This window comes from Indicator indicator, chromosome 16 (assembly GCF_027791375.1).
Source record: "Indicator indicator isolate 239-I01 chromosome 16, UM_Iind_1.1, whole genome shotgun sequence".
Taxonomy (NCBI): Eukaryota; Metazoa; Chordata; class Aves; order Piciformes; family Indicatoridae; genus Indicator; species Indicator indicator.
This window is the reverse complement of record NC_072025.1, coordinates 7,845,867-7,917,955: the sequence shown is the minus strand read 5'-3', so window position 1 is coordinate 7,917,955 and position 72,089 is coordinate 7,845,867. Positions and strand designations below refer to the sequence as shown.

Sequence of the window (72,089 nt, the reverse complement as noted above, 5' to 3'; positions counted from 1 at the left end):
CTGCCTTTGGCTCAAAGACCACAGGATATTTTGTACAGTTACTACCAGATGAAGCTCTGGGCCCAGCACAAAAAGCTGTTCTCAATTCATGCAAGGACTATCTTGATAAATAATACAGTAGAATAGCCTCAAACATTACAAAATATCTGGGTGAGCCATAAGATCAGTGGCAAAGATCAGTAAGAAAATGTTTTGAGCTCAGCAGAGCATCAATGATGTATACTAAATCAGGATTTAGTTTAAGAAAAATGAAGTATTAACTGTCATAATACAAAAAGCCTGAACAGTATGAGAGGATGAGTAGAAACTGCTGGTGAGAGAGGAGAGTTCCTTTGTTTAGAGTGACAGGGATGAAAATAACATGCATTATGCACTGCTGCACATGCTTCAAATATTCTCATTAAATCTGACTTCACTTTCTGCTAAGGGTCATTTTCAAATGCCATTGCTTCCATTATACACAACTGAAGTTGAAGTAGACTATAAATGAAAGCAGATTTCACTGACTTTGCTGTCTCATTATCAGGAAATGGTAAGAATATGAGGACTGCCAGGTACACACTCACTTTGCCAGGTGGCCTTTGTGATCTTGCTATCTCCATTGGGAATATCTTAATGGATTCAATAATTGCTATTAGACTATATATACATCTCTACATATATAAGGTTGCATTTCCACACTGTGCCATGCTATTATCTTCTTCACCGGCTTTGAGAATTGTAATTTCAGTACCTTTCAAGTATATCATAAACCATTAAATTCTACAAAGATAGAACAACTCAAAGTAGAGCTTTACAGAATCACAGAATGTTAGGGGTTGGAAGGGACCTGGAAAGATATCTAGTCCAATCCCCCTGCCAGAGCAGGATCACCTATACCAGATTGCACAGGAACGCATCCAGGAAGGTTTTTAATATCTCCAGAGAGGGAGACTCCATAATAACTGAAATCAATAAAGGTTTAAATGTATTTTATGGTACTGCCATGCTTTGAAAAGATAAATGCTAACTGGTGGTCAGTCACAAGTGGTATTCCTCAGGGTTCAGTGTTGGGACTGCTTCTGTTTAACACCTTTATTGATGATCTTGATAAGGGCACAATGTATATCACCAGTAAGTTACAGAATCACAGGATTAACCAAGAAAAGACCTTCAAGATCATCTAGTCAAACCTATCACCCAACACTATCTAATCAACTAAACCATGGCACTAAGTGCCTCATCCAGTCTTATTTTAAACACTTCCAGGGACGGTGACTCTACCACCTTCCTGGGCCACCCATTCCAATGGCCCATCACTCTTTCTGTAAAGAATTTCTTCCTAACATCCAGCCTAAATGTCCCCGGTGCAGCTTGAGACTGTGTCCTCTTGTTCTGTCACTGGTTGCCTGGGAGAAGAGACCAAACCTCACCTGGCTACAGCCTCCCTTCAGGCAGTTGTAGATGGCAATGAGGTCTCCCCTGAGCCTCTTCTTCTCCAGGCTAAACAACCCCAGCTCCTTCTGCTGCTCCTCATAGGGCTTGTGCTCCAGACCCCTTACCAGCTTTGTTGCCCTTCTCTGGACACGTTCAAGCAACTCAACATCTTTCTTAAACTGAGGGGGCCAGAACTGGACACAGTACCCAAGGTGTGGTCTAACCAGAGCTGAGTACAGAGGCAGAATGACTTCCCTGCTCCTGCTGGCTACACTATTCCTGATGCAGGCCAGGATGCCATTGGCCTTCTTGGCCACCTGGGCACACTGCTGGTTCATGTTCAGACTACTATCAACCAGCACCCCCAAGTCCCTTTCTGCCTGGCTGCTCTCCAGCCACTCTGTCCCCAGCCTGTAGCACTGCTTGGGGTTGTTGTGGCCAATGTGTAGAACCTGGCACTTAGACATGTTGAATCTCATGCCATTGGACTCTGCCCATCTGTCCAGCCTGTCAAGGTCCCTCTGCAGAGCCCTTTTACCCTCCAACAGATCAACACCTGCCCTCAGCTTGATGTCATCTGCAAACTTACTGATGATGGACTCAATCCCAGACCATCAATAAAGATATTGAATAGGACTGGGCCCAGAACTGATCCCTGGGGGACACCACTAGTGACAGGCTGCCAGCTGGATGTGGTGCCATTCACCACCACTCTCTGGGCTCGGCCCTCTGGCCAGTTCCTAACCCAGTGCAGAGTGCTGCTGTCCAAGCCATGGGCTGACAGCTTGGCCAGGAGTTTGCTGTGGGGGATGGTGTCAAAGGCCTTGCTGAAGTCCAGATAGACTACATCCACAGCCTTCCCCACATCCACCAGGAGGGTCACCTGGTCATAGAAGGAGATCAGGTTAGCCAGGCAGGACCTGCCCCTCCTAAACCCATGCTGTCTGGGCCTGATCCCTTGGCCATCCTGTAGGTGCTGTGTGATTACACTCAAGATGACCTGCTCTATAGTCTTGCCTGGCACTGAGGTCAGGCTGACAGGCCTGTAATTCCCTGGCTCCTCCTTCTGGCTCTTCTTGTGGGTGGGCATCACATTGACCAGCTTCCAGTAATCTGGGACCTCTCCAGTGAGCCAGGGTTCTTGAAAACTGTCAGAGAGCAGTTTAGCGAGCTCATCTGCCAGCTCTCTCATTATTCTAGGATGGATCCCATCTGGTCCCATAGACTTGTGGGAATCCAAGTAGCTCAACAGGTCTCTAACTTCTTCCTCCTGGATTACAGGGGTACTAAACTGCTCCCTGACTCCATCTGCCAGTTCAGGAGGCCAGTTGTCTGGAAGACAACTTATCCTACTATTGAAAATTGAGGCAAAGAAGGCATTAAGTACTATATTCCCCTTCATGTCCACTAAGGAGTGGAGGTTGTCCTTGTCCCTCTTTTTGCCATTAATATATTTATAAAAACATTTTTTGTTGTCCCTCACAGCCGTGGCTAGTCTAAGTTCTAAATGGGCCTTTGTCTCTCTAATTTTTTTCCTACATGACCTAGCAACATCCTTAAACATTTCATGGGTAACCTCCCCTTTTTTCCAAAGGTGATAAACCCTTTGTTTTTCCCTTCATTTGTTCAGAAACGCATTGCCCATCCAGGCTGGCCATCTACCCCGGCGGCTCCTCTTCCGGCACATTGGGATAGCCTGTTCCTGCACCTTCAAGATTTCTTTCTTGAAGTAGGTCCAGCCCTCCTGGACCCCTTTGTTTTTAAGTGCTGTTTCCCAAGATACCTTCTAAGTTAGTTCCTTAAGTAATCTGAAGCCTGCCCTCCGAAAGTCCAGAGGGGAAGTTTTGTTGATGTCCCTCTGTTTCACTGCATATTGAAAACTCAATTATCTCATGGTCACTGCACCCCAGGCAGCCTCTGACCACCACATCTCCCACCAGCCCTTCTCTATTTGTAAAAAGAAGGTCAAGCAAAGCCTTACCCCTAGTAGGCTTGCACAGCAACTGTGATAAGAAGCTATCCTCCATACACTCCAAGAACCTTCCAGACTGCCTCCTCTCTGCTGTGTTAAGTTCCCAGCAGATATCTGGCAGGTTAAAGTCACCTATAAGAACAAGGTCTGGTGATCTTGAGACAGCCTCTAGCTGCTTATAGAATCATTCATCAACCTCTTCATCCTGGTTGGGTGGTCTATAACAGACTCCAAACAGGATGTCAGCCTTGTTGGCCTTCCCTCTAATTCTCACCCACAGGTACTTGACCTGATCATCCTTAATATCTAGTTCAATGGTGTCTAGAGCCTCCCTAATGTACAGGGCCACCCCTCCAACCCTTCTCCCTCACTTGTCTCTCCTGAAGAGCCTATAGCCATCTATTACTGCACTCCAGTCACGTGAGTCATCCCACCACGTTTCTGTGATGGCAACTACATCGTAGTTTTCCTGCTGTACCAAAGCTTTCAGCTCCTCTTGTTTGTTATCCACACTGCATGCATTAGTGTACATGCACTTCAGTTGGGCTGCTGGTTTCACACCTGTCTCCCACTTACCACTCTCAGACTCCTGTCTGGAGAGACCTCTCCCTTCAAATCTAGTTTAAAGCCCTGTCAATGAGCCCTGCCAACTTGGTTCGTAAAACCCTTTTCCCCCTGTGGGATAGGCTATTCTCATGTGCTAGGGTCTTTCTCCCCATTTGTGATAGAAGTACTCCATCTGTTGCTATCAGACCTGGTGCCATGGGAAGTTCCCCAAGATCAAAAACCCCAAAATTCTGTTGGTGGCACCAGCCTCTGAGCCAGTAATTAATTATAACTGTTTTCCTGCTCCTTGCAGTATTCCTTCCTGCAACTAAGGGTATTGATGAAAAAATTACCTGTGCCCCTAATCCTTCAACCAGTTTTCCCAGTGCCTTGAAGCCCCTTTTGATAGCTTTTGGACTTCTGGTTTCAACCTCATCGCTCCCCACCTGCATAACTATCAAGGGATAGTAGTCAGAGGACTGCACCAGACTACCAGAAGGCAGCCTTCTGGTAACATCTCTGACCCAGGACCCATGAAGGCAGCAGACTTCCCTGTGGGAAGGATCTGGCTAACATATGGGGCCCTCTGTTCCCCTCAGAAGGGAATCACCCACAACAATTACCCTCCTCTTTTTTTTTTTAAGGAAACAAGTCCTGATGTGAGGGGGGGCTGTTTTGCTTTGGGCAACCCCCCAGATGGTGTCTTTTTTGCCTTCTCATTCACCTCACCCTCAACTTCCAGTGCCCCACCATACTTGTTTTGCAAGGGCAACTTAGAAGGTGAGGGGAGCCGTGAGGGGTTTCCCTTGCCTCCCCTAACAGGGACCTGTATCCATTCCCCTCTGCTTCTTGGGTCTCCCTCCCTCTGCTAGGGGAGTCTGCAGATCCTGGTACCTTAAATCCATCTCCCTTTCACATTCCCTTACAGTCCTCAGTGTCCTCTCACTCAGTCTTGCCACTTCATCCTTCAGTTCTGCCACTAGGTTAAGCAGATAACCAAGCTGCTCACACCTAAGACAGGTGGTGTCTCCACTGTCCTCCATTTCAAATGCCAGGCTCCAGCACTCGCTGCAGCCAGTTGCCTGGACACTTGCATGTTTATGTTCAACCTCAGTCTGGGTTGACACAGATCTTTTGGAAACAGCCTTACTCCGAGTTGCAACCATCCCTATACCTGCCCACATGACCTAACTGGAGAAGACTTCACCAACAGACCCACGTGTCTCAGCACCTCCCCCTGGTGAAAACCCCCACCCTGCAGCAGTCTGCACCCATGCTGCATCTGCCTCTCAGGAGAGAAAAGCTGGCTCAGGGGGACGGGGTGGGGGGGCGATGTGCTGGTCTGCACGGTGTGCTGCGATCCTGCCTTGGTGCACTGCAGTTTCAGTTTTCAGATGACAGCAAGTTAGGTGGGAGTGTTGATCTGCATTAGGGTAGGGAGGGTCTACAGGGGGACTTGCATAGCCTGGATTGATGGGCCAACATTAATGGGATGAACTTCAACAAGGCCAAATGCCAGGTCCTGCACTTGGGTTACAACAATCCCAAGCAACACTACAGGCTTGGGGAAGTGTGGCTGGAAAGCTGTCTAGCAGAAAGGCACCTGGGGGTTCTAATCAACAAGCAACTATGAGCAAGCAGTATGGCCAGGTGGCCAAGAATGCCAATGGCATCCTCGCTTGTATTAGAAGTGCTGTGTCCAACAGGAGTAGGGAGGTGATTGTCCCCTTGTCTTGAGCTCTGGTGAGGCCACACCTCAAGTATTGTGTTCAGTTTTGGGCACCTCAATACAGGACAGATGTCAAGGTGCTGGAGTGAGTGCAGAGGACGGCAACGAAGCTGTTGGAAGGCCCTGGAGAATAAATGTTATGAAGAGTGACTGAAGCAGCTGGGGCTGTTTGGTCTGAAGAAGAGGAGGCTAAGTGGAGACCTCACTGTTCTCTACAACTACCCAAAAGGATGTTGTAGAGAGGGTGGTGCTGGTCTTTTCTCACAGGTAATTAGCCATAGAACAAGAGGGAATGGCCTCAAACTACAACACGGTAGGTTTAGACTGGACATTAGGAAAATTTTTTTCACAGAAAGAGTAGTTGGACATTGGAATAGACTGCCCAGGGAGGTGGTTGAGTCACCAACCCTGGATGTGGTTAAAAGTCATTTAGATGTGGTGCTTGGGAATACAGTTTAGGGGTGAACTTTGTAGAGTAGGGTTAATGGTTGGACTTGATTATCCCAGGGATCTTTTCCAACCTGAATGATTTTATGATTCTATCATTCTATGAACTTCTTCACTACTATAAAGAATAAATCTTATTTACCTTACAAAGATTTTATGGGGATCGATCACTTATCTTACACAAGTTTGAATACGGGAAGTGCTGTGACCCAGTTCCACATATGCTCTCCTTTGTGAGATTAATGTGGCAGCTCAGAGCATATAGCAAACCGCTTGCTTACCAATTTGCATATATAATATTTTATGCTGCAAAAAAGAAGGGATTGATGGCTCTGGTATGGCCTCTTTGTATTTAGCCATATTAATAGCAAAATCTCAACCATTATTTAACATTTTGGATTCCCAGTTGTCATAGGTTGAGACAAAAAAATTAACAGTGTGATATTAGCACCAATTGTTTGTAGAAATTTATCTCCATTATCTAGAGAGAGAGAAAAATCCAAATAATATTGACACTATGAGACAGAGAACAGTAGTAGGATATCAGATGTCCCAACTGGTTCCTGGCTAGTTTTGGTCCATTATCTATAGCTTTGTGCCCTTTATTTCAGTAAACTACCCAGTGGTAAATTGATTGTTTTCATTCATTGTTTACATTCATTAGGTTATAGTAACTTCCACACCACATTAAATTAAAAAAATAATGAGGAAAAAGTGTGGAAGGAAATGAGTATTATTCTGTCCCAAGGCCTTACCACCACCTGATGTCACTATTCTTGTCAGGTCAGGGCATGCTGTCTGGCTGCAAGTCTGCAAGAACTGACAGCTCTGGAAAGGAGCAGGTAGGAATCACTTAGGGAAGTCATAGAAACTATTTCAGTATGTCAAAGACTATGTCTTCTGGATAGCAGTTGTTAAGATAAATCCATTAACCAAGGCAAAAACAAAGATTAATTTAAGTGTGTCTCCTGGTGCTCTCCTGTGAATAGACTGGGACTGCCTGACCTCTACATGCACACAAATGGACAGGAATTCCATGTGGCAAATACTGCATCAGGGCAAAAAGCCCTCCTCCACCTACACTATAACAGCTTGGTTCCCATTAAAGCATAATAAAATAAGAGAACCTCTGTAAGTAAGAAGATAGTTGTCTGACACAAGATCTAAGCCCAAGCAGCCACCAAAGGACCTCATGCATTTCATACTGACGGTGGCACTCTTTCTGATGGGGGAACAACTGAGGAATTCAAGGTAAGATTTAAACAACAGGGACAAAAATAGAACCACCTATACTACAGCAAGGTGCTCACATCTGTCAAGGGCAATGGCATACTATGGTATTAGAACAGCATGACTGTGGTCCCTTCCAACCCTGACTGATTCTATGATTTTCATTCCTAAATTTAAGAAAGGTAAATAAAATGCACAACTGTGCTTATTTGAGAGCCTTTTGCTTTATGAGCAAAGAAACAAGGAAAGGCCTGTTGGAACAGTGGCACAGGATCCGGGTCGCAGGGTCCTCTCAGCCCAAGGCCATGCAGCATAATTAACTGCAACTGCTAAACAAGCTCAGTTATTAGTTATTTACTTGCTCACATAAGTATGTCATGGTTAATAAAAATGTCTACACATTTACATGTGCTATCTAAAACACCTACTAGGCACCTGAATGAAACTGGGGACCTTTCAGGTTAGTATGAATCTGGGTTCCTTTCATTAGTTCCTGGGCATTAAAGCAACGGATTTTCAGTTAAATTACACAGCTCAAGGCAACATTAGCAAGACACAGTTAAGCCTTGCAAGCCTAAGAAATCGGAGATTCAGACACCAAGCTCTGGTGATTATTGTAACATAATTCACTTTAATCCTATCTTTGAATTTTAAGGATTTTTCCTAAAGGAGATATCTAGAATCATATGGCTCCAGCAAGATAGTCAAAGAGAAAAATTCAAAACTTACCTGTCATCTTCTTCTAGTCTGATTTGTGTCTCAGCCTCATCAGTTCAACAATGTTATTCTTGTTTTCTTTATGGCCTATGCAGCCCCTATTAGAGAAATTGGATGCATTGAAAATACCTCAGTAATTCTCACTGGATAATGAATTGCAGAAGTACATTTCTTAATTAACCTGAATGGGTGCTAGCACCATCAACAATATTATCTATGAGTTTCATTATAAAAGGGAAAAAACCCCACAAACCAAGTAATTCTATAATTACTCATTCTTAAGAAAGCCAACATCATATTAAAATTTCATTCAAAATTCAGTTAAACCTTCCACTAAAGGCAAGCCATATTGGCCAAGTAGATACCAGTTAGATTAAAAAAATAAAAGAGGGGGACTAGAAGCAGGGAGAGAGAAGGTATCGTGTTACCATTCTAACAATGCCCATGTTCTCAAGAAAGTACCTCTATCTCTCCTCTTCCTGACCCAAATCCTAAAAACCACTGTCTTCCTCAGGTGGGAACCGTATCAGCATCCTCCTCTGTATCACCTGGGCACTTCCACATTCACAGAACAACTCTGTTTCCTTCTCCTCAAAGGAATTCTGCCACTTCCTCCCAAAAACTAGAAACATGATACGATGACACTGGAATTTGGGACTGAATTTAGCTATCTAATGCACAAGTCAAGCAAACTGCTACACAGGGATAAAAAAGCAGAAAATCTAAAGCAGCTCAGAGCCCATTAGAGAAAAAGAATGATTTACTGGAATGACTCAACTTCAAACCAGGTCAACAGTGAGAAAAAACATGTGACTGCCAAACTGCTGTTCAATGAACTCTCAGGATCATACTGACAGACTACCCTGAAGCAACCATCAGGAAGACAGCACCTGTGCTTGCCTTACATAAGGCATGCTCACCAGATCTCCATTCTACCAGAGAAATCTGGGGAAATTGTGTTCTTGTAACACATTTAATTAGGAGTTTCTGGGCTTTGACATTCACAGCTTTCATAATCAACAGTTTAAATGAGTTTGTTACACAATATTTAAACTCTAAATATTAAAATTGAAACAAATGATAGGGTAACTTTTTAAAAACTATTCTGGTGCTTATTATTTATTTTATTCCTAAGAATAACATGAGCTGCCTGCTTAGAAAACCTGCTCTCAGGCATATAAACTCACTGGGTTCCCATAAGACTTAAGTTTCCAGGTGATCAGAATTTCTTCAAAAAGTATGACACAGGTTCTAAATCACTGCAGTGCTTTGGAAAGCCTTACTGTTATTAGCACATTCTATCTTCTGATCATCATCATGAACATTGTAATGTTCAGATTATAAAAATCAGTACCACAGAAAACAGTTCAATTAAATTATTATATTCATTATTCAAACCATCTCAGCTAGTTACAAGCCATCCTTGAAGCCTGGCATTAGTAATGTCATTGTTGCCTCTGGCCTGCCACTTTGCATTATCTTCATAATTAAGCAGGAATCCAGAACAATTTTGACCATGATAAAAAGATAGTCTTGAATTATGGCCATTAAAGAGACCCATGGAATTTTTGTTCAGGCATCCGAGAGGCTTTAGTAGTAGGAGCAATAGCTTCAATTAGAAGTTAAGATTCACTAATGTAAATTAGCAAATGTGAGAGCAGTTTTAGGTAGACATTCTAGGTATAGAGTAAAAATAGACAAATCTCTCAAAGTTTAGTTTAATTAAAGGAAGACTGGATAATAAAAAAAATGGTTAGAAAATAACCTTGAACTATGAGAACAGAAAACATTCAACAAGCTCCTGTAAATTTCCTGTTTTATTTGTCTAGCTCAGGCAACTGATAATTTAGCTGGTGCTCTGATAACGTACCAAATGGACCAAATTCAATAGCAACAGAACTGCTGTGGCAGTTTAGGCTGGGTGCCTCCTGTTACTGCCACATAAGCTACACCTCTGGTGTTCCGAGTGTCCAACCCAATAAGGTGGACACAGGAAACGGCGTTTTTCTACCCATAAATCCTGCCCCCTATAAATCCATCTGCAAAGTCATTCTCCTTCTCTTTCTTTCCTCTCTGCTTCTGCAGGAGATGCTCTGTGCTGAGATGAATCACAAAGACTGAGGGCTAGAGCTGGTATGTATTCCTTAAATATCTGATTATAAGACATCCATGACTGTGCGACACCCACTAGTGCTTTAGCTCTCTGGCACCAGCTGTTCTGCAAGGCCTGATATCAGTCAACTGACAGGTACTGGAGGCATAGAGCTTTAGATTTGCTGTTGCAGTTTCATTTCCAGCAGCCTGAGTGCACTCCTCTGCTTCACTATTAATGCTACTGACACTTGGTGCACCCACTTACAGTCAGTGCCTTTGCAGTCAATGAAACAAGGAGACTGTCTGGTCTACCCTAAATCAGGAATGAGTAGGGAATAGTCCCACTCACAAACAATAACATCAGAAATCCATCTGGAAGAGGGACTCACTACTCCCACATGCTTGGCTGATTCAGCAAGACTAGGAGCCAGTAGGTGCTTTCTGCCATGTTTGGGAAATCAGAGCACAGTCTGCTCTGTGCTGTGTGGCCCATGTGGAAAAGCCTGGCCCACCTTCCGAGTACGGCAAAACCACAACCAGTCTTCTTCCGCACTTCAGACACACAGTACCCGAGTCTGTATTTATCTGTCTAAGGAATCCATTAAAACACGTATTTAAAGTAGTTTCAATTCCTCCCTCAGGAGGTCCGCAGTCCTTCACCAGTGAAAGAATCTGGCAGCTGCTTTGAGAGTTCCTTTGAATCCAGTGATGAATCTAATTTTGAAAATCTCCCTGTTTCTGAAGGATCCCTGTCCTCCAAATACGCTGTATTTTGACAATAAAAAATATTCACTTTTGTTTTATTCTCTGAATGACAGTGTCCTTGAAGAAGCTATTGTCAGCCTTTTGGAAATAAACAGTATTTTTCACTGAGCCATGACCAGCTGCCATTTTATGGAGCTGGGAGTGACGAATCCCTCCCCCGTCTCTAAGAGCTCACCATGGCATTTGCCCCTTTGTAGCCTGTTGTTGATATCCATGTGTTGTGCTAGCACAAAGATGAAAATACAGAGAAAGGACAAGATCTCAATTGAAATAGCAGATGGTACATGCTCTTCATGCTCTACATGCTTAAAAAAACATCAATTTTACCCTCACCAGTGATTAGTTAAAACAAATCATATACGGACTGGGCTGATTTACTTTAGAAGTGACACTGAGACTTTGCAAGAGAAATTGGAAGGGAGCATTAGCAAATGCTGGGTTTAGGCAACGTAAGAAACGTTGCAAGTTTGCAATCCTTGCAGTCCAAGCCAAAATGCAGAGACCTGGAAAAAAAATCCTTTCTCCCCTTAGCCATATTAAAAACGTGTGTATTTGATGAACTCAAATGTCACCATTAGAATTCTAAAGGTCGTGCTAGAGTCCACCCTGAGTACTTTTCTTTTTAGAAATCTTATCAGTAAAGATTGGGCTTTGCAAAACTGACCTGTTTGGTATCTCCTGCCTCAACTATAACTCCAAAGCTTAAATTAATTTGCTCTCAATTTTGATGCATTATTTAGCATTGCCAGGAAAAAAAGTCACTTCCCAAACATTTCTGTCTTTGAAAGGATTAGAGCTTAGCTTTGTGTCTGAGGCCTTATTAGCACCGCCTTTACAGATCAAATCACCATTTTGGTGGAATTCATATTAGTTATTTAAATTGAAGCAGATGGTATTTTTTTTCAGCAAAGGAAAGTTTCTGGTTGTTCTTTAGATGTTTATGGATGAGGATCTGTTAAAGCTGCAGGCCTAAACCACAGATTTCTTGTCAACATTAATTAGCTTCTGTGAACCCTAAATTATGTAGTAATTTAAAAACACCCGTGGTGAAGAAAAGCAGTTTTACCAACTTTCTGTTGTTCACATTCATGCAAAACGATGGTAAAATGACTCTGACTCTGTGAATTCTGTGTCAGTGAGAACTGAATACCAAGCTCTGGATTTACAAAATGACTCAGAAGGGCCTGACAGAGGCTAAAATGAGAGGAATAATTAATTACTTATACAGAAATCAAAGTGGAAATATGATAAGCATGACATAAATGAAAACCTGTGCTATTTTTGGACAGAGGAAAACACCTGGAGTGTTGCTATGCTGAGAAATTTCTGCAGTTACTGCATTTGAGATACTTCATTCACAATATCACAATGGTGCTGCCACTAGTTTAATAACTATGCTCAGAATTTAAATGTCAGCATCTGCTAACAGTAATAAAAGCCAAGAATGAAATTTGAAAACTGCAGATGTTATAGAAATGACTGTAGGCCCCATTCATTAGGTATGAAAATTAATTAGGCAAATTTTACAAACCGTTACTCTTGACATCTGAGCAATGTAAATGCTCTCTCTGCCATGACTTTTTCCAAAAGGGAAGGGAATTTTTAAACAACAGAATTGTTTGTGCTCTTCTTTATTCTCCCAGCAAAAGACCATCCTAGCCTATTCTACCTTCTCTGAAAAGAAGGAAAAGCAGATTCCCCCCCCCCCAATACGGAAGTCCTGCGTTATTGCAGATGCACAATGATTAGATCAATAATTAGTGCTGTGGTCACTTTAGCTGCATAAAGCATAAGATTCTCACTCCTTCATTATCAGCCCCATCTCAGGGCTACCTTATCATCTTCTGTCACCTTAAGAAGGTGCTTATCTGTAAATCTGTGCAGGGTATCTCTCACATTCTGAGCTATTATAACCCCTGGACAACTGCAACATCTTGCAATGACTGCATGAGTTATTCTGAATATTTTTCAGTCCTTGGTTCTTTTAACTGACCAATATGAGATTAGCCTTATAAATGAAACTAGAAAAATACTCTTTGTGCATAAACAAACATCTTACAATTATGGTGAGGGACTTTTCTTTAAACACATTGATTCAGAATCCTGTAGCTGTCTCTCTAATAGCTCTGTGCCTCACTCAGACTCTGGAAATAGACCTGAAATAGTACTTCAGTGAAGACTTTTGCCTTTTGCACAAGGCTGTATTTACTTCTTTGCTTACCAGTAAAGGAAAAAATAGACAGTATGCTGGTATTAGATGCATACTATTACCACAAACATTGCCTTATACCTGACCTTCACCTGAAGAAACATGATCTGTGCATACTACTATTTCCATGAATATATTGGGTATTCACACAAGACAGACATACAATTGGCCATGCCTAATTTTGTCCAGTGGATGAGAGAAACAAATTGATATTAAGGGCTTGTTTTATTCTGGCAAACACCCAACTATGGGAGGTAGGCTGGGAGACACACAATAGTTTCTACAGACTGTAATTGTAAAATGAACTGGCATTCGTCATTGTGTCTAAAAAGTTATTACCTCAGGAGGGGAAACAGCTCCTTCCCAATCACCTGGCTGAACAGCATGCAAGAGAATTAAGAATTAAAGTTCAGAGAAGAGTGGGTCTTATATCTGGTGGGCATTGGAGGCAAAAAGAGCTTCTGCTGACCACAGACCGTACAGCTTGCTTTGAAGTTGTAAACAACAGATTTTTACAATGATAACTTGTGCCATAAATGAAGAACTTCAGTAAAGAGTTTGTTCATCTTTCTTTACTAGTATCTGGTCAATCAATCCACATAAATATTTGTGAAATTAATTAGCCAGGATGTCTAACAGAAACTCACTGTAACCTCTTCCTGTTGTTTGTGTGCATTCACACTGGAATTTCTGACTAGAAAGGTAAAGCCTTTAGAAGGAATGCACCAGACTGAACGCAGTTTAATTAAGGAGTTGGACTGCTGACAGCTGTTACAGAATATCTAAAGAGAAGAATTTCTGAAGTGCCTACAAAATTTAATTTGCTAATATCAAAACCAAATGAGACTGCCACAAACCAAACCTAAGTTTTTATCAAAGGAATAGTTATTAATCATTATTTCAGCACTTATGCTATTGGAATTTGGATCTCCAGCACTATCCCCTGAATCCCCTAAACAGGAGCCTTTGAGAACCTTGGGCTGTGCATGATTCTTGCAGAGCTATCTCTGTTGATCCTGCCTTCACCACCAGGGTAAGGCAGTTGTCAACAAAGCAATGTGCAGAGCAAAGTAATGAGCCAACAGTAGAGGTCAGCCATGAACTGTAGATATCCTCTCCAGATATCCTACTGAACAATTTATGTTTACTGTACGCCCATAAAAATCTGTGCCAAAACAGCAGCAGATAACAGGATTAGGAGGCAAGAAAATTTGTTTCTTTCCCAAAATTAGACAAACCAAAAATCTGGGTAATAAGAGCACTGTCATGGGAGGTTTGAAGTACAAATGCGCAATAACACTTTCTCTGTAAGTGAGCTCCACTAGTGACTTGCTCCTCTCTGCTAGCTGGTCCATAAAGGTCAAGACCATGCAGAAAATTAAAATAAAACAAAAAAAGAGAAAGAAGAAACTCAATCTAGATGGACTGTTAAAAATCACACCTGAGAACTTTGACAGTGTATGCCCCTACATCAGCTATGGCCTGGCTTTTGGAGTTCCCACTGCTACTAGCTGCTTTCTACTATGCCTTGGTAAAGTTGTTCGGCATATTGGCTTATTTAAAAAGGGAAATGTTTTGGGTTTTCTGTTGTTATGGCTGCAATTCATCATGCACCAATGTGCTGGGCTGCTTGGCTTGCCCCCAGTTTCACCTTGTCCTGTGCTCAACACTTAAAAATATTTAAATAATAATAATTAATAAATAAACAATAAATTAAGTCAGTGCTTCAGACAAACCAGATTACTTATATTTTTAAAGTAGAGACTTATTATGGACCAATAAACTGCTGTTTGCTAAGTTATTTAAGAACAGGCATTTGGTTACCTCTTGCAAATGTGGACACTCCTCAATACCTTTCTCCCCTAAATGCACTGCCTAGGATATTAATTTAACGCAGCAACCAGATTTGAAGAGCAGGGGTTTGAACTGAAAGAACTCACGCACACTGTCAAAAATGTGAAGTTGCAAATGTGAACCAGACAATCAAAAAAAAAAAAAGCACTGAATTTTCTAGGCTTGCTTTCCAGCTGTGGTGCATTTTATCTACACCAAGCAGAAGCTCAGTCGTCATCTTGTTAAATCATAATTTTGTCAAGCACTAAACACAATGCCCCTCAGCCATGGCTGTTTTTTCCATATCTAGACAAGGCATCTAGCACCTGAGCCCCCAGCCCTGCATCTCTGTTGGTGATTTAGCAGCCATATCTGCAACATCATTTAGCCTATCTCCTTCCTCCCCAATATGTGACTGAAGCCAAACTCCTAGCAACCACCAGCAGGACTTGCCCTGCCCTGGATCCCCAACCTGGTTGTCCTCCTGTACTGCTGCCTGGCTTTCCCCAAGCAGCAGCAATCCTTCTCGGGCCACTCTGCTGCCCTTTGAGCAATTCATGCCTTCGACAGCAGCAGCTGCTGCTGCTGGCAGAGTGGCCGAGCACTGGGGCTGAAGAGGGAAGCTGGGAGGGAAGCTGGGAGGGCAGCTCCGCGACCCTCAGGACCCCGATGCCCTTTGGCCTTTTGGCTTAGCGCGGGCAGGCTGTTTTCCCCACGGCACCAGGGCACGCAGGATGCCCCTCCGGGAGCTGAGCGGGCGAGCAGGACCGGCTTCATGCGCCTCGCTCCAGCCCGGGTCTCTGCGGGTGGGCGTGAACCGCCGGGGCTAGGAGACAGGCCCCGCAGGTGTGGACGGCTGTTGGTGGGGTGCGGCTGCCCAACAGGGGAGGGAGCTGCTCCTGCTCCTGTCTCTATAACGCCGGGGTCGCTTGGCTCAGCGCATTCTACGTTTCGGTTGCGGTAACAGCTGCTGAGCGGTTCCGCTCCCTCCCCTCCGGCTCGGGGACGCTCAAGGATTAGGGAAGAAAGGGAAATCCATCAGAGGAGGCAGGAGGCGGGCCGTCAGTATCCTCCCGCTCCGCCTGAGCCGGCAGCGCCACAGGGCGAGCTCCGGTGCGGGCGCAGAAAGGGGCCGAGCTGCCGGAGGACTCCGGGGCGCCGGCGGCTGCCAGCGGTTCCCGGCAGCCCGGATCCGCCGCTCGGGACTGGCGGGGCTTGGCGGCAGGAGAAGCCGCTGTTGCTGTCACCCTCCCTCGCCGCGCCGGGTCTCCCAGAATGGGCCTGCAGGAGCTGGCGGTGTGGCTGCTGGCGGCGGCGGGGCTTGTGCGCGGTGAGTGAACGCCGCGCTCCCTCCCTCAGGCTGCGGGGACAGCGAGTTCCGCGGGCCGCCGGGGCGGGCTGCGGCGGGAGGGCAAGGGCAGCTGCCCCGGGCCCTCCGCGGCCTCTCGCCGCCCTCTTCAGCCATCTCCCCACTTCTTGCCGCTGTGGCTGTGGCTCGGTTCCGGACCGCTCTGTGGGCTCGCCAGCCGCTGTCTGCGAACATGGATGACGGACAGAGGGATAGGGGGTTGGGGAGCAGACTCTTGCCAAGGTACTTAAATGGTAGCTGCTTCAAGGGCAGAAATGTTGTGGGGAGAGTTCAGGTCTAGAAAACTGGGAAGAGGGAAGTCCGCCTGGAGCAGGGACAGGGAGGGCTTGCATGCAGGGGATCTGTTCTTACCCTGACCCAGATTTCCTTTCATTCTGGAACTGCCCGTGTCCCTGATCTACTCTGCTCCGTTCATGTGGACGTGTCTCCATTCATGTGCTCTATCTCCCTCCACAGAAAAAAGCATAGAATAAAGACCCTCCATGTGTGAATTGTGTAAAAAGGACAGAAATCCCTGACTGTTACCATCTCTGCCAGGAACCTATACCCCACTTTATGCATAGCTGCATAAACAGAGAACAAAGTGGAGAGCACTTGCCCCAAGTTCGCAGTCTGAAACAGTCTGAGAGCACAGTCAGTCTAACCTGTGGCCATTTTTCTCCCATTGTCTTGCTGATGCCCTCTACTGTATTTTTGTTCTGCTTTCTGGTTGTAGCTGTGCCAGGACAGGTGTCAAAATGCAGGTAGGGTATTTCCACTTCATCACTTACTGCTGCTGGACCAAAAGGTGCATATGTTAACAAAGCATCATTAGCATTTAAAGTTTATCACTCGTTGCCAGGCAAGAAATGATCAAAGAGGGAATCCCCCTTACAGGCTAGGATGAAAAGAAAGAGTGAAACGTTTGTTGTAAGATTTTGCTATATTAGCTAATGAGCTACGTGAACTGCAGTTGCAATTTTCTGGGAATGCAACAAGAATAGTTAGTTAATACCTGATAGCAGGAAAAGAAGATATGTCCTAGCTTTACTTTATGATGTCCAATTCTACTCATTTATCTATTTATCCCTCTTCCTTAAGAGTCCCTGCAAGGAGAATTCCAGAGGAAGCTTTACAAAGATCTACTGAAAAATTACAACCCTTTGGAGCGACCAGTTGCAAATGATTCTCAGCCACTCACTGTCTATTTCACCCTCAGCCTCATGCAGATCATGGATGTGGTGAGTCTGTAACCTTGTAGGAAACTATTTCTTTATAAAGGTAGATTTTTCCTTCCTAGAATGCAGACTTGTAATAGCAAAGGAAGACTGCAAGACACTGGAAAGCACAAATAATTCAAGAGACAATGCCAAACTTTATCTGCCTTTTTAAAGAAGTAAACCTAAAGTTTTCTTCTTTCTTAGATCTCAATGTTTCTCAACCTTTTTGGCAGTAGGAAATATTTAAAATGAAGCTCAACCTGCATATTGTGCCTTTTCAATCCTGCTTAGAACTGAAAAGTGTAGTTGGGGTCGGGGGGGGGGAGGTATGCAAAACCTAAGTTCTGGATTTCTCCTGGCCACTGAAGAGCTTATTTTTGGAGATGGCAGGGGAGGAGAGAAAGTGGGTACCCTGGACAAAATGCAAGTTACATAGTTTATCTTATTTAGACAAGATTGCTACATTCTATAAACTTAAACTTTGGCTGCTGTATTTGTACCCATGCTTGTTTGGTATATCTCCTGGGCAGGCTTGTGAAACACACTCTAGGATCATTTGGGTTGAAATATAAGTAATTTAAGCTTCACTCTGTCATAGTGGCAGAGAGATCAAACTATGTGTAAGTGGATTCACAATATTCATTTTTACTGAATTCAACTAGCTATAGCCAGTAATAAAGAAGTTAATTACTTAAAACTAGTAGTTAACCTCAGAATGTAATAATTTTTCCATTCGATGCTTGAAGTTCGAGGTAGAACAAAAATAAAAAAAGATGAGATTATTAATGACAAGTGGCTTGCTTTTTGTATCCTCACAAACCGTCAAGTGCCAAAATCACTTAATATCTGATGGACAGCATATACAGAAAACTCTGCAAGTTTAAATGCTCCTAGTTTCTATGAACAATGTTGCTAGTTTTATATTTATTAAATCTAAGGTGAAAACTATAATGTATGTTGCCAGTGCAATATTTACTGTGTGCTAAAGTCAGAGTAGGCAGGTGCAGTCAGTGAGCTGTTCCAGTATCAGTGCTACTAAAACCAACAGGCAAAATATGTCAGTTCTATCCTTGTCTATGACAGCTGAGTTATAGTATATGTGATAACAAGGAGAGAAACAGAAGCTATATGGAGTCATACGTTCCTTGAATGATAGTGAAGGAAGAAGGTGTGTTATACAGCATGAAACAACTTCAAAAGGTGCTAGCAGACTGAACTCTATGCAGACTGTGGCTATACTGCATGAACTCACACCTTCATGGGTCTCTTGCCACATACAGCAGAGGAGGACACAGCAGAAGTAACCATGCAGTTCTCTGAGCCTCAGTATCATTTGTGTGATGGAGATTTGGTCTAGCTCCTCTTTCCTGTGCATCAGGCCCCTTAATGGCTTCTGCAGCAGGTCCTATTGCCTGGAGTCTTCAGTTGTATCTACACATTCTGCACATCTGATTTTTATCTTTGTTAGCAATAGACCAATATGTTCAGGAAAGATTTGCCAGTCTGTTCAAAGCCTGTTCAAACAGAGAACCTGAACAAAGGAGGAACTTCTGCCTTGGTACGGGACAGTTTGGTACAAATTTTTTTGTACAACTACATTCAGTGTTTGTTTCGTGAGAAGAATAAAATCCCTGATGCTGTGGGGATTTTCTTGTTTGGTTGGTTTTGTTACTGTTAGTACTACACAATTCATTTCAGAGTAATTTCAGAATAGAAGAGCTAAAAAAAAGCACTTTCATCCAAAATAAAACAGGGCCATAAGCAGACCAATTTTTTTCCCCAGCTTTCAGAAATTTCACTTTTAGTGTCATTTTATATGGACACATTTGGCCTGAATATGTTAAACTAATGTGTTTTTAAGTATTATCCGCTCTGGGAAAAGTCTGTTGTATGTCCAAACTCTCCTAGTGCTGACACAGCCTACAGAAGTCTTTATCAGAAATGCTTCGTGAATAAAACAAGCTGAATGACCACAAGACTCTTTTCCTACTTAAACTGCACCTATACCATAAAGGTTTCCTTTGCATTTCTATGAACGAATCATGAGGTTCTCTTCCCACACTCCTGACCCAGCTATAACCATGTCCTTGACTACTGTAAGAACAATTGGCTGTTGGAGACACAAATAGCTAAAGGCCAGTAGGCAGTCAACTTCAGAGTTAATTTCTTCTGGAGCTGTCAAGTTTCATTAAAAAACATGCAAACGTAAGGGCAGTTATCCACAAATCACTAGCTAGTCTGGGTATAGTCCATGACTAGGAGTTTTTGATCCTTCAAAAAAAAAATCCCTCTGTAATCAGTAAGAAGCCTTTTTTTTTTTTTTTTTTACTACTGGCAGTTTAGCTCCAGCTCACTTTGCTTGCTATAAAACTGACTGCATTTTTTTCTCATAGATCTGGGATTGACAAGTAAAGAAAGAAACTGACCATGAAGTAAATGAAGCTTCACTATAAAACAAATGAGTTTTCTTCATTGTCAACATGAAGCAAATGGTGGTGGGAATGACAGATACTTGCAATAACAATTACTGATGTAACAAGCTAGAAACAAAACATGTCACCATCACACTTTCCTGCAGTTTATACAATTATTTTAATGGCTTCTCAGTGATACCAGCTGTACTGGTTAGACCTATCTGGAGCAGATCTGTCAAATCCCTGCCAGAACAGATTGAGCCAGGCTGCATCCTGGCTGCTGCTATTTCTTACTTGAAGTCTCTTCCACTCTGCTTTGACTTTGCTGATAGGAAAAGGGAGACAGTAGAATCATAGAATTGTTAGGGTTGGATTGTCAAGAATCATCTAGTTCCAACCTCCCTGCCATGGGTTAGGGTTACACCTCACAGTAGATCAGGTTGCCCAGAGCCACATCCAGCCTGGCCTTAAAAAGCCCCAGGGATGGGGCTTCTACCACCTCCCTGGGCAACCTGGTCCAGAGTCTCACCACCCTCATGGTGAAGAATTTCTTCCTAATATCCAATCTGAATCTACCCATTTCTATTTTTTTCCATTCCCCCTAGTCTATCACTACCTGAAACCCTAAAAAGTCCCTCTCCAGCTTTCCTGTAGGCCCCCTTAAGATACTGGAAGGCCACAATAAGGTCACCTCAGAGCCTTCTCTTCTCCAGACTGAACAGCCCCAACTCTTTCAGTCTGTCCTCACAGGAGAGGTGCTCCAGCTCTCTGATCATCCTTGTGGCCCTTCTCTGGACATGTTCCAGCACATCTATATCATGCTTGTAACAGGGGCTCCAGAACTGGATGCAGTACTCTAGGTAGGGTCTCACCAGAGCAGAGTAGAGAGGGAGAATCACCTCCCTCAACCTGCTGGCTAAGCTTCTCTTGATGCAGCCCAGGATGTGATTGGCTTTCTGGGCTGCAAGTGCACACTGGTGGCTCATGTTGAACTTCTCATCCACCAGCACCCCAAAGTCCCTTTCCCCAGGGCTGCTCTCAATCCAGTCACTCCCCAGCCTATATCAGTGCTTGGGTTTGCCCCGACCCAGATGCAGGACCTTGCATTTAGTCTTCTGAAACCTAATGAGGTTGTCTTGGGTCCACCTCTCCAGCCTGTAAGTATATGAAAACTTCTCCAGTATATGAAAACTTCTCCAAATAATGTGGATGTTTTCTACTGTACCATTTTTAGTTTAACCCTTTCCTTCTAAAATGAGCAATTATTTCTAATCTATGCATGCAGATTAATATTTTATTTTTGTTGGTAGTGACATAAACATGCACACTAGGATCGGGACTGCATAACAAGGGATTTGTAAGTGCTGACTGCCCCAACCTAGTTTAGCTCTCTAGAAAGTAGCTAATGAACTGTCTAATGAGGATGCAAGCTGGCACAGTAAAATATACTAAGTATTGCTAAATGGGGAGGGAAAACACTGGCAGCATGAGAAAATTGCAGTTTGGGGACACATGAAGGGAGAGGAGAGCTAGGAAACTGAGGGAGTGCTTGGAGAAGTGGGAATGCATGGCAGTAGACTTGAGAGACAGCAAAGGAGTTTGGAAGAAAGGTACACTTCAGGTGGAGCAGAGGATGGAGGTGAAATGGATAGAGTTTTGAACAGATGTTCTTCAAGGACATTTGAGTTATAATATCAGAAGATGAAAGAAAAGGTTTTTTCTCCTTTTAATAATTGTTTCAATTTTCTTGAGATGAGAAATACCAAGAAATTAGATGAAAGAAATTAAAAAAAATCCATCTCCTCTCCAACTTGTTGGAATCTTGTTTCAAAACTTGCAGGAAATTAACGTATATTGAATGAATAGCCTGATAATAAACGTCTCTCTGGATCTGAATCAGAAAATGTATGAAAGTATCTGACTTAAGAAAACTAAACAAAATTTAAGAATAAGCACAGAAGGAAAACCTTAACAGACAAATACTAAGGAGAAGAAGAGGTGTTAATGAATGGTCATGGTTGGTCACAGTCATAGCTTCAGTATAATGACAAAAATATAAGAAAAGTGATGACAAGCTACTTACTTTTCTATCGATCTCGCCTCCTGGAAACCCCACTACTAGCACAAAAAGCTGTCTCTCTAGTATTTCTCTGCTGGCATGGAGTATGAACCTAACTTGTGCTTAGGAAAAGCTTCCAGCATATGCATTTATAAGAAATAGACTCTTGAAATATGCTGATACTGTATAATTTCCACACTGGATAAAATTAGATTCATCACTTTTTAAAATGCTGTGTGGAGGCAAACGCCTTCTAACATTCTTATTTTCTCTTGTAACTCCCAATAATAGCATCAGAGGAGAATATTCATCTGCTACCTAATGGTTTAGGGTGAAGAGTAGGAATAGACCCAGTACTGCTCCTACTCTGCTACATCTCCTGCAGAATACTGAATGGCACAGAAAAACTAATACAGTGATTTTAAGGTCTGAAGTTGGTGCCTAGCCTGACATTCACACCATAGACATATTTGCATCTTCTCTAAGATGACATAACTAAGAGCAACCTATCTCAGGGAATTCCACCCCCAAAAGTCAGAAGATTAAACCCTAGAAATTAATACAAAATGATCATATATTTAAACTGCAAATTACTGCTTAGAGACACAGACATGAAGAACTGGAATACACTGAGATACATAGGCATAGCTCAGTCTCAATTTTTACTGCTATCTAAATGAGCAGAAGAGTCCTACAGACTTAATTAAGTTTGGAAGGGCCCTCCAAAGGTCATCTAGTCCAACCCCTTTGCTTCGAATACTTCTTTTTTCAGCAAAACTGAGTACATGGCATAAAGATACTTCTGGCAAAGTATACCAGATTTCTTACCTAAGTAGTCAGGCATGTATTTTGACTGTAATAATGTCTTTCTGAGTAACGTTCTTAGCAGAAAATTAGAAAATAAAGCGTTGGTAAACCCAGAAGTGGTTAGAAAATGTTATAGTAGTTGGTGGTGGTGGTGGTTCAGTGTCAAAATGATGAGATTTAGTTAAGTGATGAAATTTGCAGATGACGTGAGTTTGGGAGGAGTCCAGAGAATGTTGGGGGCAACATAAGAATTTAACATTGTCTTGCTATAAAAGTAGAGTAAAAGGACTGGTTTGACTCAACTTGATGCATGTTTTTTTTCAAAGCCTGAAGTATATGAAATTTTGAGTACAACATTTTAAGAAATATTTGGTTGTACTGGAAATAATCCATCTACTGGAGGCTTTGGTTGTATTGAATGAATTTAATTTCCAGACAGGTCAGTACTGCCTCTGTATGAGGGTAGATATTTGTATTATTTTTAAAATTCCTTTAACTATAACCATAGTAAGATCCAGACTCTCCCTGTACTAAAGGATATGTAAACACAGCTGAAAAGATAATCTTTGTTGCAAAACATTTACAAACTAATTAAATTTTGATAGACTAGATTGTTTTAACATCAGAAATGTCCATATGATAAAAACTGTTGTAGCATAGAAGACAGTGTGAAATAAAGCTTTTTAGCATAAAAATACTAAGATCTTGGAGGTCTCTTCCAATCTGGTTGACTCTGTGATTCTATGATTCTGCAAAGTATTACATTGGGATCATAGGATCATAGAATGACTTAGGTTGGAAGGGACTTTAATGATCATCTACTCCAAACTTCATGCCATGGGCAGGGGCACCTCTCAACTACATGTGGTTGCTCAAGGCCTCATCCAACCTGACCTTCAACTCCTTCTGGGAGGGGGCATCCAGAACCTCTCAGGGCAACTTATTCCAGAGTATTATCACTCTCCTACTGAAGAACTTCTTCCTAAGGTCTACTCTAAACCTGCAGATGAATGGCTTTCTGATATTTTTTTTAATATATTTTTTAGCTTTTTCAAAGGAATTTCATAAATTTTATTCTGTAACTGTTGAAAACATTACTGTGTTCTGGGGCTTGCTGGTTTGAATATTGAGTTTATACCAATTTTCTAAGTGTAACTCAGGGCACCCTTCCCTGCGTGTCCTAACCTGATCTCAGTACTCCACCCCTCTGACTTGATCTAGTGCCTCTGGGATTGAGCAGTTGGCTGTATCAATTTTTTGAGTAGCCTAGATGACCTGTACTTACTTTCGATTTAGATTAGCTTAAAGTGCTCACAAACCTCTGCCTGAGGTTCTTCTTTGCTCAAAATCTGTCACGTTTTTAGCAAAAATCTGAGCTAGTTCCACCTCTATCTGAGCCAAGTTCCTAAACTTGCGAGAATGATGGATCAATACTGTGTTCGCTTTTGACTTCTGTAGCACTTCAGTGGCAGACATCTTGCTGGGTATTAATATGTCCATTTTTATCAACTCTGATCATAAGTTACGTCTGGGCTTTTTTACTAGCAGAAGAAGCAACATTTAATAATTTATTTAAGAAAGTTGTATTTAGTTTTTTATCTACATGAATATTCAAGTTCTTATGTTGCATAACGTCATTTAGTGAAGAATCTTTCATGGTTCCTCTAGACATTTACCAGTTAATTAAGTAATTTACTACACAACAGTTTTCACTTATTTCCCAGTTTCTCCTGTTTCTTTTTAAAATTTCTAGTTAGGGGAAAGAAAAGTGCTGAATAGTTGTTGATATGTAGTGAGCAGAGCAGAATCTCAAGAGAAATCCTGTTCCTTTAGGCCGTTCAACTCACTTGTACAGACCAAAAGAAAAATGAAAGCATGCAACTTTTTAAATGTTTTTCTGAACTCAGAGTTTGCTCTTCCTACATTGCCCTTGGTTACTTGTATGACTTAGATTTATATATGCACAGGCTTTTGTCCTTGTTTTGCTTCAGAGAGTGTGACACAGTGCACTTCAATGATGTACATACAGTGCTTAGCAAAACCTGTGTGAAGATCCACAACTCAGTAATTGCAATCAAATACCCTGGACCCACCAGGCAAAGTAGTAATATGAAAAATCTTTAAATTTTACAAAGAAAATTATGCTGTCATTCAAAGAAGCAGAACCGCTTCTGTAAAGAACAGACTATAAAATAAGCTTATCTCCCCACTTAAAAAAAAAAAGGGGGGGGAGAGGGGAGAAATAGAAATTTAAATCTGTAAAGACAAACAAAACAACCAAATCAAGAGGTTCATTGAGAAATGGTGCTGAAGAGGTTCCTAAGCTGTTTATCATGCTTCAGCATGGTTGTGGTAGATGCTTTTCAAGTAATTCTTTTTAATTTTTAGCATTCATTTGTGTACAAAGTCTCCCCAAGTTTTATTTCCCTCTCACTTTGCTGCTTGCTTTTTATTCCCTCCAGGGAATGCAGGGAGAAACTATTTGCAATTTCATCTTGCAGCCATTTCCATTTAACTGTTCCTGAGAGTTTAGAAAACAGGAACAGTGCTGGGATATGCTTTCCAGTATTTTTAGTTAGTTTAATACCTATGACAGTTACTGTATTATAAGAGAAAACAAAGTATTCTGCTTCATCTTGAAATATTGAAGAAGAGATCCTTTAAAATAACAGTCTGAAATATCCTGATACTTAAATCTATTTAAACAAGCAGACACCACCTCTCTCTACCCTGCTGCGGTGAGATACTGATATACTGTGAGAAACTGCAACCTTATTTCTGTGACACTCGTCCATTTTTACTGTGCTTCTAGCTGTCTTTTGGCTTCTTTGACTGTTTTTCCCTTCAAACAATGTTGGAAAGCTATTTTAAGCACAGTCTATATTCTGTAGGATGAAATGAGAAGCAATTTCTTTTAAGACAGTGTGCAAGAAGGCAAAAAGGACTGACTAAAGCCTATAAAGAAACTCCTGATAATAGTTAACTAGGGGACATAAGATATGTTCATGTGAAAATTAGAACTTCTGTTCTGCTTTCTGTTTCCACAGGAGAGGTCTTTGAAACTGAAGTACAAATCAGAGGGTTTTTTTCTGTTTGGTTTTTAGTATGAGCAAAACAAAGCGACTTCTCTAACATTTTTCTTATCCATTGTGATATAAATAACCAGCACAAATAGCATTTAATTATTAAATATTAAGCAATATTTAATTTATTTTCTAACTACTTCGGTACGGATGCCCCATTAACTTAAAGAGTAGACATCTACTGGTGCACCACTTGTGATGAAGGTTTGCATGTTTACTGTGCCAAGGGTAATCAAGACCCTAGAAAACAGATTCAGTTGTGATGGACTGATGTAGAGCATGGGAACCGGAATGTAAAGCTTTCACATTTTACACATTGTCTTATTAGGACAACAGAATTTGCAAAGTCACATCATCTAGTAATTACTAATAATTCTTAGTAATTAGCCAATAATACAAAATTACAGCACAAGACATAATTTCTGGGAGTCAGGTTTGGGTAACTAATACTTGTTCTTATACAAAGATTTTGATTCACAGAAGTTTGGGAACCAAAATGAATATATTCCCTGTAATATTCAGGATTGTTCCTTTCCATTTTTAAAACCTATATATAGTTAAAGCGACAATATTTGTCATATTCAAGTACTAGACAATACATTGTGTCGCTACTTAATATACAAATTCATATCTTTTGTTTTGACATGTATCAGCTTGATTTAGAGTCTGTGGAAATTTGTATGAAATGTTTGAAAGCCCCATTGTTTTCTTTAACAATGTTCCTGTCCTCATAGATAGTGGGGCTACACTGATCTGTATTGGCTGAGGATCTGTCTCCATAAAATGCAAGTAAAGTATTAGATAAGCATTTTCAAACTCCCTTTGCCTGATAATTACTTCTCTGTTTCCATGCTCCTGGGAGACCTGCAGGTTTAGTCCCAGCCATGGCATGAGCCGATGCACTCTGTGTGTGCAGCTCATCTGCTGCAGTTTTTATGCATATACAGACTAATTACATGCTCTGTAAATCTGGTGCTTCTTGAAAAAGCCTGTTTTGCTGTGCACATAAAGATAGGAGTTGCTTCTTCCTGGATGTGATTTGCATCAGACTTCACTGTCAGTGTACATTGAGGAAGGAGTTCAAATGCATATGCTCTTGCTGGACCCATTTATTTTCTGGGGAGCCTTCTGGAAGCACTGTGCGAATATGTGAGCTGGATGAATTATGCAGGGAAAGGCAACCCAGACCTAACCATCACGACCTCTGCCCACTCCTAGATCATGATCTGTATCGGTCCACAAGTTGGCAGGAAATGTGCTGCAGCAGTTTCAGGGGTGGTGGCAAGGGAAGGAAGAGAGTACTGCTGAAACATGCCCCTCACCTCTAACATTATCCTTGGGAACACCTGTGTTAGCAGAGGATCCTGGGGACTAGATTAGATCACCAGTCATGGTTTAACATTTTCAAATGGTACTCCTGATGAGCTATGAATCTTGAGCAATCAAGTAGGTGGTATTCTATTTCTGTTCTCTGTTTTCATTTTAGGGCTGTATTCTCAGATCTGGGTGGACGCACTGCCTGCTTTTCATTCAGAAAAGCACACACTGAAAAAGTTTTCACTCATTTAAAAATCTAATAGGGCCCACAGCAGTTGAACAAAGTATTGTCAATGGATTGCAAGCAGACAGTCTTCCATCCTTGAGCAGTGTATTAACACAGAGAATATTCAAATGTTAATTACTTCAAATTTAGATAATGCAGATGTGAATTCTTCAGTTTCTCCTGAACGCCTCACTATGTTTGCCTGAACAGACTACTAAACAATACAACGGTTCCCACTCTAAATATATCTCTAAGTTACAAAATGGGGAAAAAAAAAAAAGTAACAAGATCTCACAATGGGTTGGCAGCAGGAAGCAGATATCATGTACGCACTTACATAGAACAAGAAATATTTTTAAATTCACTTAGAATTTTAATTACTAACATTTTTAATGCATTAACTCATTTATATTGCATTTTTAATTTACTCAAAAATGAAATAATTATTTTTCAAGATTAAACATAAGATGCCTAAAGTAAACTTGCAGTTGGATTTAACCTTCACTTATGCTTGCATGTCCATGCCTGTTACCTGAAACTGGAGTTTGATTTGTAACAGGTAAAGGTTCTAACAGTGGCTTCAGTGGTGAACTGCACAGTGCTAACAGCATGGTGTGAAGACATGTTGCTGCTCGTTGACAGCAGCATAAGAAAATGATATTTCTCTATTTCATCTCTCCAAAACCATCTGATAGTGATGTGAAGCTCTATTTACTTGGCCTATAATCACATCTCCATATCGCTTATATGATTCTCAGAAGGGAGTAGCCTGAAGGGAAGATGATCAATGCCCATGTGCCAAGTTGATGGACCTACATACATACAGCACTACTGCTGTGGACTTTCGTTAGGCTTGTGTTCTGAGTTCAGCCATGACTATTAACATAGTCCTGTGGTTAGCATCCCCATAGCTACAGTAACTACACAGTTGTGTCAGTTCAGTATTTGAGAGGAAAGAAGCAGGCCTTTTACCCACTACCACCCCTGTTACCAAAAGCAGGGACAAACACATAAAAAATAAAGAGCACTGGTAAGTTTGGCTGAACCATGCATTGAATTCAAAGAAATTCAAAAATGCATTTTTATGAACTGTGGAGTGCTCACTCCATCTCTGACCCCACAATACAGAAATGTTCTTTTCATAGGGGAGTTTTCTCTTGTGCTGCAGAAAACAGCAGCTTGAAGGACTGTGTAGGTGTTCTGACATTTCAGTCTTGATGCTTGTTGCATTTGCAAAGAGACAAGAGTTGATTTTCATCAATATATTTCTCTTAGCCAAGCTCACAGTTTCTCAGCACCTTTGTCAGTGACACTTCACAGGCATTAAAGAGAAGTGGAGGGCCATATGGAATTTTAGGGAAAGATGAAAGTGAAGACTCTGTAAAAAAGGACTCTCAAACCCATGCATCAGAAGATGTAGAGTAAGGAACAACTATAATTTCTGTAATGCTGATTCATCCTCTCTTCCTGCAGAGGCCTTCAGCAAGATAAGCAAAGTATTTTGTACTATACTCTTCTCCAGGGAATTTTTTTATTGACATGATGATGTCTGTGCCTGTATCCAAGACTGAACAGACACCCCAAGACATTAAGGATAATGGATTATGTTACATATCATAGGAACTTTGGAGATACTCCTTGCTTTATTTGCCTACATTTAAAAATATGGAGTAGTGTAGTTAGACTGTCTGGGATGAATCATGGCACTTTGCTAACTGGTCCTCTGAAGCTGGCTTTAATTATGTCTATTGTAGTGGACAGAGCTATTCCTCATAGTTGTGTCCTAGTCAGGTATCTCTGTCTGTGGCTCTGGTGTTCCTCAAAGGTTCTGCAGTTTCAGCATGTGAACAGATGCTAAAACAAGGACAGCATGCTGTGGTTATGTGTGGAAATTTCTGTTGCTATTATTCACAAAAATAGGATAGAAGAATGCCAGCAGCAGGCTGGTGCTAGAGCTGCATGCTCAATCACACAAAGGGAAAGGAAGAGATATTTGTGTGTTCAGCTTCATGTTCTCCCATAACTTCCTCTTCTCTCCTTGAAGAAATCACGTGTTTTCGTTCCACTTTAGTTTGCTAAATACACATGCTATAACAACATTTCCATATGACTTAAGAATATTTTGAGAAGAAAGGCTTAATAAAAAGTCAATTATGGCTTGATATTGATTAGTAAGAATAAAAATAGAATCACAACCTTTGATGTTGTCCTGGCATTAATGGTAAAACTGGTTGTTACCTGACCTTTCAGCTTCTGTGTTTTGCAGCTAACCTCTGGGCAATTAAATCAAGTTCAAAAGCTTTGATTCCCTCTCATTTTAATGATAAGGAGTGAGGTCATGGGGCTCAGTTGTTTCCTCTTAGCCTGTGACATGGTTAGTAGTTCCCAGAACCCAGCATGGGTTTGAATGTGGGATCCTTACCTGTGTCAGACTGGCAATGATAGTCATCACCTGGAGCCAGTATTTAATTAACATTACAAAGTTTTCATCCTCTCAATAGAAATCTGCCATGGAATACAATGGAATCAAGACTCACTTGTAAATAAAGCAACAGTTACTACTTTGCATGATTGCAATAAATCTAATTGCGCTTTAAGCTATATTTAATATGAACTGAGTGAAACCTATGGTGAATCATAGGAGTTCATAAGATAAGTTGAAAAATGCAACCTCCACCTCCCTCTCTTGCACTTCAAAAGAGTATTTTTTTCACATAAGATGTGCTGAAGTGTGTTATTGGCTATGCTGTACTCTGCTCATTTCATTATGTCCGATCCCTGCTTGTCTTTGCAAAGGCAAATGTGTTCAGATTAAATACGATCTCTTGTTTAAAATGATGTACTGAATAAAAAAGCAGAAAAAAGACTTACAATTACATCCCTATGGTAGCAGAAAGAGTACATCATGAGGCTCCTACACATAGTTGTAATTTCCACTTCTTTTCTGTGAAGCTCGGTGAAAACATTTCTCAAGCCCATTGCCAGGACAAAAGCCTATCACAGACAGTGCCAAGCATGACTGCCAGACTTTGTCAGAACAGAAACACATTTCCCACATTTTAAGGAAGGACCTCACACAGATGCTCTGTCCAGAGTGAAGATGGCTTTCCCCTGCTCTTTCTCCAGCAATTTTCTTGTTGTGTGAGATTTGCATCCATCTGGGAAGACCTGTGTATGTTTTGAGCAAACTCCACTTTTAAAGCAAGATGTCTGGGGAGAGAGCAAATGCTTCTTTCAAAAGCATGTAGGACTATTTGGTATGGAGAAACCACTGGAGTTTCTCAGACATGCAAAGTAGAACACACAGAGCACAATTAAAAAACCAAAACAACCACAAAACAAACAAGCCCCCTCAGAATTTCATCTGAATTTAGGTAAGCAAAGCAATTTGGACTCATAGTCCAAATTTGAGCTCAACCTAGGTAAAATTCAAGTGACGTTTTTCTAATTTTTAAAGGAAAAGAACCTGAGATATTCAAAAGGCCAAAAATTAGTATCTGCTCCTATCCCAGCAGCACAGAATGCTTTAGTAACATTTTAGCATTTTAACTCTAGAAGCCCTTACAACTCCACAGAACTTTAGCTTTAAGTTGAACCATACTTGTCTCTTGTATTCAGGTTTACTTCCTCACTCTTTTGTTTCTCTCCTTCTTGTGCACCTGAAGAGTGCATGGGACAAGTGAACTCCAAGCTTCAATACTCATGCAGAACACAAGACCTGAAAATCTTCATTTTTTTAGGACTTACAAACAGGTCAAGCTTTACAGTCACTAAGTCCGAATCATAACTGTGGACATGCTCAGACTAAACCTTGCATTAAACGCGTGCTGGCTCAAGTGTTAAAATACAGACCAGAACTGTAGGTAGTCTAGTGTTCAGGGCATCTTTCCACCACTCACACCAGGAGAAATTCCTTTCCTACTCTTTCATTCCCTTCCTCTCACCTGTTGGTTGCTGCATGACCCAGTGACTTGCAGGCCACCCTATTGCAGTTTCCACTAACATGAAACCAGGAGCTCACCGTAAGAGGGTTCACCATGGCTAAAGCTTGTGCCTCTGCCTAGGTGCAAGGTATCCTGTCCCAGGACCCTTCCGCACCCAACAGCAGATGCTTGTTTCTGTTTGTAGTAATGCTCTGCACTGTTCCTCAGCCTGTCTCTTCTGCTTGTCTTTACTACATGCAAGCATCTGGAACTAATGTCAGCAGACATGTGCAAAGACCACACTGCTAAGGATATTTACAGCAGGGCTGAAAACTCTCAGGCTATGTAATAGTTCCATGGCAGAACTGTAATGTGTTCACTTGGTACTGTTGCATTATTTGTAGCTAGGCACCATTTTCCTTGTGTTTAATTTGCTGAAAGCAACGTGCATGTAGATTGGAAGGAAGATATACAAAGTCATCTCTTAAAAAAGGATTTGTTGATTTTCTATTAATTTAATCAGATTTACAATAATTAACTTCTCCCCCCCTCCCAGAAAGACAGTAAGTAGTCTGAAAAATTTCACATGTTCCTGATTGTAAGAGACACGCTTAAAACTGTCAGGACAGGAAAACACCCTACAAATACTAAGTATCATATGCCATCAAAGTTGACACCCAAAAGTTTCCCCTTGAACAGCATAGCTAGCTAGCTTCAGGTACTGCTGGAACTGGTTTACTCCACAGCCCAGGGAATAAATAAAATGGCATTACACATCTATATGTAGGCCAGCCTGGATGTGTCCGTTTCAAAGGAAGATGACGTATTGTAACAGTGTGAACTGAAATCCCCCCACGCTGACAATAACCAGGCTAACTCAGTCTGGAAGCAAATGAAAAGCTGTATTTACAAGCAAATCTACAATCTATGATGAAATGCAATGAATATGTACAAATATACACTATTCACAACACTTACAAATATGTACAATCAACAGAAAAGCACAACCAACTTCCCTTTGCTTCCCCCAAAAGGGGGCCTCCCCCCTCAGACCAGAAAGAGTCCCCCAGACCCCCCTGGCAGAAGGCAGAGAGTTAAGAAGCAGAGAGGCTGTTAAACTTAGCTCGCCAAGGTCAGTGTGCTATCTTCAGCCAGAAGAGAAGAAGCAGCAGTGGACAGCCCAGCACGTTGCGAACTCCCAACTCTGACTGCCCCAAATTTGTTTTGAGTAGAGATTCGTAAACATTTCTATCTATCCAATGGAAGTGTTTATAACAATCATCATTTTGCTTTCTTACACCCAATAGTGACTTATTTACATTCTTTAGCTTTCTCTGCTTAAACTTTGCAAAGAAAAATTAAAAAGACAGTTTTAAACCATCACACATAAGTAGATACTGATTTGAAATAAGTCTTCCCTATCTTCAACTTTAAATATTATGCTCTGATTAAGTAAATATTTATGAAGAGAGGTCATATTTTGAAGGTGAGAATCTGCACACAACAGAACTAATAGCAAGATGAGGCTGTCACAGAGCCTCTAAAGAGAGACTGTCTGCTAAAGAGAGCTAGCCTGAGTGGGAATGCTTGTTTTATCCATCATTATTACCAGTAAGCGTGGCACACTACTTGGTTTGTACAAGAAATAGTTCTAGTAAATATGGTCAGACAATAACTGAATGTAGGTCATGGTTCTTAAAAAAAATGACAAGAAACAAATAGAATGAGAGTGCAGAGTCAGACCTTAATCCCACCTGTCTTGTGTGGGAAACTTCACTGGATTAACGGTGGCCCTCTCCTACAAGTATTTATAAATTGTTTTTGCTTATAAAACTGATCCAATACATAAAACAGTCATTAGCCAGAACACTTTGCATGGATGACTGAACTCTTTCACAAATACTCTTCAGCTACATTCTCTTTTCCAGCTGCACATTCTAGCACAGGTTCTTGCTCAGCTGTGCTGCACTGTTCACACAACGTGAAGAGGCTGATTTTTCACTTCTAATAGTACTGCCACTCTGTCCTTCAAGATTATAGGAGGGCCTTAGGACTGCAGGTTGTTTTGGGAACAGGCCAAAGATTTGCCTTGCATGGTTACTGGCTAGAGATTTAGGGAACCTTCAGCAAGCTTTACTCACTCTATTACGAACAAAAGCAGGGGCCAGGGGCAGAATAAGAAGGGTGCATCCTTACAGGGAAGCTGCCTATTTCCCATAAAACTCCAAGTATTTTAGTTAATCCCAGAATTTATTGTCTTGGTTCTCTTTGAATTTACTGTCCACAGTCAACGTATTAAGAAAGAAAAACAGCTAGTAGCAGCAATCTGTACCAGTCTGTATTATCTCCAGGAACAAAACTCACCTTTCTGTAAGGAAGAGCAGTTCTGCAGAGCAGGTCTCTATTTCAAAGACCTTCAGCATGTAGAGAGTATGAAGGGCAATCCATATGCCATCCATTTTAAATCTAATAAATCTAAGAGCTCAATAGAAAATAAGTTTTCTTTCCAAATTTCACTTTAATTAGCTATCCACATATTGGTTTGCCTTAAGATTTGAATTCTTTCATTAAAAAAAAACAACCCCCAAAAAAACCACCTAGAAGAATATAAATCAAAGGTCAAGGAGCATACAAAGTAAGGAAGGCATTTTCAGGATGGACTTCAGAGATTTAACTGCAAAACTCATATTAATGCTACAGAAGATATTAAGATAAATCCCAAGCACATCTGCAATACCTTATCCCTAAAAGTTTGAAAGAGCCAGAGAGAGTCTGACTTGGAAGGTGAAAAAGTCACAGATATCATCCTAGCAGTGAAGGTGCCTCAGGACTGAATTTGAAGTAGAAAAGAAGAAAGGGTCATGTCCTAAATACATTCAGCTTTCACTAAAGTCACTAGTACCATGGAATGGCTGAGTATAAAAATAGAGAAAAGTAACTTTCAGGAGGTTTTTAGCACAAACAGAATCAGGGAAGATCTGCAGCTGATGTAAAGCAAGCTGGCTTAAGGCAAGCACAAACGTAAGGTCAAGTCATGCAGAATCCACATGCTGACATGCTGACTGGGCTGTGTAGTAAGATAAATTATCTTAAACTCTAGATTTTGCAACTGTTGCTGTAATTCTGAGGGAGTGTTGCTTCCCAGCAGCAGGCTGTACCACTGCAAGATGAAGTCATGGATCTCAGAGCTCTGGTTTTGTATAAAAATCTCACTGATTGGGGAGGTCAGAACACCGAACATAAATGTGTTTGAAGTGGTCTCCAGAAACATGCAGTGAAACAGAGAAAACTAGTATTTTCCAATTCCAACTTATTATTGAACCGTTTTGTACTTTTTGCATCTGTTTTCAAGAAATCAGAAATATTCTGTTTCAAGGAGCTCAGATTCATCTTGTCACTATGGCTGCCTAAGGTATGGAAACAGCATCAACCTTTTGTCAACTGGCCATTTTATGAGTGCTCAACTCACACTCCAGTTCGTTGTCTCAGTACTAGTTCTCCAAGAATTCAGGCTTTTTCACTATATGAAGTTTAGTGAGCTCAGTGCATGACCTTCAAAATGAAGAGGAAGAAAACCTCAAGCTGTGTGAAGCAAAAATTAAACGTAACAAGGGTTTAAATGTTGTGGGGAAAAAAAAGGTCATTCGGTGCTAGTAATCTGACACTGTGGGTCAGAGGATGTTGAGAACGTTTAATAAGCAAGTGCTCACACAATGAGATGAGAGCTAATGAACTGATTAACCTGCTGCTTTCAGTAGCTAGGGAGCTACTCCACCATCCCTCCCTATCTGGCTGCCATCTCAGCAGAAAAGAGCCAACACCCAAAAACCAGAACCCAAAAGCAGCAACCAGAACAGGAAGGCTCTCATATTACAATCTGAACTTCAAGCCCCATAATATTTTGCTCCCACCAGCACTTTCATTTTGAAGCTGGCATGACAGCAGCATGGGATTGAATATCAGCAGCAGATTCAACTCAACCCATGACAACTGTTTAAATTGAAAAGACAGACAAAGCCAGAGATGCGAACTGGAAGACTGGAGACAGTACAATTCCCTTCAATAATTTCCAGAAATCATTACCTCTGCCTTCAGAAATGAATGAAGGAACATTCACGTCTTCCTGATGTCAGCTACTTTCCCTTCATTAACAATACTGCCATGAAATACTGTGATAAGCAGTCCAGTAGCAATTTGCCATCTGCCCTCAGAGATCATGGCTACACTTATGAATCAAGCAGACAGAAGGAGCCTCCTGCCCACCTCCCATTGCATGAATGAAACCCAACCCTTCATTAGCTGTGCTGCTTGGCCAGGATGTAACATAAAGTAGCTTATGTGGGGAAAAAACCCATTCATCCAACCAATACAGTGTAGTTTCTGGTCTTATTCTCTGACTAATTTTTTCAGCATTTCAGAATATATTGTGAAGTTTTTTTTCTTTGCTCTTTTATATTAGAAGAGGTTTGCATAGGAGCTGCCTTGCTTTTGTGTTCAACACCTTTTTATAAGTGTTTACAAAATATTGCAGAGTGACAAAAACTGGTGAATTTCTATGAAGCATTTCCAGCCTCATCATTATTCTATGGGGAATACTGCACAACTCTGCTAATACAGTTCACTGTAAAACTTGTAAAACTAGTGTCCAAAAAACTCTCCTAGCTGGGAGAAACCCTGCAGGCTATCTCCTGCCCCACCTTTCACCAGTTTCACTTGGGACTACAGAGAGGGACAAACCCTTTAAAATCAGAATCTTTCCTCTAGTGATGGGTGAATCAATCCAATAATGACTAAAATGTTGGAAACCATTTGCTCCAACAAACACTACAAAACCCCACCACTATAAGCCAAGTATCAGCATGCAGCAAAGGTATTTATAGCTAAGGAGCAATGATGGAATTTATGATACAAACGGTGACAGAACTTTAACTATAGTAATCCAAGTAGGAGTTATTTTGTTCAAATATACTCTTTCAAGCTCTAAATAGTTAACAGAAAGAAACACCAGGAAAACAGCATGGGCCATCTTCACTGAAGGCTTGTTTTCATTGTACAAATTACTTTTGAGTAAATACCACCTTGGAGTGAAGAATTGATTATACTTTGGAATAACTCTTGGCTTTCACAATACCTCTGCAGAGTCTCCTTCTGGCAAACCTGCCGTGGTTTGTGTCACGTGCCCAAGCAGCACATGAAGCATTCTGCCAGCAGCACAGCTGGGTTGGAAGTCTATCTTCTTCCTCAGCACTGCTACTTTGACTGCTTAGTCATGGCTCTCTAGCCTAGTTCTGTGATGCCTGCAGGTAGATAGTAGAGCTCCTTTCTGGTACTCCTAAAATAGTTCATCTGACTATGCTGCAAGCTCAAGTCTTCAAAACAAATTCCCATGGAGTACCAATAGTTTAAGCATGAGCAGCACTCCAGCTTTCGTAGTGTTTTCCTACTACTGAAAATGGAATTTTTGAACCATCAGTAATCCAAGGCTGAGGCCATTCATGTGCAGAAAGAGATCACACTCTCTTGTGAGTTTAACTCAGAATTTAACCATGCAGGAGTACATGCCATTCAGCTAATAGTTCTGAAACAAGCTTCCCATATGGTTACATGAATTATCTCTTAATGAATTATCCTTAACGATGGTTTCTTAATTGATGAATTCAGTTCCCACACAAACTAGTTTTGTTGTGTTCAAACTCTACAAGCAGGTTGTTGAGAGGCACCAAATTAATGTGTGTATGGTTAGAGAATAACAGCTACTATTGCAAATTAATTACTACTTTGCTGGGCTGACATCATCAGCAATGTCTTCAGCACATTAATTCAATGCAGCTTAATAATGGATTCTTGAAGTCAAAGTGTTAAAGGGACCTGCTTCCCTAGGATGCTATTTAAATGAGTTGTTCACTTGAAGTATTTTTTTTAAATGTAAGGTTCATGGAGGTGATGAAGCAGAAAATGGAGAGGAAAAGTGATGAGTCTCTATCCATGGTCTGTGCTTTATATTTTTATTTTCAATTTAAAGGATGAGAGGAATGTGCATCTGAAGGCAGACTTTACTAATGCACAATATCAATCTGTACCTAAGATTTCTTATCTGTATGTTTGTTGTACATTTTGTTGTGATTATACACATCCTAGTATCACTGGCATATATTTACTGATGCTGCTACTCAAAAGGTTTCACTTGCTTTTAAAATCCTATTTTACATGCTATGTAACTTTTTATTATTGTGCCACTCTAAAATAGCTTCAGTTAAAGGTCTCTCAAGACTTTTATTCAGTTAGAACTCCACCAAACAACAGCAAAAAATAAAGAGCAAAGAGTATTGACCCTTAGTAAAGAGTATTACGAAAAAAAAAGCTTTTTTCCTACAAAATGTAATAATTTTTTTTGTTATTTTTGTATGTTTGACCGCTTGTAGCATTTAGGAACAACATTTAAGTTCAGCTGCTGCTGCACAGCTGACTGGAACTTGCTGTGACATTCCCTTAGACTGTAACTGCAGCTTTGACTAGTGTTGGGACAGGGATTTTGCATTTAATGTGAAGTATACATATGTAGTATATTTCATTAGCTTCACACAACATAATTGGATACTGATACAGTACCTCCACAGAAATAAGGTCACCAGTGTTAGCCTGAGAAGTGAAGAACTAAACTCTTTAATTAAAAGCAGCATTAAGATGGCTGTTGTGTCACCTGAGCTTACATCACACAGTCACAGGAAGCAAGGGGAAAGATGTTCAAATAGCAACTGTTTGAGACAGTACGATGTTCTGCCATGACAACAGTTTTCTGGAAAAGATAACACAACACTTTTCGTGTAGTTCCAGTGATGTCAGTGGTGCTACTTGCCTCTTAAGAAGCTACTCAATGTGGCCTCAGTAGACAGCATCTGTGCTTAGTCACTCTTTCTTTGTTCAGTATTTTTTTCTACTCCTTGAATACATCTGGTGTGTAAGGTTAGAGAGAGGGCTGCTCATAACCAAGGTTAAAGCAAGCAACCTCTACTGTAACCTGCTTTGCATTTTGAGATTATTAAGGAAGGAGCTCCGGGTAAGAGTCTGACAGAAGGATATCCACAGGAAATAGCCTGACTGCGGTAATACAGAATATATTAAACGGTACTTGTGAAAACTTCTATGGTAATCGGTTAGAGGCAATGATTCCCTTTGCTTTGGAAATAGCACAGCTGGCTATTTTGTAATAGTCAAATATATTTACCAGTAGTGTTTTATGTGTATAGTACTAAGCTAAGTGGGGTTTTTTTGGTTGGTTGGTTGTTTTTTTATTTCCTCTCCTCCTTCCTGTAGGATGAAAAAAACCAAGTATTAACAACAAACATCTGGCTACAAATGGTAAGTTTTGAAACAAACCATGTTTTTTTTCCCTTTTGGACTTTGGGGTTAATCTGGTGAATGGTTTGAATTTTATGAAAGCTTCAACGATTTGTTCTGTGTCTTGCTACTTGGTGGACAAAAGTAAATGGAATGGAAAACTGTAAGGCTGAGTGAGATATAGATCTTGATGTTTCAGGTATTTCTGAAAACTTCCGAATTTGAGTCCCTACATCAAAGTAAGTTTCTAACACATTATAGGTTATTTAGTCACCCTAAACTCTTCATTGTCCTAAGATAATGGTGTCCTAAAAATCCCAGCTATAGTAACTGTAAGTGCAAGTGCTTTTTCAAGAACTCCATTATGTTGCGGTAAATCATTAGACTGTGAAAGAGCACTATACATGCAAGAAATGCTTTTCATCTGTAATAGCTGTTCTGACTGGCATTCTGAAAATCATCAGATAGTTCTGATACAGGGGGAAAGGGTTTCAAAGAGATTCCTTATCTCCTGAGAGCTGCTGCCACTGTTGTAACTGAATGTTTCTACCATCCTGCTTTGCTATTTGTCTTCCTAAGTAACCGCACTAAAATGTCCATGCTGTTCCCACATTGTTCAAAATGTTTCTGTTTAAATCATTTCCTCACCCACCACAAGTTAACTGGGAACATGAGAGGTTTTTCTATATTACTTCTCTAAATTCTGTATCAGTTACATGACCAAAACGGGTACCGGAAGATCAGTTCAGTTTCCTGATGTTCATCTGGGAACAATACTCTTTTTTGTAGTTTTCCATTTTGTTTTGCCCATATAGGGTGTTTGTTTTCCAAACAGTAGCTTTATTTTACCTATTGTTGCAATGTTTAGTTGCTTTAGCTGTAACAGAATTTCACATCCTCTTTTAGTACTTAACCATAACTATTGCCACCGCAGCAGAACTTTGCCCTCATTAACTCATGTCTGGCATGCTGGGCAGAACTAAGTTTCACTCACTTTTTAATAAATGGATCAGATAACAAATATTCAAGCTTTGTGAGAGTATTTTTGAGTTTCTCAAGAGAGCTGCTCCTAAGCAAAGCATCCTACACAGGTTTATTCCAACATGATTGGTTACCCTTCTGCATGTTTTAATTAAGACTTAGAATGAACAAGATGCTTCTTTACCATTCTGTGGGCTCCTAATGCTTCCACAAAATATTTCTACCATAAGTTTGTGCTTTACAAAGATGGGGTAATATGGGGAGTTTTCTCCATGCTATAGGATCCAGGATAAGAGTTTGCCATTAGTTGAGTTCCCATCTGTGCTACAGAAACAGAACTGCTTGGGTTAAGTAAAGGTTTACAGAAATGTTTTATTATTCAAAATAATCACCCAGCTTCCACTGAAACTTTACACTTTTCAGTTTCTTTAATCAGCTCACTCAGTTGAAATGTATTCTTTTTTCTTTTCCTGTTAACATTTTTCAATAGAGCACCATGGGAGGCCTTAGGAAACAAATGAAAAGATATTTTGATGACCTGCAAAGGATAGGGTGACTATTCCATTTACTCAGAAAGAAAGGCTGGCATGGAAGTAGTCAGCTCATGTTATTTTATAGGTTGTTGTACAGTAGGACTAAATCCATCAAATATAATATGTTTTTGGCTTTGAGCAACAGTTGCTATGATTTCTTACGAGGAAAACTGATGGCAATTCATATTTGAGAAACAATTGCTTATTTTCCTTCTCTTTTATCCCATAGCATCCTTCTCCTTTTTGAGATTTATAAAAATATTATTTTATTTTTTGTTCTCTCAGAAAATTCCCGATTCTTTTATATACTCTGTGTTTCTTTTGATTTATTCACCTTAGCACATACTGCATGTGGAACATGTGGCTGCAATCATTAGATCCCGTGATTATTACCAAAAATGTAGCCATTTTTCCTGTCTTGTGTACACATAATAAAAAAGAGAGATGTCTGCATGTTAATTGTCTATTAGTGGTATACTGGGCAGATTCAAAGCATGTTTAAGGCAAACATATGTCATTTTATTATGCTAAATTGTCTGAAGTAAGTTTTTCCCTGAACTTCCCTCTCCACTTGATATGTGTGTATAATCAGCCATATATCTTAAATATATTTTATGTAATCATCACTGAAATGCTTAAATGCAGAAACTAACCTGGGAGAAAGGGGAATAGAAATCTAGCATTTATACATGCAGACTCTTTGATCGTGACCAGTATCTCCATGGCAATACCGTTCAGTATCAAAAATCTCTAACCTGATCTAAGTTACAGCAGGAACGTTGCCGAGTCACACAGATTAATACTAACCCAAGTACACTGAGCTGTTTGCTACTTTAATCTGCATCAAATGTACTTCAGCTACAGTGAAGACTGTAGCTCCTAAAATTACAACAAAACGAGGCAGCTCTTGTCCAGCTGGATGGATAAGCATTTTGTATACCTGGCTAAACAGAGCAAATATACAATCTGCTTACCATTATCTCTGACATAGATTTTAATATTAAAGCTTTCTGTCATCTTCTGGATTGTTCCATGTCACTCTATGCTACATCATACCAGCCAATGCTAATTCAGGAAAAGACAGTAGTTCCGCCTAGTGTTTCTTGGGAGGTAACCAGCTTGCCAGAGCTGCCATGGTATTCAGCTGCCTGCAGGTTGAGGCAGTAGGGTTTTTTAATGACCGTACATGACCATGTTTGAATGACAGTATCAAGGGCAGGTTGAAAGGAGCACAGTTAGCCCCCAGGGTGGATGCATTCAGTGAAGCGCCAGCCAGGAAAGAAGCTTGTGGGACAGTGCAGTGCTGCTGAGCATCTGCCTCACAGGTTGCCTAACTTCAGGCCACAGGAGCTGCCAAGACCCTGTATGGTAATATTGACCATTCTGCCATTTCAGTTGTTTTTCCTGAGAGCAGGGTCTGTCAGCTGTTCTACTTCATGTCTACAAACAAGTTATTAAAACCTGAGAATTTCCAACAGCAAAAAAAGGTATTTATGAAGATAAACATTACTGATGTCAATGTATGAATTGTAGAAGAAAATCTGTTCTATCCCAGATTGGCATCTGAGACAGGCACCCCAAATCTTTACTAGGCTGTTATGTGCACTGTAGTGTGAATTGAAAATGTAATCTTTATGATTCCCATTGAGCTCTAGTTCACTTAATTCACACTGTCCAAACATTTCACTGCTTGAAGCTAGACAGTATCTCTTTAACAACACCTATTGTTTCAAGCTCTGCAGCCCTAGAGAACTACAGTATACCAGTGGATGTGCTGGCCTGATTTCCTTTTTTTTCTTTTTGTGCATGTATGTCTTAGTACTGGACAGATCATTATCTACAGTGGAATGTGTCTGAATACCCGGGAGTGAAGAATGTCCGTTTTCCTGATGGGCTGATCTGGAAGCCAGATATTCTTCTCTATAACAGGTAGACTCATTTTCTTTTTTCTTTTTTTTTTCTGTATGAGGAAGAAGAAAATATCATAGAATTATAGAACAGCTCAGGTTGGAAGGGACCTTGGAAGATCAGCTGGTCCAGCCTTACATAGAGATTTAGTTATGAAGTTATCTAGTGCCCTGTCCAATTATAGATAAGGCAAGGCAAATGATATCATAATCTCATACAAATGCCTAGCTTTTAAAATACTTTCCCCTAACTTTCTGGGGTTTTAGAATACTGGAAAATTATCAGTGTCCTGTCTACACCACAGAAATTTGTATTTGCAAATACTTTGTAAATAATGACATCCTCCCTACCACCTCCCTCCCTACCTAGTTGGGGTTTGTGAGATGATTAGAAAACAAAACATTTCTGTCTGTGTTTAATGGTACAGGTGGAGGTAATTTCCTCTTAAATTATGTCCTTGTTTTGGAATGTTTATCAGTGTCTTTTGACTGCTTGTCTAGTTTTATTTTGCGTTTCACTGGAGGCAGGATAGTAAATAAGCAAGTTTGCATTTTCCCATGTCCAGTTTTGATGTCACTTCCTTCCTGCTACAAAAATAGCTATAGTATTTGCTGCTCTCCTCTTCAAGCTATCTGTTCTGAGTTGCATTTATTTCAAGGACAGACAGACTGCCATCATTCCACTGCAGAACATTTGGCTGACATTCAGAGATTCTTTGGCCACACTATTAGATGGTAGCTCCCATTGTGGAGTTTGTTTAGCTTAAAAAGATGAAGCATTGAGAGCTGTCTGTTCTTTTGCAACTTGCCTTTTTATTGTAGTTGTTGTGGGCCTGTGTGCTGTTCCCTAGGTAATGAAAATACCTTACCTCTGCTTTGTTCATGTTGCACTGGCTCTTTTATGGTAGCCACTATTCTTTTGCCCATGCAGATGACATAAAGCTTTTGTCTTCCTGATGGCTTTTTTCCTCTGTTTCTCTGTCGTATGTCTACTGAGAACCCTGCTGTGCTTATTAACCTGATCCTTGCCCCTCACCTCAGGAGCTGCAGTTTGTTGCAACAAGACCTAGAGAATAGCTGTACTGAATATGTCAGCTGCAGTTCAGCTCCCTCTTGCCATTTGATGATTACCTTTATGATCAACGTCACTGTCACTGGTGTTGTTGAATTGTAATAATGTGGCAACAGCACTCAGTGACAGCATTTGTGAGATGGATATTTTTACATCATAAACTAGACTAGTTGCTCTTACTAAGTTCAATTCAAAGCAATTACTTATCCATGTCTAACACAGAAGCCTGTTGCAGAACTTTGTCTGGTTTTCTAAGGAAACGAGTCTTGTGCACATGCGTGTATGCGTGTCTGTGTGAATACATGTTTGCGTGTGATCTTTCTTGTTGCCCTTTTCCCCAATATCCTTTGAATCTATTGCTGCCCGTTTTAGCAGTGCAATCAGTAGAGATCTTAGCAGTACCAGTTTCTTACAAACGTCATGAAAACAGGCAGCCAGGATGAGGAGGAAGAACAACAATTAGTGCTTTTGGAGAAGCTGCAACACAGAGAATCCAGCCATGAGCTGTGAAGCTGAAGGAAAGTGGACTACATTAACTCAGCTGCCCTTGAATTGAATTGCCTTTTCCCCTTCAGTGCTAGAATCCATTCATGCTACATACACAATATTCAAGACTTTTCAGAATTCAATTAATAAATAGTTGCCAAAAATTTTGGCAACTTTCTGGTCACCATAGGAAAAAGTACAACTCCAGAAGAGCAAGTGATTATTTGGATTTAGATTTTTTTCTTGTCTGCATATTTCACAGATCAGTCCAGGTATTTTTAAAATGTAATTTCTTGAAATGCATAAGGAGAAAATAAAATGCAAAGTAACAATAACTAAGTAATGATTGCTTTGTTTTAGCTTCTGAGATATAAAATTGGTATCAGAATATATGAAATAGTAAACTTCTTTTAAAAAACAGCATCTCAATAAAGGTTTTTCTGTTAGAGAAATACATCATTTATTATTCTTTACTTTCAGGTATAATTATGAATATTTCACTTTCTTCTCATTTCATATTCTTCCTGTATTTTCCTGATGATGTTTTAGAAGGTGATTAGAAAATTATGAGACACTAAACCACTAACAAGCAAAGAGACATAAGACACTTGCCATGTTTAAATCAACCTAGAGACAGCACAGGTTTTCAGATCAACAAAAGCACAAACTGCAGCAAGAAGCCAGACCCTGAGGTTGGTGTGACCTCCTCTAAACTGCCCCAGAGCAGCTGGCACTGGATTCACTCTGCGTGCCAACCCATCCCTGCAAGGTGACTGTTAGGAAATCACAAACAACACAACAAAGTACAGTAGCCTATGTCCCATTTTGCTTATTCCTTGCACAAATGAAAGCCAAAGAAAGGAGTTTCTGTCTATTACCAGCACCAACAGCCATCAGATGCAAACTCAACACAGCAGTTCCTGAAATAATTTTGAGATGCAAAGATACCTCACTGCTAGTATCATCCCAGTACACTCTGTGCAATTTAATCTAGGCACCAATTTCAATAGCTATGACAATTTCTTCAATACCTAGATACAGAACTTTAAAGAATGTATCAATCTGTAATACCTTACCACAAAAACCTGCAGTAGTAAATGGGAATTGTGAAATATGGCACAGTACTGTTTAAGTATATATCCATTGGAATAATAATAATAATCTAAACATCTATCATAAACTGATTTATCAACAAATTTATTAAACTTTTCATGGAAAAGAGTGTTTATTTCATCATGTAAATATTTGAAAATAGGTTGTTTCCCATCTATAAATTCTTGAAATTTTAATTTCTGGTAAATTTGGGGGTCATAGCATCAGATCTATTGTTTGGCAGTAGCTGCCAATTCATAATTTGAAGCACTCTCTAAGTAACATTACAATTTCTTTCTAGAAACTTACAGGAAGGGCACAGCAGGGCAGTCCTGGCCAGCACCACTACACTGACACTTCTAACAGTGTAAAGGGATTCCTCTTTCACTGAACCCAAGGCCGAAGCTGCTCTAAACAGTCTTATATATGACATGTAGTAGTAATGTTCACCCATGCAAGGGAGTAGCATGATGCATTGGAATATCCATCTCCTCAGTATTCATTAGCCACTGGTAATGTAGACAAGAGGACAGATTCCTCTATACAGATATTTCAGAGGTTTTTTTCAAAGTGATTAATTTCCAAATGGAAATCAACAGAGCCAAGGCACTACAATGAATGCAAAGGGATAGCTGTGCAGCAAGGATGAGGTGGCTCATCTTCACTTGCAGTTGTTAATTAGGAACAAATCCAATAGTATCAAGCCAGTTACTCTGAGCCCACACAAGACTGGTGAGAGAAGAAAAGTTGTCAAGATTTCGGGGAGAAATAATCCTTTTATGAAATACAGATTCATCTCAGATATTCTTTCGTCAGTTAGAGAGTATATAATCCATTTTGTTTCTTCCCTGTTCTAGTGCTGATGAAAGATTTGATGCTACGTTTCACACTAACGTTCTAGTCAATTCTTCAGGACATTGTCAATATCTACCACCAGGTATTCTCTTCCCATGTCATGAATTTTGATAACTGAGACTGCTTATGTATCGTGATTTCAAATTTGACATCAGTTGTCTTGATTCTTTATGTAACTAGCATAATCTGATTTAAGCCTAGATTCTTTATGCATTATGTGGTTCACACTTTTGCATGAAAGCCACTATACAAGATATATTTTTAATTGCATTTATGTAAATTCTTCTGTCATAATGCACTATTTCAGAAGTGAAGATAAATAAAAGCTCTTAATAGAAAAGCTCTTAATATAAAAATATATTGTTAAAGCCATGCTAATGCCTCTTAATAAATATTTCATTAGTTTAGCTATTTCTTCTATTGATATGTTAATTTTCCAAGTTACTTAGTAACATCTTGAACATATCTTCCCTTTCAAATGAATCACTGATGCTTTACCAATTTTTAGTCTGGAAAGAAAGTATTTGAATAAATCAAATATTTATTTGATATCAGAAATAACCACTGACTCAGGATGTATAGCAGTGGAGTACTGTTTCTTCTCCCAGATTCAATTAGCATAATTCTTAGAATTAACTCTTCCTAGAATCTTAATTTTAGAAACTACTGCAATAGAGCCAAGTGCTTTCCAGAAAAATTAGCTTTTCTATCTAATATACCCAGAGGATTTCAGGAGTTTGCCTGTATTCTTTTGATTTAAGATACACCATTCGGTGGGGTTTTTTTTTTCAATTCGATTCTGAAAGCTGCTAAATGACAGGGCCTGACTCAACAAATGAAAAATAAGATGCTAGCTTTCCTGAATAAATCAAGAGCATATAAATCTAATAAGAGAGCAAATAATCTTTCAGGATTTCTTATTTTATTCAGTAAAAGAAATGGGAGAAAGAGATTGCATATTCCACTTCATTTCTTTCTGAAATACAGTATCTAGAAAGATGAGCTCTTTTCTAAATATTCTGCTACTATATGCCAAAATAGAGAAACAGTTAAAACATAGTTTATACCATCAATACATTAATGAGGCAGTTCTTTCCCTTTTCTGTGATGGACTTTTGATATTTATATGTCAAAACATAACTGAAATTAAATGTGCTTCACAAGTAAAAGAAGATGAAATGTAGAACAAGGTCTGCTAAAGAAACATGAAATACTTGTGGTATATGAAATTATGTGGAAAAGCAATCAAATTAAGAGTTCTTGTTTCAAATCCAATCTAGGCATATTTAAAAGCTCATGCTACATTGATGTGCGCTGGTTTCCATTTGATGTTCAGAAGTGTAATCTGAAGTTTGGATCCTGGACTTACGGAGGCTGGTCCTTGGACTTACAGATGCAAGAAGCAGATGTATCTGGCTATATTTCAAATGGAGAGTGGGATCTAGTAGGCAAGCTGCTGATTTCTTACTTACACTGTGCACTTGCAGTCACTGAAATGGATGAAATAATGACTGGGACATGAAGACAGAAATTAAATTAATAAACTATGTTTGAAACTCTAAGAACAGTTGCGAGAAGAAAATCAACATAAAAAAATCAATGACAAAATCGCTGCTTGAATTCACTAAGTATCTTTTGTCCGATTTTCCTTTATTATCTGTTAAAAATTAGTTAAATGGGAATTAAAGAAGTAAAGCTACATATATCCTTTAAAAAATACTCTCTACATAATATACAGATTATTCACATTAATTTTTGGTTTTCTTCATCCTCCCTCCTACACAGGAGTTCCTGGGAAGAGAACTGAGAGCTTTTACGAATGTTGCAAAGAACCCTACCCAGATGTAACGTTCACAGTAACTATGAGACGTAGGACTCTCTATTATGGACTCAATCTTCTTATTCCTTGTGTACTGATATCATCACTTGCTTTGTTAGTTTTTCTGCTTCCGGCAGACTCAGGAGAAAAGATCTCACTAGGTAAATCCTTAATGGGGTATTGCAAATATGACCAAAATTAAAGAAGTTGTCCTTGTAAAAGTTTTTATGTAGTCCTAGTAGGCAAGTAGGAATTGCTTGTGTGCCCTATTTGTGGCTCATGAGCTATTTTTACTGTTTAAATGCTGAAGCTGTGTGATGTTTAACCCTTGTCCTCAGCTTAGCGTACACTGAAGTTGTGAAATGGAGAAATTGAGCCAACCAAGCAGAAGCATGACAATTCCTGTCTATCTTCCTTAAGGAACAGGGTTTCATCTTTTTATGTTTACTTGCTGAAAAAAACCCACTTTTACTAAGTAAAGCTTACATTTACATATAAGCATTTGCACACTTTAAAATGGAATTCTTCATAACATTTCCTTTTAATAGTGAGTTGTATTAAAAGCCTAAGGTGTCTCCTTAAAAAGATTGATTCCAACTGCTCCTATTCTAATTTTTATAGGAAACTTTAATTAAAGTATTGGTTTGTGAAACAAATCTGATGACGTTAAGCACTTGATCCTTAAGATGGGAGTTGACTATGTAAGGAAACTTTTTACGCTGGCTTCTACTCAGTGAACATAGCTGTCACAAACTAGAAACAAAACTGACTTTCTTGAGACCGTGGGTTCTCAAGTAGTAGCCTCCCAAATCAAGAAGTCTTTCCTGATATTTTAAGATGAATTCTTTGTTCCTAAATCCTTTTCCACCTGACAATGACTCCATATCGTTTAAGACTGGTCCCGAGAAGAGTTAAGCCTTGTTCCAGGAAGAGGGGAACTCATCACTGAGCAACAGAAGTCAAAATCTGAAACCGAATAGTCAAGACTGCTTGGACATAGCCACATGCAGAACCCTGCAGCTATTATCAAAAGATAGCAAAGTCTGCCTAAGACAGCAAATCTGTTTTTTAAGAAGTATTATGCATTACATGACTTGTAGATTCCATGCCAATCAATCAAAGTGTCATATGCTCAAATATTCTAAATCAGAGTGTGTTTCTAAAGCAAACAAGCAGGAAGAATTACTTAGATTTATATTTGCTAATTAGTAAATGGTGATAAAAACAGTTACAAGGATCTAAAAATATATGTCAGTTGCAAGCATTGGTACTAGCTTGGCAGCACTGCTAATCAGAACTTGAAGCAGTACAAGAAAGGAAAGGAGTACCACTAATGTGTTGGTGCAAGGGTAATATTGGGAATGCATCTTGCAAAGATTACTCCAGATTGATTTTCTGCTTCTTACTGCCTTGTAATTACAAGCTACTGAACTAATGTCATACTTCATGTTTATCTTTCAGGTATAACAGTTTTATTGTCTCTCACTGTTTTCATGTTACTTGTGGCTGAAATTATGCCAGCAACATCTGATTCTGTGCCCTTAATTGGTAAGTTAACTGCAACTTTTATTCACTTTTAATCAAATGAAGGACAGTGACTGCATGAAAGGCAGCAGTAAGGGAAATTAGGACCTTTACAATGGCCTACTATGATTGAATCAGAAAGATGTTGCCAGTTGATGAGAGGCTCTGATGGGTGTGATCCCTTAAACAACTTCCATGCTCTCTGCTCTGAACAAAACACAGAATCTATGTGTGTTTTGGAGTCGGTTTTCAGTGTGAGAAGTTGTTGTGGTTTCAACACAATTGGCCAGATATTAGGAATACAAAGCTAAACATTATTAAATCTTCCCATTGTAATTGCTCAACACAAAGAAAAACTTTTCCAAAGGAATACTAGCCAGTGTCTACAATACTAGAGAAAGAAAATTAGAGGACAACTTTTTTCAAGTTTGCTTAGAAAAGGTTGGTTCTGAGTTCCACAAAGGCAATTACTAAAGGCTGGCTATCCTCCAAATAAAAGCCACTCTTCCTGCTTTTGAGAAAACTTTCACAAGTACCTGAAGCAGCATATGTATCATTACACTGGAAAAAGAAAGTAATTCTATCTATGCATGCGTATAAACACAATAACTACACGGCAGTATCAGCCAAAGTATATTTGTGTAATTATCTGTTTATTTTGCAGCTCAGTATTTTGCCAGCACTATGATTATTGTTGGTCTTTCTGTTGTTGTCACTGTTATTGTTCTACAATACCATCATCATGATCCAGATGGGGGGAAAATGCCTAAATGGGTAAGGTTTGATTTTCATTCATTATCCATTGCATCCAGATCAGGAGTGTGATAGAGTAGCTAGTGATCCATGTTTACTTCTTACTATTAGAAACATGTAAATCCTTGCTAAACATTTTGTTTTGAGAAGTAGTTTCATCACAAATGAGATGTCCAGATAAGTTTTGTGTGATTGGCTTCTTGAACAGTGTGTGTGAACAGGGGAGAAAGAATATACCTCAACTTGCTTCTATATTCAGAATCTTCACAACAACTAGAAGAAACTCAGGATTTTGCTAAAACCTCAATATACAAATAAAGGTGATGTTCGAATAAGCTGCAGATGCAAGAAGTGAAATAGGCAGAAGGAAAGAGTAAGGTGCTGATGGAGAATACATGAAATACACTACCCTCAAGGTGGAACTGTGCAGCTGCCTACATATTCAGCTGCCATGCATTCAGAAACATCAATAGCCTAAAAATAATTTTTAAAAGATGGCTGTTAAAGCAGAAGTGAAACTTGCTCTGAAAATCCTCATCTTTACACCTCTGGTCAAGAATAGCTGTAAAGTATGAAAAAAAAGGAAAAGTTTTTTGTGAGCATGTAAGACTTTCTTTATAATGTACTTCTAAGGGTGGCTATTTTTACAGAGAACATTACACTGACGTGACACTAAATATTGAGAAATATCATCAGCTAGCTTTGCACTCTTCTGAACTTCACCCAGCTCATGGCAGAAACAGGTATTACTGAAGATGGAAAGACCTTTCTCTGTTTTTTTCTCTTTAGAACAATGATTTATTATCGTCCTTACTAGGTGAAAAGAAAGTGCATACAGCAGTGCCCCACAGGCAAGAGATAATGAGATATTCCCTGGCCTTTTCTGGGGTAGTGACTTTAAAATAAATTTCAATGAAGAGAAGAAAAGGTATATATATATCTTGAGAGCATTTTTGATGACCTTAACAGGACAGAAAACAGAGTACTTGAGGTTGAGAAATGAGCTTTAGTGAGAAGTTGAAGTCCATTAAATGTTACTTGGGTAACGATGACTTTTGTATCAGTTCCTCAGTTCACTTCCTGGTGAGGCCTGATAGTGTAAATAGAGTCTGTCTCTGGTTGGGCTGTTTGCCTGGATATAATATCTATTTTGAGTGGCAATTCAGAGTCAGAATAAATGGACCAAATTTAACATTAATTACAGTATAAGGGTTACATATTGTATGACAATAATATTTTATTAGTGCTCTGGAAAGAAACACCGGAATGAGCTCTTAAAATGTGATTGAAAAAAATTGCAGAAGCTTGTATCTGAATGGAACAGTTTCCGGCTTGCCTGTGCATTCTGTAGTGCAATGGGGAAAACAATAAAATGATACACACTGATTAAATTTGCAAAGTACTTTCAAAAACGATCAAAGTAATTTTTGCATCTTTACTCCACGCTATATCAGATCTGCTGTTTTTTTTAAATCTGCAATCATCTGTTGTGAAAGCAATGCAAGAACGTTGTAAAGCTTGGTGGTACAGTTCAGTCTAGCATCTGTTTTAGCAGCTCCCTCCAAATAGTAATGTCATGTGAATTTAATATAAGAGCACAAGTATGAAGGAAAGAATTGTAATTTATTGACTACAATCTAAAGCAGCACTATTAATACTATTAAGAACTCTTCTTGGGTAAGAATTTTTTAATTTATTGTTTCTAGCAAAAGTGGAAAAGGCTGCCATATGTTCATGTGTAAGGAAAAATAAACACTACAGAGACCTTCACCAGAGCAGGGGAAACAGACTCCCAATAGTGTTTAGTCAGTCTGAAGCAATCAACAGCACTTCTAGAATAAGAAAGTGCCCCCAATAACTGGCAAATCAATCATCTGGAAATCTCTGTCACCATTTTCTATGAGTCCTGTGCAGACTAAGCAAAGACCATGCACCAGACGGTCACCCAGGCTGCAAAAAAAACAAAAGTGTCCAAAAACAGTGTCTTTGAAGATATGCTTATTCTCAACAATTTTCTTTCAGACAAGAATCATCCTTCTCAACTGGTGTGCTTGGTTTCTGAGGATGAAAAGACCAGGGGAAGATAAGGTGCGTCCTGCCTGTCAACATAAACAGCGGCGATGTAGCCTATCAAGTATGGACATGAACACTGTGAGTGGACAGCAGTCCAGTAATGGAAATATGCTATACATTGGGTTTAGGGGTCTGGAAGGGGTCCACTGCACACCTACCACTGATTCAGGGGTGATATGTGGAAGAATGACCTGCTCGCCAACAGATGAAGAAAACCTGCTGCACAGCGGTCACCCCTCTGAAGGTGACCCAGATTTGGCTAAGATCCTGGAAGAGGTGAGGTACATTGCAAACCGATTCAGAGACCAGGATGAAGAGGAAGCCATTTGCAATGAATGGAAATTTGCAGCTTCTGTAGTGGATCGGCTCTGCTTGATGGCCTTTTCAGTCTTCACAATCATTTGTACCATTGGTATTTTAATGTCAGCTCCAAACTTTGTAGAGGCTGTGTCTAAAGATTTTGCTTAACTTTTAACTACAATCTGATTCTCTGAAGTATGATATGTAGCAAATAAGAGTGTGTTTTACGTTTGGTCGCTTGTTTTTAATGAGTATACTACTTCTCATTGTTTGCTTTCTTTTTGCCCCACTCTCTGGTTCTGAGCTCTTTTCGGAAGAGCAGCACCATTTCAGAAGGAAAGCCAAGGATTCTGCCCTGAGCTGCTTGTGTGCAGCTCCTCTGAGCACTTCTCTGTGGAAGATGTAAAGATGCTGCAAGTCCCTTCGGAATGACAGGGTATTGCACCACCATCTCCTACACATTTTTGAACTATTACTAAATAACATGTAGGCAATGCCAGGACTGTCACTTCTTCCAGACTTTGTTATAAAGACAGAGGGCAGCTTATCTTAACTATTTGAATAAGTGATCATAAACGCTTACTTTTGCAAGAGGATTAAATCCAAATAGATGGAAGCTCAACCAGCAGAAAAGGGAGAAACTGTGCTTTTCAGTTACTGCTTCTTACTGAGCTGTGCTGTGTAGCTCTCCAGATCATTCATAATCACTCAGATCTTTAACTCCTTCCATGCATTTACGTAGAGCATGTGCAACTTTGTAGGATTCTGAATTTGTCTGAGGTACTAGAAACCTGAAAGTTAAGATGATACATCACATAACTTGTCCTTCTGGATTTGACCTAGAAGTTTGGCCTGAATTCTTAAACAGGCTTCACAATAATTTTTGCAGTGTTTACTGTTCTTCCTTCTTCCTAGAAAGACATTCTTTCAACTGATGACCTTTTAAACTATCAAGAGATTTATGATGTCTTTCTGCTCACTTGTTTAAAAAAAATACACACACTTTTCTCTTTATTGTTAACCAAATTCCAGTGTGGAAAAAGTCACTCACTGTCTTTTACAGGCTTAAATATAAATGAATAATCTCAAGCAAAAAGAAACCATTAAATCCTGAGATCAAGGTTTTAATTTAAAAATTAAATTTTTCATCTGTTGTATGCTAAGGATTTTATAGACCTCTGTCTGTTGAGTCATCATAACATGTCTTTACAAGAAAACTTTTATGCTCGGTTTATCATCCAAAGAGAACTAATGAATAATAAAACTGTGGGTCTGATATAAACTGTAGACTGTATAAATATATATTTATATATACACACTGCATATATACCCAAGGAAAAGTTATGTTTTAAATACAGATTCTTTTAAGTCTAGACAGACATTTGCAAAGGCAAAGCTTCAGTTCATCACTTTGTTATTTGTGATTCTGAAACTCCCCCATCAAAACATGCTTAGTTTTATGTGACTTCAATGTCTGAATGAAAACAGCTGAGCTGAGAATACCAGTCCTTGAAACTTTGTGTGTACAAATCAGCTGGGAATTAGTCTTTTGCTGACACACCAGTATTCCTGATCAGTGATATAAGTGACAAAAGATGTGGGGATTACTTTAGCACTGACTGCTTTATTTATCCTACAGAATCCCAATGTTTTGGCTGAGGTCTTCAGAGACAAAAATGGAGGCCTGTTGTACTGTCTTTTTACTGTGAAATAAACTCAAGTCCTCACTTCATCTCTTAACCTGGTTAAAAATAAAGTGAATGAAATTCTTATTCTCTCTAGGTAAGAATTTCCTTTTCAGAGTCTGCTACCCTGAAAGCAAGAGAATCAAATGGCATGTAAGCCAAGCTCAGAGTCACTTCAGGTGCAGTCCATCACCTGAATAACACCATGCTCAAGCACCTTCATGCCAGAGAAAAGGGCAGGAGGAGTGAAAAGCAGGCAGGATATTTCTTACAGTTCATGAATTCTGTCTTCCCAAGGATTCATTCAGAATTTCACACTGATAAGACATGAGTAAAGTATTCAGATTCTTCTTAAAATCTCATCTTGAAAGCATGTCTCAGAGTCATCTGTGAAGGAAGTTACATTTTCAGGAACAATTAAGAATTACCCATGTGATAATTCCTGCAAAGAGGTTCTAGTTTGTAGATTGCATGTGAATAGGAAACTCTGAATTCAAAATTTGAAATGTGATTTTTTTCATTTGTAAGTAACTAATACCATGTGGCATGTGCTGCTCTTCTGTGTAATGTTTCTAGACTAGGCTTGATGAGAATGTTGATTTGCATTGGTATTTTTTCCTTCTGCAAATATCCCTAAGTAGCTACACAGAATGTTCCATTTAGTCTTTGTAATGTTTTGGGGTCCTCTCAGGAGAACAATTTGTCAAGAAAAAAAATGAAGGCTTTTGGGGACAACCTTGTACAATGTGACACAACTACTGCAATGATAATAGATGGCATATGTAGTATAGGAAGCATGAGAGTATCCCTCTTTTAACCAGAATCCGTAGTCAGTATCTGTAGAAATCATCTCGCTAAATACAGGAGTTCTCTGAAGAAGGATAAAGAAAGCAATTTATAAGTTGACAATAAACTTCATCAATGACAGACACAACTACACTTCCAAAATGGAGACTGGTATTTGGCATATAGGGAAGTCCTATCAGTCTGTAATTCTGTCACAGTTTGCAATACTCTAAGTGAATAACAGGTGTTAGATAAAGTAGCTGTAAGACACCAGCAACATGCCTACACTACTGCCTTTATTGTTGATTGGATTCATGAGACAAGTGAATCCTAATTTTCCTACGGTTAACACATTTGGTAATAAGGCTATTATAAATTTTAAATACAACAGTGGCAACTTCTCAGTTATATTATTTTGCATCCATGAGTTAAATTTTCTGTAACTGAGCTGAGCAAAATTGGTATGTTTCTTGTCTAATTGTGTGTGTCTTAAATATGTTTATATATGCACTAAACAGTATTTTGATCTAAATGCTGTGAAAAAGTATTTATTTACAATTCTAGGCATAAGGATGGAAATCAAATACTGTATACAGTATGTGTATGTAATATTAAAGACTACATATTGATGGTAAGGATCTGTCCAGAGAGAGGATAAGCAAGTGGTTCACCACATCTAAGCTATGACTTATCTGACAAATTCAAAAGCTCACTCTAGAGCTCATCTGTGATGTACAATACTATGTGTGAACAATGTATATTACTTTTTCTGGTTTTATATTGAATTGTATTGAATCTTGAAAAGACTTTTTAATATTTGAAAAAATTTATTTAAGTGTTAACGCCAAAAAAGTTCCAAACATAAAATTTTAAAAACTTAGTTTTAAATGCAGATAAATTATTTAGACAGTATTTAAAATACTAAATTATTTTATATAGGAATTCATAATACTGTGTAAGACTTTTTTAAAAGGTTTCTTTAAATTCTCTTTACATTCTCTCTAGCTGCAGGATGTAATCTCAGTTCACCTGTGAGAATTCAATTTTTCAGCTTCTTTTACAAGAAAAGAAGGTAAACCAAAGTCTCAGATTTTCTTTTCGTTTGTTATACTATTTTTTACATTAAGAAACTGCATAAAGGGCATTAGAAAGAGATGTTACATCCATCAGGTAATGACTGTCATATAAGTAATCCAATACCTTTTCAGTCCAGTATAAATAAAAGATTTAGATCAAGACAGTCTTGATTCTTTCTCATTTCACTAAGATGGAAACAACGTCAAGATGTAGAAAACATGAATGGCCATAAAAGAAAGAAAAATGCCTTTGGATATATCAATCTTGGATGACAGAGGTCTTTGATAATTACAAATACATTGGTATCCTCCTAGTAAACCAGTCCCACAAGGAACATACTATTTCAGTCTTATGTAAGTTGTCAGGTTAGGATTGAAATACAAATGTTTTGAACTGGCCTCAATGCCAGTATTCCTTTACTTCTTCAAGTTTAACACATAAGAGAGAAACGAGAAGAATCAAATCCATGCTAGCTGAATAAACTGTTTGGTTTGCTAGCAGAAAATTTTGTTTGTTGGCTACTGGTGAAAAATTATCTAATCAGCAGAATATAAAGTGTAGTTTTCTAGAGACAGATGAACCATACTGCCTACATGCTGAGGCAGCATCCTACCTTTGGAACATCCTGATGAGCATGTACCAGTAGTAAAAATCAAAAGTTGATGAACTTAAGACTTCATTTTCTTGTTGCTTCCACAAGCTTGTAAGGAACCACTGATGAAGACTAATTTGGACAAGGTAAACACACTAAGTCATACAAGCATGTAGTGGTTACTGAATCCATGCTGTCTTTGGATAACAGCTGCCACAAGTCACAATGTCAGATACTCAGGTGAGGCTCATGTTGATGGCTACTCACTCTGCCAAGCCAGCATGCCTGTCCTCTCTTCTGGAGTGCCAAAAAGCAGCACATTCTGTGTCAGACTTACTGTTATACTTCAACGTGGTCAGACAGGTTTAGCTCAGCACACACAAGGCAGTTTCCTGCCACTGTGTATAAAACTGCCATCACACCTTCTCCATCCCTGAAATGTCTGTGAATGGGAATTAAAATTAGACTGCTGTATGCTACCACTCTCAGGCATGAAGTTAGTGGTCAATGTGCAGCCTGAAAGCTGCTGTGGTTTTGGAGTTTATACATAAACAGATGCAATGTCACGGCCCTGTGGGTGGCAATGTCTTTCAGAGTACTGGGTCTTGTGGCTAGAGAGACTTAACAGTATCAGCCATCCAGTTTTAATCCTGTAAAAACTATCAGAATACCTTTTCTCTTCCACAATACTGACTGCTTAGGGTAACCTAATGGTATTAAAATATCAATAAATCTTAAAAGCCTGTGAACAGAATCTGCATGTTACTGCAAATTTAACCTGGCAATCAAACAGCATCTTAACAGGACTAAAACCACAAATGAAAGCCTTTTCACTGTTCTATTTTTTCACATTGCTTCTGCTGCTTAAAAGAAAACCTTCATGTCTATGTAACATTTACTTCTGCTGCTAAGCAATTTGCAGATTATGGCACAGACAGAGAATAAAGAACAATCCTTCACACTCCAATGACCACATTCAAAATGGCAATTTATTAACAGAACACAAAAGCATTCAATTCCGAAACCTAGCATCAGTGTCTGATCTATTCCTTCACTGTAAAGACAGCACTAATAAATCACTGGGTTTTCAGAGCTGTGTGACTTGTCCCTGTAATAAAGCTGTACAGGATTAGCAGTTTAAACTCCAAAATAATTTGAACTATCTACGTATTTTTAGCTTAAAGAAAATCCAAACCAAAACCCAACAAAAACGTAACAGCCATGACATGATATAATGCTACTTTGGAATATGCATACATGAGAATAACATCCACAGAGGTTTTCCTCTCACTTGAACACTTCAGGATATAATCCAGTACCTCAGTGCTTGTAAAAGGCAGAGAAATCTTTCTAGAGCCCAGAAGTCAGGGAGACAGAGTTGAAATAAAAGACACTTAAAGATGTAAATACACAGTTGCAAACTGTTCTGAAAAAAACATGCAGAGAAAATGTACATCTTATCTCAAAACTACTATGGCTTCTGTTGCTAAAAATATACTGGAATTCATAGATTGCCAGTAGTCTTTCAGTTGCAGTAATACGCCAGGGCTTTTAGTGTGCCAGCTGATAAATGGGAAGGGGTAACAACCTTCTTGATGAAATTTTGAAGCAATCTGTGTGGGATGAATGGGATATAAGTGAAAAGTCCTATGACCAGCACAGCTTCTAGCCCCAGCCTGGCTTTTAAAAAAGCTCAGTGCTCATTTGCAATCACTTAATGGGCTCTTCTCTGCACCCAATGGAAGCCAACCCATAAAGCACCCAGCTTCAGTTCTGAAAGACTGGATTTATGCCCACTAAATACAGTAATAAAAGGCCATTTATTTTCTCATGCACTGGAAAATATCCTATCTACTTGCAGCAAGATAAAACCTGCACAGTTCAGTTTCTGAGATTTTTATCTTCAGACACTGCCTTTATTGTATTTTAACTGTAAACCTACATCAGTGATAGAAGCCCAGTATTATATACAAACCACATCATTATTTTGCAACTTCTGCAAGTTCCAGCTCTTTACCCCTTGCCACAAAGGCTCCAAGAATAGTGGTATCATGTCTTTGCACAGCGGGCACAGTAGGAACAGCAACAGAAAGATGCTTTCTCAGAGCTAAATAGTGTCAGAATTCTTTTGAATAAAACCAGAGCACTTTCTGAATTGCAGCATTTGTCTCTGATACATACACCTAATTTAGGTCATTTAGGCTCAAAAACAGTTCTCTAATATTCTCTTTTTTTTGAGATATCAGAGATGGCATTTTTCATGTCTCAGTTTCCTCCTTAGTATGCAGTGTGTTTGATCAATGAGCTTTTATTACTGACAATTTTCGTAAGGGAACTTCACCTCCAGTGAGTATGGTTAATGTTTTCTCATGAACAAAGCATGGAAACTTCAATAGTCTTTCCATAATGCCACAAAATGTGTAACTGCTTTGGAAAAATGATCTAAAGCTACAGGTGCTCCATAGTACTTTTCTTCCAGACAGCACCAGCATTGATTTTTCCATTCGCTTCACAAAAAAGAAAACACATTAAGGAAGAAACTCTTCCTTCATGTTACCTGACACATGTCTCTGCCTTAAGCACATTTTCTTTGCTTAACTTTGATAGCCTTTGGTGAATTCAATGTATTATAGCCCAAAGTGTAACTACTGTAACAGGATATTTTTTGTTTGCTTTTATATTCACCTCTACTCTAAATGATAAAATCACAGAGTAGTTAGAACCCAACTTATGTGACCGCAGACCAAGGTTAGAAAGCAGATGTACTTAAAGCAGCTGGTGGAGTAAGATGCATTTTTCATAACAGAGTAGTTGAAAGGAAACTGTAAGGCAATGAATTTTCAGTTCCCACACTGCAGAGGACTCAGCCTGCTATTCTGTGACAGAGTAGAGCACTAGCTCTTGCTGAGTCAGAAAGCTGCTGAAGATGCACAACTATGGAAATGCTGGTCTGCAATGCAGGCAGAGTGAGTCGTGCTGCCAGTTGACACAAGCAAATACGTTGCATGGAAGAGACAAAGACTAGGCAGAACTTCAGTGAAGTCAAAACTCTACAGGGTTCAAGAAGTTTAACCCTTTCTCCAAGATTTGTTCCACTTTGCCTATCTGGCTAACAAGACTGTCATCACAGAGGATGAATACTCTATCATAGTGTATTTGGAAAATTTTATGTACAAAATCTTGAGATTTGGAGGTTTTGGTGATTTGGGGTTTTTGTTTGGTTTGGGTTTTTTCTGCTTTTGTTTCTTACAGTTCTTTTGTTTGGTTGTTTTGGTTTGGGTGTGGGGTTTTAATTATTTTATTTTTTATCTAATAAAAGGACATATGGGCATAAAGCCATGTCAGAAAAAGGGTATTTTTATAGAATCATAAAATGACTTGGGTTGTAAGGGACCTTAGAGATCATCTACTCCAAACTCCCTGCCACAGGCAGGGATGCCTCTCCACTAGGTTTGGCCGCTCAAGGCCTCATCCAGCCTGGCCTTCAACACCCACAGAGATACGGTGTGAGCAGATTTTGTTTTCCTGTAATTCACTACCTGACTGGCTGTAGAACCTAAGGCAGGAATCAGAGATGAGATAGATGTAACCATTTAATTCCTGTTACTATTTACTACCTAAATATTGAACAAAATATTTTGTCTAAACTGTCAAAGCTTTAAGCTTTTCAAAACCAACACTTTAGGTAATACATTTAAAGCAGTTTTAATGCCTGAAGAACCTCAGCACAATTTTAAAAATAAATTTGCACACTTAGATCTGGGCTCAAATCAAACCAACCAACAAAAACCTAAATAAGCCAAACTCTCCCAACAGCCCTGTGACACAATTATCACTTTTACAATGCTAGGTTTATGGTAGGACTTGATGATCTTAAGGGTCTTTTCTAACCTAAATGACTCTGTATGTACTTTTTTTTGGTTCCAGAAGGCAACATGCACGCTATGAGAGTGCCATCCTTCCTGCATTCAAGATACACACAGAACCTGTGGCATTTGGCATCTACTTAAAACACATGACTACCTCTGCTTTGCCCTGTTACATTTCCACCTTGTTTCTCACCTGATTCTGTGACATGATGTCCCAGAACCAAATAAAGATCAATCACCAGAGTCATGATACTGGCTTTATATATGAAGTAGAATGGAGAGGAAGACTAACTACTACTTATATGAAGTACACACATTGCTCACATTACCCTAAAGAGACTCCAGACTGCTGCAGATGAAAATAAAAAAAGAACCACAAACTTTGCTTTAAAAAGCTACTCACCATAATGTTGCTTATTCTTGAGAGCTGCTCTGAACTGAAGAAAGCCTGAAAACTAGCTGGCCAAGATAACAATGGGTGTCTTTAGCTCTGAAGAATGGGGAAAGAAAGAAATGGTGTGGCACTCATGGGGAAAGGCAAGTGAATTCACATGGGACATGGAGAGCAACTGTCTTCAGATATTAGAAATGTGAGAAGAATTGACTACAGTGGAGACAATTTACCATTAGAGAGACAGCAGGACCTGTGTGATGTCTGGAATCTTTTAAATATTATATCCATGCAAATAACACATGGTTTCAAGCAAAATGTCAGAATCTAGAGAAGACCACAACTTTAACAAAACTCATGTCCAACTGGGAGTCAAACTTTTAAGAACACATGATGGATTTCTAGATCTTGATAGGTTTCCAGGAGTTTCCCTTAGCAGGAAAAAAACATATAATGAAGGATTACAATAAAGATCTGAAAACAAGGATTTTTACAAACAGATATGCAACCTCCTGAAACTGTTCAGCCCACAACCTCAATGATCACAATTTTCTAAACAGTTCCCACTTGGGCTTATGAATATGTTGAGAGGATTTCCCTATGAAAACAAGCACGTTTTAGGGGGAAAAAAAATCCCTGAAAATATCAGAAGATCTTTTTGGGTTTTATTCACAACTTGTTTCAATTACTGCCCATATGACTAAATCTCACTGAATAAGTTATCCTTTTTTATTTTAGTGAAAACCATGTCTAACTTGTAAAAGGCAAGCAAACACTCTGACGATTCTGCAGAGATGACAAATCAATATCAAGAAAACCGTCCTCCTGGGTGGAACAGTATGGCACAAGTACAGTGTTATTAGCCTGAAAACATCTGTGAACTGTGGCTGAATAGTTGGGGTTTTTTTCCCAGCATATGAATTATTTATAGTATAGAAAAAGTTGTTACTGTGCACATACAAATTTTATTTGGATGTTAACTATTATGTTACTATTCAGCTTAAAATTCTGCCTGCAACTACAGCTGATATATGCATTTTTATGATTCACAGATGACAGCAGTCTTTGTTGGAGTAATACTTTTGTGAAGTACTCCCAGTCCTGAAGATACTACAATGGCAAATTCAGGTTTCACCTTTCTGAAAAGAATGGCACCACCAAATAGGCAGCGTATAACTAGACGTGCCTGGAGCTAGTGTGCTGAAGTTATGAAGGAAGTTAAAAGAAATGATGGGAAAGTGCATGAATTTCAAATTAAATGACAGACTAAACACTACAGTATGACCCAATCTGCCCCCATAATTGTCCTTTACCTTATTTTATGATTGCACTTGACATGAGCTGGCAGTGTGCGCTGGCAGCCCAAAAAGCCAACCGTATCAAGAGAGGCATGCTCAATGCAGGTGATTCTGTCCTACTCTGCTCTTGTGACATCCCACTTGGAGTATTGCATCCAGCCCTGCACCCAATGCCTGCAGTTTACAAAAAAAATTCCCATCCTCATCATCAGAGAGTCAAAGAAATGAGAACTTACTACGAAACTCAGTGAAAACACTGTATCTGTCTGTGGACTTCAATTTCTTCATGTTTTCTGAAAACTTCTTCTAAAGCTTTGCAGTCAATTGGAAAAGGAATATATAGTTAGATCAAATGTATCTGTTTAATATTGCTTTGACAGAAAAAGTCTTATCCCTGGAAGTGGTCTGCACTTAGGAACAGCAAGAAGTAAGGCAATGATTCAGTGTTTTGCTTTCTTTAAGACTGCTATTATTCTGGGCACAAGGAAACAAATTACAAGGAGACTTATGTGGTCACTTCTTTGAAGAAACAGTATTAGAGACTGCTCTGTAAATTTGTAAATACATTTCTGAAAATACATTCAGTTCACTTTATAGCTTATATATTGACTGACTATAGCTATATACATCTGTATTTTCCAATTAAAAAGTCACCATTTTACCGTATTTTCAGTATCACAGTAGGTTTCTAGACATAATAATAACCTTCTTTCAAACTCATAATAGGTACTGCAAGGAGCATAAAAGTAGTATTATCTTGTGACTTAATTTTTGAATTTTTTTTATTTAGCAAATGTTCTTTAAACCCACTTTGAAGCTTGTATCATTAACCTCATTCTGTCCTCCAAAAGGGTATTTCCCTGGAAAACTGTATAATCTTAAATAACAGATGCAAAAAGCAAGCCAAGTAAAATAAAAATCTTCAGAGGGATTTGGTTCTTACACTATTCTAATTAAAAAATTTGCAAGCAGCTTAAACAAAACGTAGTGACTCTCAAATCAGAGACACCCACTTTGAAGAACGAAGTTAGTTCAAAGATGAGGAATAAGACTGTGAAAAGGATTAGAGGGCACAAGACAGAACCCTACTGCGATAGGGTTAGAAAATTGACTATGAGCTTGAGATTAAATTTGCTAAAGCCATTAATGCTGAAGACTCCCACTGAGTTTAATGGACTTTGGATCCATCTCTGTTTAAGAGAAGGCAACTTCTTACACAACTTTATTCTGAGCACATGCAATGGCTATTCGAAAGAAGGCAAAAAGTTGGCTTGTAATGTCTGTTCATGCTGCAGTTGCTATGGAGAGCATGAACAAGAAAGTATGCAGTTTGAAAAGATTTTCATGTTTAGTAAGCAGAAAAAATATTTAATTCAAGTGTGCATCTACAGTGGGGATCTTGTGAATGACTAAACATTGGCTCCATGCTTTTTGTTGCCATCCTCCTATTATGTGTCAGAGCTTGGGTAATGTCTTCCCTCTCACCACTTTCTATTGCTCTTCCAAGTAGAGATGATGATCCTTATAACATTCCTGAGAAGAGGTCTTACCAAGGAGTGCTGCATTTAGACTTGATTTCTACACTAAGAGATTGGAAGAAGGAAACAAGAGAGATATGGAAGAACAGAGAAGCGAGTGATCTCCTACTAGAGCCCCTGGATCCGAATTCTGCATATCTACAGTGTGCTGGTTTGAGGCCAGCCAGAACATCTCTTGCCCCGAAAGGGACAAAAGAATGACACACGCAAACGAATTGGAGAGTGATGGAAAAAGTTTAAATGGAAAAACGAATTGGTGAAGCTACAGAAAACTACAAACTACAAAGCATAGTGGAAAAGAACATCCTAAAGCATACAGAATCCCCTCACAGGATTCCCAAAAGCTTCCCAGTCCTCCCTTCCTCCCACCTCAGGGTCTACCCAACCCCTCAGGGCTCTTCCTTCCCCCCTCTCCCACTGCTAGGCAAGTCTCAGGCTGGCCAGGTCTGAGACTGCCTCCCCCTCCATTCTCCTCCTGGCATTAGGCCTAGACAGGCCTAAGAGGCCTTGAGGATACTCCCCCGGCATTACCCGATAAGAGAGGACATCTCCCATGGGAGCAGAGGGAAGAAAGAGGAAGAGAATGACTCTGCAGATGGCCTTATAGGGTGCAGGATTTATGGGTAGAAATACGCCATTTCCTGTGTCCACCCCTCTGGGTGGGCACCCAGGACACCAGAGGTGTATCTCATGTAGTAGTGGCAGGGGGCATCCAGCCTAAACTGCCACATACAGAAATCTGAATCAGGTGAATACGTACAACTGAATGAAATAAAGAGTTGGATCCATGTATTAACTTCACTGAGACATCTGTACCTATTGTGCCTTCAGGAAAATAACCTCTGAATATGTTCAAAATGACATGTAATAGTACATTAAAAAAAAAGACAAAACCACCACTACAGCAATAACTAATCATGAGAAGAATTATAAAGACCATCAGTCTACATGGTTAAATGCTATTCATAACTAATATAAAACTCAAACAATAATTATCAGTTATCATCAACTAAGTCACCATCTGCAGATACACATTTTTGCCATTATGGAAATAAAAAATAAGAATCATGTAACACTTTCATTTTATAGTGCTTCCATGACCCCTGAAAGCTTGGGAAGATTAATTATTTACAGAATTATATGAAGATGTATACCTATGTATAGTACTTTTTTCTTTGTCACAGATGGCTTCCTATGAAGATATTTACTCAGGAAAAAATGGATAAGAATCCTACTCACGCCTGCTACTTTCCTCTTGCTACATTTACAGGCTTGCTAATCTAAACACATTCATGAAACCTGGGAAACAAGCCAACAGTTACCATGGGAGACTTGCCATCACAGTGTATGCTACTGGACTTCATTTGTTTTCTCCTTCTTATACCAGCAATGCAAAGAGTTTGTGAAGAACCAGGACCCACGGAAATGAAGAAAAGACCTTATCTTTTCTCCACAGTAACAGGCCTTACTCCCGCCTGTTGACCATGGAAAACATCTCACAGCTCCAAATGCTTCAAGATCCAGCCTCACTGTATCTATCCCAAGCAGAAGCAAAACAAGCCAATGCTTTCAAATTCCTACTTGTATGCTAATGGTGTTCCACTATGAAGTATGCCTTGAGGACACAGTAGGCAAGGTGAAGGTTGGCTGTAATGTGGACTGCCACACTGATATGGCAATCTCCTGAATCCAAATATGCTATGCTGCAGGTTTGTTGTTTGTTTTTTTTTTTTAAAGAAAACAAAACCTACACACACTCTCTTATCACATGCAAGTGTTTTTTTCTAAAGGACTGATGTTACCAGCATCAGAGAAGCAACTGGCCATCAGCAGTGTTTCAAGAGTTAACTGGGTATTGAACTCTGCATCTCAGGACCTCATTAAAACAGCACAATCTGCACTCAGGGCACAAGTGAGAACTTTCTTGTCCACAAACTATTGATACAGAGCTGGTTTACTGGTATTTTCTAATCTACTATGCTACCTTTTTTAAAATCTCAAGTGCCTGCAGTGAAAAAATGAGCAGAAACTGTTGCATGACAGTTAAGATCAATGCGTTTTATAGCCATGGAATAATTTCCAGCCAGAGATTCTTCTCACATACTTAAGTATTTAACAGAATCTAGCTCCTTTCTGCAGCAGTTTTTCAGTAAGCTGCAGTTTTCTTGTACCTGGGAAGATAAAGCAAGTCTAAAATTAATGAATTTTCAACATTACAAACAAGCGTGCTTGCATATTGCTTTAGAGAGTGATAAGGAAACTCTATGTAGGAGGATTTTTGGGGGGCGGGGTGTTCTGTTTTTAAAAAAAAAACACACACAATTCATATCAACTGTACTAAAACCACAACTCAGGATTATAATGGCACTGTCAGAGTAATAGACTCAGAATCACAGTGTTTAAGGCCATACATAGTCATCCAACCACACAGCCTTACGTTCTGGACATCACGGTCCATTAATATTTTGCCCAGAAACATTTGCATTGAAGACAATAACTGGTGTTTAGGTACAATATATGTAGAAAATGGAGAGATTCACACATGGATAAATTAAATGCAAAGACAATTTATCACTCCATACATTTTTGCTATTGTGAATTTTTACCAACTGTAGAAATTTGCTAGTATTTACCTTTCGTTATGGATAAGATCTTATATAGCTTATATAAAGGAAGACAGCATGGGATGGCATGAGTATGAAATCCACAGCTTTCTTTTTTTCTAGCCCGAAATAAAACTTCCTCACTGATATTCTATAGCTGAAGTTTTGTGTTTGGCTGCTCAGGTGAGAAATGCACTTTATTCCTGCAAGAGCTTGTTGTAAACTGATTATTTTATCTTCCCCCAAAAAAATTAAGTGCTTTTCTGCTGCTGAAGGTCAATGAATTTTTGGTGTCTGGCTTACTTAAGTACAATAATGCTGCTGAACATACAAAAATAACAAAGAGACAGTGTTCTCATCTGGATCATTTCAAGGGTGGGTTACACTAATCATCATCTTCAAGTCTGAGTGCTGGTTTGTTCGAAATGATGTCTGTCTGGACACAGCACTTGAGGCTTATCTCAAGCACTGAGATAGAGTTCACATCCAGCACAAACACTTTCTAGATAATCAAGCTATTTACTCAACGGGTATCACAGAATCACAGAATGTTAGGGATTGGAAGGCACCTCCAAAGATCGTTGAGTCAAACACCCCTGCCAAAGCAGGATCAGATAGGGCAGGTCACACAGGAACACAGTCAGGCAATGTATCAACAGTCACAGAACTCTTAGCATCCTATCACTGTAGTAAACACTCACCTGTCCACCCCCATCCCCTGTCACTGCTGTGTGCACAAGAACATACAATAAGGAATGTCCTTTAAGAACAGATTCAGCTCATTAAAACATAATAACAACTCTAATTTCTCTTCTTTCGCCAAAATCTTACAGTGCACATACTCTTCCAGATAAAGATCCTTATATATTAACCAGAAATATTTCAACAGGTACACTGACCCTTAGGGATTAGATTTTGGGAAACTCAGCAAGGAATAAGAAATGTATTTAAATGAAGACTAGTTAATTGCAACAGAATGTAAAGACCAAACTGTTGGCATTTCTGACCCCTCTAATAGCCATTATGAGAGAGAGAGGAAGGGAAAAACACTAAAAAAATCTGACCTATCTACCTTGTAATGCAGCAACCGTTTTTGATCAGCAGAGAAATTTTTCATCTTCTGAGGGATGAATATGAAAAAAACCAGAAATGAAATTTGACAAATTAGATCTCATGGTTCAGGAGATAAAAATCAGAGAACAAAGCAATAAAAGAATGCCCCTACAATGCAACTCCTCCTCACAGTATCAAGCTCTCATTTGTTTCTTTGGGGTAATGCTGAAATTGATTGGATCTGAGCATAGCATGTGCTCATGAGAATAAAATATTTGTAAACAAAATATTTTTATTTCATTATAGAGCCATTAGACCTGGAACACTGGACACATTCCAATCTGTAATTACATTCTGTCTGCCTAAATTCTCTGTGCAGCCTTAATTGGAAATGATGTTTTTCTTAATTTCCTCTCTTACATTATGGTTCCACCACAGATGTGTCTGCACTAGAATGAAATGCCTTTTAGAGTCAGCATAAAGGACAACATGGGATGCAAGGATAGAAGAGAGCTGCTACAAACACAAAAGTGGCAGAAAACTTTCCAAGTGGTCATTATAAAGACCTTTTAGACTCCTCACTGGTGACGAAAACCAGGGAAAAGTATGCTTGCCTTGATATGCCAGAAACTAGTTTCTAAATAAATCAAGAATATCCAAAAATCTATTTCTCTTGTTGACTGCTAGAGCAACTGCTGCTGACCTCCCATACTAATACTGAAAAATTAATAAGTATTTTATTCTTAATGATCTCTATACTCAGTGTAATTATTAATTGTATTAAAGTTAAAAATTACATTCTTAAGTAATACATGACCTGCTAAATATTTATATTTAGGTAAAAACAGAAATAAAATCCTCTTTCTTTAGCTGAATATCTTCCTCTTCTCACTGCCCTCAATCTGAAGCAGATGGCCAAAGAGCTGCTTTACTTGGCAGATGTTACCCAAGGAGACTGGAAAGTGTTCTCACTCACTAGTACTACAGATTTTCAGTAGCTTTTTCTTCACTAATTGAAAAGAAACTACAGAAAAGTGAGGCGTTCCCCATTTCCTGGTGAAAGATTGCAGGAAGAGTTGCATAGATAATCCCTCAGATCCTAGACAACTCCTAGGGCTAAAGCTTGGAAAGAAAAACTGTTAATCAGTTGCTGTACCATAGTGTCTCTCTTGGTATGCTTTACAGCACGCAGCAGTGTCAACTACTCACAATTTACACACTTATTATAACAGTGAATTAACAGATTTCCCACAAATCATAAAGCTGAAAGTTTTTAACTCTTTATGGTATTGATATACCTGGTGCATGTGTATCTGTGCGTGTATGTGTGTGATATATATATATCTATATCTATCTATATATATCTCAATAAAAGAATATACGAGTACATAAAAACCTGCCATCGTTAAATATGAATTTGTGTAATATATGTAACTGAAATATTAAGCATTTAAAAATTTGTCTAATTTAACTTCCATGCTACAATGTAATTAAAAAGCAGTACAGTTTCTTCTTCTAATAATTTTAAAGAGCTGATTTGTGAGTAAGGTCTGGCATTTCATCTTGCAAGGGTATTTAAAGCTTACATAATTCTCACTGAGACTAAACAGACAACATGAGTACAAGGACTTTTCTATTTACAGAGGGAAATGATTTGACTGCAGGCTACTGCAAAATCTGCCATTAGTAGCACTCATCGATGGAAGAAAGACAAGAACTTTAAAAATACAGAAATAAATAGGAAAAATAAAATACAGTACACTTCACCTTCAAATTAATTTGTCGCCCTTAAAAAACACAAAGGTCAAAATGTAAGATGCTCAGTTGTCACAGATTGAGTTGAACCTACTGCTGTTATTCATACCATGGTGCAGCTATGCCAGCTTCAAAAACCAGAAGTACTAACTGGAGCAAAGTATTATGGGACTTGAAGTTCAGACTGCAACATATGGGAGTCTTCCTGTTGTTGCTTCTGGGTTCCAGGTTCTTGGCTTTTGGCTCTTCTGCAGGCATGGTGGCAGAATGGGTGGCACTGATTTTGGTATTCTGTTTTATGCTGAGTTTTTCTTCCTGTGTATTTCACTGCACTTCTTCTACAATAGGCCAAGCTAAGGTAATTATGCATTGTATTATTAGATTAATTATATTATTAGCTAATGTAATTATGCATTCTGCTTATGATATCTTATGTTACATTAAACTCTTATCTCTTTATCTCAACCCTGAATTGTGTGTGTTGCTCTTCCCCTCCCTTCTGAGTTGGGGGAGCAGACAGATTATCCCTTGCACTAAACCATTACACTCAGCAAATGTAGAAGTTCAAGAATAGCTTAATCATATATTAAACACAACAGAATCCCAACATTTCCTTGACTGATTTATGATTAAGTATTCCAATATGCTCCCAATTCTCTGTAAGCATCATAGAATAAAAAGACTAAACAAAGAAACAATAAATACCAATGGTTAATTTGACTCACGGTTTCTGGCACCGTAAGATAATAATGCCTCACAAACACGAATGTACTCAGACTCACGGCATCTCTAAAATGTTCTCACACTTCACAATCTCATTAGTATACTTCTGTGAATTTAACTGCATTACCAAACATGATTAAAGGCAGCCGATCTGTGAATTATTCCTTACTCGAATGCCTGCCACCAGCCTTTATTCATAAGGGGTCAGAAGTGAGGCAGGTTATGTCAGTGTGAGCTGAAATCCCCCCTCCCCACCCCCCGACAATAACCAGGCTAGCTCAGTCTGGAAGCGAATGAAAGCTGTACTTACAAGCAGATCTACAATCTATGATGAAATGCAATGAATATGTACAAATATACAAAATTCATAACACTTACAAATATATACAATCATCAGAAAAGCACAACCAAGCTCCCTTTGCTTCCCCCCAAAGGGCACCTTTCCTAAGGGGCCTTTCTCCCAGGGGCCTGCCCCCCAGACCCCCCTGGCAGAAAGCAGAGTTAGCTAAAGCAGAAAAGTTGTTAACTTGGCTTGCCAAGGTCAGTGTGTTATCTTCAGCCAGAAGAGAAGAAGAAACAGCAGCCAGACAGCCCAGCAAGTTGCCCTGACTGCAGACTGCAGACTCCCCACTTTGTTTTGAGTAGTAGTTCTTAAACATTTCTATCTATCCAACGGAAGTGTTTAGAACAATCATTATTTCACTTTCTTACACCCAATAGTGACTTATTTACACTCCTTAGCTTTTTCTGCTTGAACTTTGAGAAAAAAAGAAATAAAAGACAGTTTCAAACCATCACACAGATAGAGGATCCCTCTATTTTGCCAGCATTTACAAAGATGGAGCTGGTGGTGCAAAAAGGCATCAAACATTCCATAAGGCTCTCTCCAGTCTTTTTGGCTAGAAAGAATGTGGTTATGACACAGGAAGTGAAGGAACAGCACTGTAGTAAGTGAATATAGAGCAGAAAGAACAGCTTAAGGATGGATATTCAGGATCCAGTGGGGAAGGCAGGAAACAGGCAGCTCTTCATCCCAATCTTACAGGACTAATGAGCCAGATGGCAACTGTAAATGGTATCAAACAACTTTAAAGAAAATAAAGTTCCATTGCAACTGGAAGCAGGTTTATAGAAAACTAGTGTGAGGGCCAAAGCAACAGTGAAACGTGTTCTTATGAGGAAAAAAAACAGCCTTTGTTGCAATAAGCTATTTAGCTCTTGAACCCAGCTTTGTTCTATTTTTAGTCTCCTCCAAAACCTCCCATTTTTGGCAGTCCTGCTGTATGTGGAGTAGCTTCCTACTTACCCTACTAAATAAAAAAAGCTGATGAAGAGTAAATAACACAAAGCAGCAAAAGATATATGTTGCGTTTTTAAATTAGAGTGAAGGGTACAAACTTCAAGCATAAATTATGGAGTACAGTGAAGAAATCCAGATGATTGCTGGCTTCATTAGTGGCAACATTAGCATACTTTAGACATAGCCACTGCAAGCACATTAAGTAAGAGTTTCAATGTCTGCTGTCGCAGTCATAGGCTCAGAATGGCTACATATTACAAAATACAAACTCACATACAAAGAGAAGAGTACTACTTCTAGAGTAGATTCCTTTATCAGAAGAGAGAGCACTGATATAAGAGCATTCCTTCACTTTCAAATATCAAATGGCCATTGCAGTGTGAGTAACGGAGCACTGGAACTGGCTGCCCAGAGTTTGTGGAGTCTCCTCAGGAGACTTCCAAAACCTGCCTCAACATGATCCTGTGCAACCTGCTCTAGGTGAGTCTGCATTAGCAGTGGGTTTAGACTAGATGATGTCCGGAGGTTCCTTCCAACCCATACTATTCTGTGATTCTGTGATCAATGCAATCCTACATTTTTAATATAGCTTTTTCAGTATAAGCAGCTGAAGTTCGAGTAGAAATGACAGTTATGTAACCTGCAATGTCTGTTTCCACCCTTAATCAGAAATGTTGTTCTGAGATAATGGTCAGTATAATGACACTGAAAATCAATAAAACTAAGAGAGATTATAATATCCAAAAGAGTTAACTCCGATTTTAGATATCCAAGCCTACACCTGTAAGATGTCCTGGGTATCAGTTACCTAGGATGGTTAGTCTTGTAGCACTAGCTTAGATGCAGCAGACACAGTCCACACTAATTTCAAGAGTACAATGGACCTGCTGTGGGGTAAACTGCAGTTAGTGCTCAACTATGTCTATCAGCAAGAGCCTGTAGCAGGTTGTTAAACCATTTCACCTCACCACATGCCCCAAAAGAAGCTCAAAATTACACAAGCCACGACAAAATCTCCCAAACGTATGGCACTTAAGCAAGAAATAAACCTCTTAAACCTCACCCTGCAGCACAGCCACTGCCTTGCAAAGTTTTTTTGAATGTGTTACTGCAATTTCTAGGTGTTCCTGTCACTCCCTTCCATGATTATACCACATATATATATTGCAGTACAAGTGTTGTTCTAGCATTAGTTTATCCAAACACTGGGAACCAGTCATAGGCAGCAACACTAGGTGTAATCACAGGAGTTGGAAGAGACCTCGGGAGATCGAGCCAACCCCCTGCCAGAGCAATACCATAGAATCTAGCACATCATGCAAGTAATTAAA

The 72,089-nt window shown here is 39.4% G+C and overlaps 1 protein-coding gene across 1 annotated transcript; it reads left to right on the top strand.

Annotated features, from left to right (window-relative positions):
* Positions 1–16,233: 16,233 nt before the first annotated feature.
* Positions 16,234–52,256, top strand: LOC128972158 (neuronal acetylcholine receptor subunit alpha-7). The gene is made up of 10 exons (XM_054388010.1): positions 16,234–16,288; positions 17,408–17,547; positions 38,670–38,714; positions 42,027–42,136; positions 45,622–45,701; positions 46,900–47,067; positions 47,405–47,599; positions 48,900–48,986; positions 49,627–49,736; positions 51,738–52,256. Exons 1-10 carry the CDS (start codon positions 16,234–16,236, stop codon positions 52,254–52,256), a joined length of 1,509 nt encoding a protein of 502 aa, XP_054243985.1.
* Positions 52,257–72,089: the final 19,833 nt, after the last annotated feature.

Bases quoted from the DNA above. Each gene is read 5' to 3' on its own strand.
- LOC128972158 (XM_054388010.1), top strand. From the start codon at position 16,234: ATGGGCCTGCAGGAGCTGGCGGTGTGGCTGCTGGCGGCGGCGGGGCTT. The intron at 17,548-38,669 runs GTGAGTCTGTAA...TCCTTCCTGTAG, and splicing joins TCATGCAGATCATGGATGTG to GATGAAAAAAACCAAGTATT. The intron at 47,600-48,899 runs GTAAATCCTTAA...TTTATCTTTCAG, and splicing joins AGGAGAAAAGATCTCACTAG to GTATAACAGTTTTATTGTCT.